Source organism: Heptranchias perlo, chromosome 8, assembly GCF_035084215.1.
Source record: "Heptranchias perlo isolate sHepPer1 chromosome 8, sHepPer1.hap1, whole genome shotgun sequence".
NCBI classification, from domain to species: Eukaryota; Metazoa; Chordata; class Chondrichthyes; order Hexanchiformes; family Hexanchidae; genus Heptranchias; species Heptranchias perlo.
The window spans coordinates 72854575-72926663 of NC_090332.1; the positions used below are offsets into that span (position 1 = coordinate 72854575).

Genomic DNA, 72089 nt, shown 5'->3' on the forward strand with positions numbered 1-72089 from the left:
GCTTCTTGAGTGTTGTTGGAGCTGCGCTCATCCAGGCAAGCGGACAGTATTCCATCACACTCCTGACTTGTGCCTTGTAGATGGTGGAAAGGCTTTAGGGAGTCAGGAGGTGAGTCACTCATCGCAGAATACCCAGCCTCTGACCTGCTCTTGTAGCCACAGTATTTATATGGCTGGTCCAGTTAAGTTTCTGGTCAATGGTGACACCCAGAATGTTGATGGTGGGGGATTCAGCAATGGTACTGCTGTTGAATGTCAAGGGGAGGTGGTTAGACGCTCTCTTCTTGGAGATGGTCATTGCCTGGCACTTGTCCGGCGCGAATGTTACTTGCCAGTTATCAGCCCAAGCCTGGATGTTGTCCAGGTCTTGCTGCAACGGGCACGGACTGTTTCATTATTTCAGGGGCTGCGAATGGAACTGAATACTGCAATCATCAGCGAACATTCCCATTTCTGACCTTATGATGGAGGGAAGGTCATTGATGAAGTAGCTGAAGATGGTTGGGCCTAGGACACTGCCCTGAGGAACTCCTGCAGCAATGTCCTGGGGCTGAGATGATTGGCCTCCAACAACCACTACCATCTTCCTTTGTGCTAGGTATGACTCCAGCCACTGGAGAGTTTTCCCGCTCATTCCCATTGACTTCAATTTTACTAGGGTTCCTTGGTGCCACACTCAGTCAAATGCTGCCTTGATGTCAAGGGCAGTCACTCTCACCTCACCTCTGGAATTCAGCTCTTTTGCCCATGTTTGGACCAAGGTTGTAATGAGGTCTGGAGCCGAGTGGTCCTGGCAGAACCCAAACTGAGCATCGGTGAGCACGTTATTGGTGAGTAAGTGCCTCTTGATAGCACTGTCAACGACACCTTCCATCACTTTGCTGATGATTGAGAGTGAACTGATGGGGCAGTAATTGGCCGGATTGGATTTGTCCTGCTTTTTGTGGACAGGACATACCTGGGCAATTTTCCACATTGTCGGGTAGATGCCAGTGTTGTAGCTGTACTGGAACAGTTTGGCTAGAGGCGCGACTAGTTCTGGAGCACAAGTCTTCAGCACTACAGCCGGGATGTTGTCGGGGTCCATAACCTTTGCTGTATCCAGTATACTCAGTTGTTTCTTGATATCACGTGGAGTGAATTGAATTGGCTGAAGACTGGCTTCCGTGATGGTGCGGATATCGGGAGGAGGCCAAGGTGGATCATCTACTCGACACGTCTGGCTGAAGATGGTTGCAAACGCTTCAGCCTTGTCTTTTGCACTCACGTGCTGGACTCTGCCATCATGGAGGATGGGGATGTTTGCAGAGCCTCCTCATCCCGTTAGTTGTTTAAATGTCCACCACCATTCACGACTGGATGTGGCAGAACTGCAGAGCTTGGATCTGATCCGTTGGTTGTGGAATCGCTTAGCTCTGTCCATAGCATGTTGCTTCCGATGTTTAGCATGCATGTAGTCCTGAGTTGTAGCTTCACCAGGTTGGCACCTCATTTCTAGGTACGCCTGGTGCTGCTCTTGGCATGCTCTTCTACACTCCTCATTGGACCAGGGTTGATCCCCTGGCTTGTTGGTAATGGTAGAGTGAGGAATGTACCAGGCCATGAGGTTACAGATTGTACTGGAATACAATTCTGCTACTGCTGATGGCCCACAGCGCCTCATGGCTGTCCAGTTTTGAGCTGCTAGATCTGTTCTAACCCATTTCGCACGGTAGTAGTGCCACACAACATGTTGGATGGTGTCCTCAGTGCAAAGACGGGACTTCGTCTCCACGAGGACTGTGTGGTGGTCACTCCTACCAATGCTGTCATGGACAGGTGCATCTGCGACAGATAGGTTGGTGAGGACGAGGTCAAGTAGGTTTTTCCCTCGTGTTGGTTCGCTCACCACCTGCCGCAGGCCCAGTCTAGCAGCTATGTCCTTCAGGACTCGGCCAGCTCGGTCAGTAGCAGTGCTACCGAGTCACTCTTGGTGATGGACATTGAAGTCCCCCACCCAGAGTATATTCTGTGCCCTTGCTACTCTCTGTGCTTCCTCCAAGTGGTGCTCAACATGGAGGAGGACTGATTCATCAGCTAAAGGAGGGCGGTAGGCGGCAATCAGCAGGAGGTTTCCTTGCCCATATTTGACCTGATGCCATGAGATTTCATGGGGTCCAGAGTCAATGTTTAGGACTCCCAGGGCCACTCCCTCCTGACTGTATATCACTGTACCGCCACCTCTGGTCGGTCTGTCCTGTCCAGGGATGGTGATGGAAGAGTCTGGAACGTTGGCTGAAAGGTATGATTCTGTGAGTATGGCTATGTCAGGCTGTTGCTTGACTAGTCTGTGGGACAGCTCTCCCAATTTTGGCACAAGTCCCCAGATGTTAGTGAGGAGGACTTTGCAGGGTCGACTTTGCTTGGTTTGCCTTTGTCGTGTCCGGTGCCTAGTGGTCCGACCGGTTTTATTCTTATTATGACTTTTTTTAATCGAGATTTTACAACTGAGTGGCTTGCTACAGTTGTTTGATGCCTTCACTCGAAGCACAGCAGAGCAAAAAGATTGTGAAATAGGTCAGCATCAAGGAGCCCAAACAATATAATGCACAATGAAGAATGCACAAACTTGTAAATGCTGCAAAATGATTTCAAAATGCAGGAAAAAATAACAAATGAGCTCTACGGCATACTAAGCAGGCCTCACACTCAGTTTTTATAGACAAGGTCAATGCTGTGGGGGAGCCTTGCTCAAACTTGTGAAATTCTGACACTGGACCTGAAGCCTTATTAGCAAATTAAGATGAAGGCCACACATGCCAGTTGCGTGGTTCCCTGGAACTTCCCCAAATTGTGCCTAGTAAAATGCACAGCGAATCAGGCATGCTACGTTGTGTGCTCGGTTTTACGACCTCCCAACAACTGCGTGAAGCCTCACAAAATTTATCCGATACTGTCCATATGCTGCTGTGAATAACTGTGTTAGTGAGAAATTTAGCAATAGAGCCAAGAAGAGCTTCCTGGTCTGTTTCAGGTAGAGGCTGATCCAGGAGAACTGAGGCTGCATAGCCTACTGTGTGATGACAATACAAATGCCTGACCTGTACAGTATATGTGCAGAGTCTATTATTGGAGGGGCACTGTCTTTGGCACTGGGGAAGGAGAACAGCTGAGTGTCACATTCAGTACAATGGTGTCACAGCCATGCAATACAATTATATTTTTGGGACAGAGTGATGTGAATTACACTACACTGTTTGGCAAACAAAGAACAAAAGTGTGTCAATACACTTTTCAATAGAAAAATCCAACCCAACCAAGAGGTAGATTTTTCTTATGGATTTTCAGTAAATTAGGTCCATTGTTCCATCCACAGGGATCACACAACAAATGTGTAATGTGAAACTTGTATTTAGTTTTTAAAAATGCATGCGAGGGTGCTGCGAATGTCAGGCTAGAGAAATAAATGTGTGTGAGAGAATGTTGGGTGAGGACATGACTGGTTTCAGCATTATGCCCCCACCATGGCCAAACACCCCATCAACACTTACTGCCTGCTCTCATTCATGAGTCTTGCCTACTGAGAGAGCATATTAGAAATTTGAACGCACTTTGTGCATGATTTTCTGACCTGTTAAAATAATGGTCAGAATGCTGTGTGCATCTGAATTTCTGATTTATACTCTCAGCAAGTGAGGCTCCCCACAGTTACTGCAAAGTTGGAAAATTACCCTACTGTCCTAGGAGAGAAGGGGAGAAGCAATGTTCAGTACATTCTTGTTGCTTTTAAGTGCTTTGGCATCATTACATCCTATTTAGCTGCTCAGGTGCCCACATGCAGCAAGACCTGAACAACATCCAGGCTTGGGCTGATAAGCGGCAAGTAACATTCGCGCCAGACAAGTGCCAGGCAATGACCAACTCCAACAAGAGAGAGTCCAACCACCTCCCCTTGACATTCAACGGCATTACCATCGCCAAATCCCCTACCATCAACATTCTGGGGGTCACCGTTGACCAGAAACTTAATTGGACCAGCCACATACATACTGTGGCTACAAGAGCAGGTCAGAGGCTGGGTATTCTGTGGCGAGTGACTCACCTCCTGATTCCCCAAAGCCTTTCCACCATCTACAAGGTACAAGTCAGGAGTGTGATGGAATACTCTCCACTTGCCTGAATGGGTGCAGCTCCAACAACATTCAAGAAGCTCGACACCATCCAGGACAAAGCATCCCGCTTGATTGGTGCCCCATCCACCACCCTAAACATTTAATCCCTTCACCACCGGTGCACTGTGGCTACAGTATGTACCATCCATAGGATGCACTGCAGCAACTCGTCAAGGCTTCTACGGCAGCACCTCCCAAACCCACGACCTCTACCACCTAGAAGGACAAGGGCAGCAGACACATGGGAACAACACCACCTGCACATTCCCCTCCAAGTCACACACCATACGGACTTGGAAATATATCGCCGTCACTGGGTCAAAATCCTGGAACTCACTTCCTAACAGCTCTGTGGGAGAACATTCACCACACGGAATGCAGCGGCTCAAGAAGGCGGCTCACCACCCCACATACCATGAACGAATTTTAAAAAAATCCCATGGCAGTGCCAACCCGAAGGTGCATGTTAGCTGCACAGCTCTGTAGGTGGCTGTTTATTTTATTCATTCATGGGATGTGGGCGTCGCTGGCGAGGCCCGCATTTATTGCCCATCCCTAATTGCCCTTGAGAAGGTGGTGGTGAGCCGCCTTCTTGAACCGCTGCAGTCCGTGTGGGGAACGTGCAGGTGGTGTTGTTCCCATGTGCCTGCTGCCCTTGTCCTTCTAGGTGGTAGAGGTCGTGGGTTTGGGAGGTGCTGTCGAAGAAGCCTTGGCGAGTTGCTGCAGTGCATCCTCTGGATGGTACACACTGCAGCCACTGTGCGCCAGTGGTGAAGGGAGTGAATGTTTAGGGTGATGGATGGGGTGCCAATCAAGCGGGATGCTTTGTCCTGGATGATGTCAAGCTTCTTGAGTGTTGCTGGAGCTGCGCTCATCCAGGCAAGTGGAGAGTATTCCATCACACTCCTGACTTGTACCTTGTAGATGGTGGAAAGGCTTTGGGGAGTCAGGAGGTGAGTCACTTGCTGCAGAATACCCAGCCTCTGACCTGCTCTTGTAGCCACGGTATTTATGTGGCTGGTCCAGTTAAGTTTCTGGTCAATAGTGACCCCCAGGATGTTGATGGTGGGGGATTCGGCGATGGTAATGCCGTTGAATGTCAAGGGGAGGTGGTTGGACTCTCTCTTCTTGGAGATGGTCGTTGCCTGGCACTTGTCTAGCATGAATGTTACTTCCCACTTATCAGCCCAAGCCTGGATGTTGTCCAGGTCTTGCTGCATGCGGGCATGGACTGCTTCATTATTTGAGGGGTTGCGAATGGAACGGAACACTGTGCAATCATCTGCGAACATCCCCATTTCTGACCTTATGATGGAGGGAAGGTCATTGATGAAGCAGCTGTAGATGGTTGGGCCTAGGACACTGCCCTGCAGCAATGTCCTGGGGCTGAGATGATTGGCCTCCAACAACCACTACCATCTTCCTTTGTGCTAGGTATGACTCCAGCCACTGGAGAGTTTGCCTCCTGATTCCCATTGACTTCAATTTTACTAGGGCTCCTTGGTGCCACACTCGGTCAAATGCTGCCTTGATGTCAAGGGCAGTCACTCTCACCTCACCTCTGAAATTCAGCTCTTTTGTCCATGTTTGGACCAAGGCTGTAATGAGATCTGGAGCCGAGTGGTCCCGGCGGAACCCAAACTGAGCATCGGTGAGCTGGTTATTGGTGAGTAAGTGCCGCTTGATAGCACTATCAACGACACCTTCCTGATGATCGAGAGTAGACTGATGGGGCGGTAATTGGCCGGATTGGATTTGTCCTGCTTTTTGTGGACAGGACATACCTGGGCAATTTTCCACATTGTTGGGTAGATGCCACTGTCGTAGCTGTACTGGAACAGTTTGGCTAGAGGCGTGGCTAGTTCTGGAGCACAAGTCTTCAGCACTACAGCTGGGATATTGTCGGGGCCCATAGCCTTTGCTGTATCCAGTGCACTCAGCCGTTTCTTGATATCACGTGGAGTGAATCGAATTGGCTGAAGACTGGCTTCTGTGATGGTGGGGATATCGGGAGGAGGCCGAGATGGATCATCCACTCGGCATGTCTGGCTGAAGATGGTTGCAAACGCTTCAGCCTTGTCTTTTGCACTCACGTGCTGGACTCCGCCATCATTGAGGATGGGGATGTTTACAGAGCCTCCTCCTCCCGTTAGTTGTTTAATTGCCTACCACCATTCACGACTGGATGTGGCAGGACTGCATAGCTTTGATCTGATCCGTTGGTTGTGGAATCGCTTAGTTCTGTCTATAGCATGTTGCTTCCGCTATTTAGCACGCATGTCGTCCTGAGTTGTAGCTTCACCAGGTTGGCACCTCATTTTTAGGTACGCCTGGTGCTACTCTTGGCATGCTCTTCTACACTCCTCATTGAACCAGGGCTGATCCCCCGGCTTGTTGGTTACAGTAGAGTGAGGAATATGCCGGGTCATGAGGTTACAGATTGTGCTGGAATACAATTCTGCTGCTGCTGATGGCCCACAGCGCCTCATGGATGCCAAAAGTCTATGTAGTCAGTTTTGCATGGTCATGGCACTATTTCGAAGATGAGCAGGGAGTTCTCCCTGGTGTCCTGGCCAATATTTATCCCTCAAAAAAAAAAATCGCAAACAGATTATCTGGTCAATATCACATTGCTGTTCGTGGGAGCTTGCTGTGTGCAAATTGGCTGCCATGTTTCCTACATTACAACAGTGACCACTTCAGAAGTACTTCATTGACTGTAAAGTGCTTTGGGACGTCCTGAGGTCGTGAAAGGCACGCTATAAATGCAAGTCTTTTTGTTCATAAGTATTCAACATGCTTCATTTAAATACACAGACAGAGAAACAGATTAAAACCAGATGCAGTGAGTGCAGGAAGGCAGATAGAAAAAAAGAACTAACCTCCAGAACTTTCAGCCTGTGTAATTTCTTCATTAATAGTTCTGTATAAAGGATACACATAAAAGAAATAGATTTTGCTACAGTTACTTATCTTGTTCAGTATTGCTGGATTACTTTAAAAATACTTGTTTTACAAGAATGCCTGTCAAATAAGCGATAGCTATCACCATGTTCTGCTACCAGCCCTCATGTACCACAGTAAAGACTGTGCACAGCAACCACAGTTCATCTAAGCCAGCCACTCGACATATTACATGGAAAACTGCTGTTCTGAAATGCTTGTTACAAAGTGCTTTTGCAGCACAATTGATGAGAATTTTTTTTTAAAAAGTGGAGCAGAAAGTAGGGCACAAAAGTAATTAAAAAAATATAAAAAAAGGACAGCAGACTTTCATTCTTTGATAATGTATACAGGATACAATTTACTGCAATTTCCTACCTAATCAACCGTGTCCTATATGAAGTGAAAATGTTAGTGTTTGGAATGTACATCAAAGGTGCAGTGTTCAGGTGTTGGAGATGTGCTTCTAAAATAACTCGAGATTTTTATGCTTATAAAGGTTAGGAATATTAGCACTAAAGAATGGAACAGTTTCTCATTTCAGGCACCCATTTTCAACCAGCCAACAAGCTGCAGAGTAAGGCTCCCTCTGTTCTGTACCAACAACTAGCCTTAGCCCTTACCTGAGAGCAACCCCCTATTGTACCTACAATTCCCTGTCCCATACTAGCTGTCCTTGTGTCCTCTCCAAGTGAGATGGCCAGTTAGTGCCAGACTTTGAGCAGTTCAACAGAAGCTGGGTTGAGATAACCCAAGTTCATGCCATGTAGGACCTTAGCACCCAGCAAAGCTTTTCATCCCAGAAGTTTGACGTACGTTTCAACTCAGATCTCAGGAGGTTGACGAATGATGTACTGACCACTACATCTACCACCTTCACCTCCAGGGTTGTGTTGGGAAGAGTGAAACACGTGGAGGAGAAAATTAAATCTAGTAAAATGTGTAGTAAAACCAGTTGGGAATAAGCGTAATTAACCACAGGTGACAACTTTCACAGTAATGTACTCCATGACATCATTGCGCCAAACATAAAAAGGCCCTAAAATGGAGTGGGCGGGAAGTGATCGGGAAAGCATTTTAATCTATTGGTATAAATTGATGGCTGTTTTTGACAAACATTGAGCATCAGAGGTAAGACAATACTAAATGCAGGAAAGTATGGTGGTCTAGTGGTTATGGTACTTGACTAGCAACCCAAAGGTTGAGAGCTTATAATTCCACCATCAAAGTTGTGAAGTTGAATTCAATAAAGCTGATATTTTATGGGCTAACAAGAAAATTGTCACTAAAAACTCAACTGGTTCACTAATGTCCTTCAGAGAAAGAACCTGCCACCCCTCCCTGGTCTGGCCTACTTGTGGTTGACTCTTAATGCTCTCAGGGCAACTTGGAATGGGTAATAAATACTGCCTTGCCACTGTTGCCCGCATCTCAAGAACAAATATATAAATAAAATTATGAGGGTGAAGGTTTAATTCTTCTGGGAATTCCAAGACTATTTAGGTCCTAGAAGTTTGGTAGTCACAAACCATTCATTTATTCTGTGATACAAAACATAACAGTAAACTAAGTAATCACTGTATGTATATTAAAAAGTGAGGGCGGTTGTTTGGAAGTTGAATGTATTATCCTCAAAGTAAGGGTAAGTTAAGCTCTGCTATTGTCAGCCCTTCCAAGCCAAGAGAAAATGCAGACATTTAAGAACCACATAGAATGGGGACACACATTACACTCAGAAGTTTGAGTTCTGTTCTGCCATCCCACTGGTGTTTTGGGGCACTTACATTGCATCAGAGCAGTTTCAGGGTACCCATGCTGCTTCCAATAACAATGCATTTGAGACATAAACAGGACCCTGGCCAGAATTAAATTTTTACTGGGGCAAACATGACCACCCTTCTCAGTTGTGAGGTTTTACTATTATATCTCAAAATCATGTGCATTTTAATAAGTTGCTTTTATCATTATCTTAATTGTACATGTAATAAAAATTTGTATTTAACCGTACCAATTTAGGATTGACTAGCTTGAGGTTTCCTTATCTATCTAGATACCAGATTTACTTTTCAATTGAATGTCTTTGTACTTGCCATCATACAGAAACTCATTAGCATAGCACTGCTGGCACATAACCAGCTAAATCCGCACAATTTACTAGTATACAGCACTGGTAAGCTTCCTGTGGCTAGTCCAGCTAGGACTACCCTATTCATTAGGGCATTGGGTGCAGGGTTTTCTGCAGCCAAATGGGTAAAAGCCCAGCTCCCTGTGATGAGACCTGCATGAGTGTTAATGAGCCTGGCTGGACAACCATTCATGCAATAGAGTACTGTGGACTGCTAAACTCGGGTATTATATTACCATGTCTGCCATAAAAGTTTGTTGGTTCTAATCTTACATCCCCAGGCATGTTATCTTGGGCCTTAGGGACTCAAATTGTATAATATGATTATTCTATATACGCTCGTAACACCTCACTCTCTCAGACTTTGTCCCAGATATGGATTGCCTGGGCACAAGAAATACAGGAAAATCATGTGGAGAGAAGAGCACGCTGATAAGGAAATTGTCCAATTTTCTGACTATTAATTTAAATGGATGGAAAATCAGGTGGGAAGTGAAAGGGATCAAAAGAGGTGATGGAGAGGTAGAGCTGGGTGTTTTCAGCGTTCACATGGAAGCTAATCTCTTATCTGCGGATGATATTGCCAAAGGGCAGCATACAGATGAGGAATAGAAGGGGTCCAAGTATAGGCTCTTAGGCAACATTGAGAAAACAACATTGTTATAGGAATTTCTAACAGAAAATACTTTGTACATGCAAGTTTAATTATTTTCTCAAATTTATTATGTCTAAAACCTTATTTCCAGTCATCAGTCTTCAGCTTAGTGGAGAATCCAAGTTGGCTACCAAAAATATTCGGAGTATTCTCATTGGTTGTATTCATTTGTATTCATATTTGTAGCCGACTACCCATCTTCGATTCATCGCCTTTTGAACGTCATCATTGGTGCTTTTTATTCCTGCTTGATCCTTACTGATTTGATTGTTCCCCATCTGTTCAGTTATGATTTGTAGCTCTGAGCCAGTTAAGAAGTGTAACACAGAAGTTTACATGTAGTCGGTGTGATGCCCAGATGTGACACCCAAAGTTTGATGTACAAATCGCACACTTTTTTTTTAAAATATAGATAGGTTTCTGAACAGAGCATTCACTTACTGTCTCACAGATACAGCATTAGTGGGCAATCAGCGAATTTGAATTTCGAGGGAGGAAAACTTCCATTTTAATTGTATCTATTTTAAAAACTGTTAAGAAATAAAGTTAGAACTTTTCCTGTCGTCAGTCATTTATATTTATGGTTGCAGTTGTTGATGGAAGAACTGCACATTTCATCAGTTGTACTCTTGTAATGTAAAATCGCTGTTATTTCTTGGGTTTTTTCCTCTTTATTAATTTTCAAGGCTAGTCAACAGTTTCCAAGATCAGAGTCCTTATGAACTGAAATCTGGATCTTGATTCTCTGCTGTGAATGGGTTCAGGTAGCCCTAGTTTAACAAGTAAACGTCAATTGCAGTAAATCACTTACTGTTGGATGTCCAACACATTCTCCTGTTACCATAGAAGGTGGAAAATAACATGGCACCAGAATATATACTGGTTAAATTGACTTGCTTAGATTTATGTACAGATAAAAATATATGGAAGCAAAAAGGCACTGCAGAAGGTACTAAAACAGCAGGATACTTAAAAACAATAGAACTGGAATTAGACCACAAGGAGTTAATATACCTTTTCCAGAAATTTAGAGTCCACAAAAAGCAATAGATCCTTTGGATGAAATAGTTAGGTGTTCTCTTTTGTAAACCTTCAGAACAAAAGACTACAAGAGAATCGTTCTGTCTTGCACCAAATACTCATGATAAAAGGCACAATAATGATAATGGTTTTATGGAATGCTAATGAGTAATTAATCATACGACTGGGTCTCAAAATACCTACCTAGGTCCCTGCAACATGCAATTCACTTTGTACCTGGAGAGAGAAAAAAAAGTTTTAGCTCAACGACTTCTCTGAAAACAATCTTGCCACAGACAATGCATTTCTGAACATGGGGAAGAGAAAGCTGCTTCCATTTTGACCTTAGCTATTAAAAAAAAACCCTATAATAAAGGCAGAAGGGTAAAAATTCTGTGGCGCCATTATGCAGTCAGGCACAATTTTCACCTGGCAGCAACCTCATCCTAAATCCCGGGGGCATCATCATTTAAATAATAGAGGCATGCGACCATATCTGTGGAAACTTGGAAATGAAATCGCATTTATAAATCACAGAACAATGCTTGGTGATTACAGACATTTTTTTCAACTGCCCGTTGCCATGGCAATCAGTGTGCAGACAGACAGGTGTTACCTGCAAGGTCTCCGAATACACAAATCACCAAAAAAAAAAACAGAGATAGAGAGGTAGAAACATAGAAAAGACAGCAACTGACCCGTTATATTAAAAACAGATAACATTTGTTCGCTGGTGGGGTAACATGTAGCGTGACATGAACCCAAGATCCCGGTTGAGGCCGTCCTCATGGGTGCGGAACTTGGCTATCAATTTCTGCTCGACGATTTTGCGTTGTCATGTGTCTCGAAGGCCGCCTTGGAGTACGCTTACCCGAAGGTCGGTGGATGAATGTCCTTGACTGCTGAAGTGTTCCCCGACTGGGAGGGAACCCTCCTGTTTGGCGATTGTTGTGTGGTGTCCGTTCATCCGTTGTCGCAGCGTTTGCATGGTCTCGCCAATGTACCATGCTCTGGGGCATCCTTTCCTGCAACGTATGAGGTAGACAACGTTGGCCGAGTCACAGGAGTATGAACCATGCACCTGGTGGGTGGTGTCCTCTCGTGTGACGGTGGTATCTGTGTCGATGATCTGGCATGTCTTGCAGAGGTTACCGTGGCAGGGTTGTGTGGTGTCGTGGACGCTGTTCTCCTGAAAGCTGGGTAATTTGCTGCGAACGATGGTCTGTTTGAGGTTGGGTGGCTGTTTAAAGGCGAGTAGTGGAGGTGTGGGGATGGCCTTAGCGAGGTGTTCGTCGTCATCGATGACATGTTGAAGGCTGCGGAGAACATGGCGTAGTTTCTCCGCTCCGGGGAAGTACTGGACGACAAAGGGTACTCTGTTGGTTGCGTCCCGTGTTAGTCTCCTGAGGAGGTCTATGCGATTTTTCGCTGTGGCCCGTCGGAACTGTCGATCGATGAGTCGAGCGTCATATCCCGTTCTTACTAGGGCGTCTTTCAGTGTCTGTAGGTGTCCATCGCGTTCCTCCTCGTCTGAGATGGACACCTACAGACGCTGAAAGACGCCCTAGTAAGAACGGGATATGACGCTCGACTCATCGATCGACAGTTCCGACGGGCCACAGCGAAAAATCGCATAGACCTCCTCAGGAGACTAACAAGGGACGCAACCAACAGAGTACCCTTTGTCGTCCAGTACTTCCCCGGAGCGGAGAAACTACGCCATGTTCTCCGCAGCCTTCAACATGTCATCGATGACGACGAACACCTCGCTATGGCCATCCCCACACCTCCACTACTCGCCTTTAAACAGCCACCCAACCTCAAACAGACCATCGTTCGCAGCAAATTACCTAGCTTTCAAGAGAACAGCGTCCACGACACCACACAACCCTGCCACGGTAACCTTTGCAAGACATGCCAGATCATCGACACAGATACCACCATCACACGAGAGGACACCACCCACCAGGTGCATGGTTCATACTCCTGTGACTCGGCCAACGTTGTCCACCTCATACGTTGCAGGAAAGGATGCCCCAGAGCATGGTACATTGGCGAGACCATGCAGACGCTGCGACAATGGATGAACGGACACCGCGCAACAATCACCAAACAGGAGGGTTCCCTCCCAGTCGGGGAACACTTCAGCAGTCAAGGACATTCATCCACCGACCTTCGGGTAAGCGTACTCCAAGGCGGCCTTCGAGACACACGACAACGCAAAATCGTCGAGCAGAAATTGATAGCCAAGTTCCGCACCCATGAGGACGGCCTCAACCGGGATCTTGGGTTCATGTCACGCTACACGTTACCCCACCAGCGAACAAATGTTATCTGTTTTTAATATAACGGGTCAGTTGCTGTCTTTTCTATGTTTCTACCTCTCTATCTCTGTTTTTTTTTGGTGATTTGTATATTCGGAGACCTTGCAGGTAACACCTGTCTGTCTGCACACTGATTGCCTTGGCAACGGGCAGTTGAAAAAACTGTCTGTAATCACCAAGCATTGTTCTGTGATTTATAAATGCGATTTCATTTCGAGGATTTCATTTCCAACAACGTTCACCTGAGGAAGGAGGAAGCCTCCGAAAGCTTGTGAATTTAAAATAAAATTGCTGGACTATAACTTGGTGTTGTAAAATTGTTTACAATTGTCAACCCCAGTCCATCACCGGCATCTCCACATCGTGGAAACTTGGAGCAGTAGCCTGCCATTCCGAGAGTGGGAACAAGAGTCCTCTTGGGCGTAAAGGGAATTGGGGCCATAATTAAAATTAGATGCGGTCCGATGCTGTCAGGTACTTGTTCCAACTGCAATTGATCCTTATAGCATTAATTACCATTTGCCTTTTCAACTTTGGGGCCTTCAGCAGATGTACTTGGCCTATCAGGGGCGCAGCTGGCAGGATTAAGGGGGTAGCCTGGCAAACCCCTCGGACTCTCCCCCAAAGTGCTGGCTGAACATAACTAGAGCAGGCAATTTTGTTCAACTAGGGTTCCAACCTGTCTTCCAATCCTCTGCCTGAATTACCTCAAGCTCAATTTCTCTGCGAGAAATGTCTCTATTTGTCACAATGCCTGTAGTTTGCCTGTCTTTACTGACCGTTTTTCATCAATCCTCAACTGCAACCCCAGCTGGATTGCAGCACGGTAGTGAGACAGTTCATCCAAATCAGAGGCAAAGGTACAAAATGAGCAGACCCTGATCTTGCATCACTTGTTGGCCCATCAGTGAGGACATATATTGTCAAATTTAAATTCCGATGAAACTCACAACATAAAATAAACAACCTATGGCATTTCTGCTAAGCTATGGCTTTTATAGTTAATTGCTGCTTTTCTACTGCTGCTCACGTACCTCTGATTCTGGGAAACTGGCATCAGAGAGGAGACTCCCTTCGTTTAATCCAGCCATTTATCTTGGTGACAAAATCACAGACTCATGAAAAACTGTATCTGTATATTATGTATTACAATTAGCAGGTTGTGAGGGGTTCCAGTTTCCATTGCGAGCGTCTTGTGCAGCTGGTGGCAACACCAGAGGAAAGTTGCCAGATTCACTAAGGCTGAAGTAGTTGAGGCAGAGACCACTACATCTTGTAAGGAAAGAGTAAACAAATATTTGAAGCAGAAGGTGACATGATTTTGGAGAGAGCAGGGCAGTGGAATTGATTTTGGATTGCTCCAGCAAAGAGCCAGCACAGACACGATGGGCTATAAACTTCTAAAGCTCTATGGCCACCAGGAAGGCTCAGTAAAAAAATACGTAAGTCCGCCTTTTTCCTATCACCCCATTAATCACATCAAAGCAGCTTATGAGAACCAGCCAGAGAAGGGAGCCGGATTTATCAGGGTAAATGCAGGGTGCTGATTTAGACACAAGTCTTCCGACATCAGAAATAAACAAGCACCAGGGCAAAAGAGGCAAATGTTAAACCGTTTTGTTCTACTGTGTGAACTTATTTGATCAGTATGCAAGTGAAATGAATTTAACCTGATCTATTATTTTACTAAACAGGATGAGAAATTCAGCAACTGTTTTTGCTGATGAGTCAAAATATTCTCGCTCAAATGTCTCCCAGCAAAGTTAATTTTGTGTGAAGCTGCTGGCAGCATTAGGAATTTTACTTGAACATGTTAACTCATGTACTACTAGAAGAAATTAAACTCCAAAATGTTGGGAAAACCTGCAATTGACTTTTCATTGGGATACTGTTGTTATGATTGGAGCTGTCACCAGATAATTTTCTTGTGCTTTGCACAAAAGTCAGCTCTGATATGCAAGCACTCTCTATGAGTGTGACCTAATGTACAAAGGAATTTGGGATGGCATGAAGTGGGCGAACAAGAAACCCATTAATCGCCTCTGGATTTCATAGGACTTCCACTATGCACCAATTTGACTTCAGCACCAATTTGACTTCAGAGGACGATTGATTTCAGTCTTGCCAGATGCTTTCTTAGCAGACTGAGTTCCAAAATGGGTTTATTCATGGATACAGCCTTTTACAGTTTTATAGTTGGCAAAGTCAGCCAAAACAACAGTTGTTTTGAACCAGTTCATGGAACAGTTAAATAGGCAAATCAGGTGGTGGAGTTCCTTTAAATGGCATTCCTAGTAATAGACATTGTACTTTTCTTGATAATTTAGTAGCACCCTAATTCCAACTGATTATAGTCATATTCTGAATTACATAGCATTTCCTACCTACAGAGTTTGCCTCTTGCTGCTTGGTGAAAAATTGTAACTCCTAGAATGTCAGAAATGTCCAAACCCTGTATATCTTGTACTCTCACTTCCCTGTTTCTTGTCCCATCCTGATTGTATGATTAAACAGAATGACAATCAGTTCTGACCAGTCAAAAATTGAGAAATAACAGCAGGAAATGTAACACAACATATAACAACAGCAAAGAGGAGAAGTTGACAGCAATGAAAATTGATTCTATGATTGAAGTGCTATCTGAACAACACTTCATGGACATATAGTGGGATTCTCATTTATCTGACTGGCTTCTAAACTGTACATTCTAACAATGCTCTGGCACAGGACTGCACAATTACGGCTGGGATGTCTCCTTCACGGTATTACCATTGGACCGATTATTACTGGTTCTATTCAGACGCACAGAAGCTACCCAACAATGAATAAAATAGTTACGTTTTATTGTTCTTGGAACAAGTTTTAGCTATCTACTAGCTGATCTCCTGAGGTGTTGCTCATGAATAATATGGGTACTGCAGCACAATTGTGGGGTCTAATTACTAAGATGGAGCTAGTTTTACCAGGACTGTTCCTTTAAGGACACCGTTCATGTACTCCTTGTGAGGATTGCTGGATTGGTGCCCTGTCACTGCGTTCAACATCCAACCCCCTCTATCACCTGTACACTGTGGCTGTAGTATATACAATCTATGGCATGCACTGCAGCAACTCACCAAGATTACTTTGACAGCACGTCCTCCTCTGCGACCTCTGACAAGAACAAAAGCAGCAACGCTGTGAGAACATAATCACCTTTACGTTCCCTTCCAAGTCACACACCATCCCAACTTGGACATATTATCGCATTTCCTTCATCGTCACTGGTTCAGAATCCTGGAATTCCAACAGCAACGTAGCAGCACAATCACCACAAGGACTGAAGCGGTTCAAGGAGAAGGCCCACCACTACTTTCTCAGTGCAACTGGAATTGGGCAATATATGTGGTCTTTCCAGCAGCGCCCACATCCCAAGAAAAATTATTTAAAAAAAAGATAACTAGAAAGACAGCTAGGGTGAGAGAAGGAATTAACAGTGAGAAGACAGGTGAAGGAAGAGACTTTGTATCTCGGGAGCAGTACCACAGGATCAATTCTTCACCATTTTAATTTGGAAATGCTATTATGAAGACTTTATATTCTTCAAGAATTAAAGATGCCAATATTTAGCATGTTATTAGTTAATATTTTATTAGTTTTTGCACGCACTGGGTCTTTCTGAATAATTTGAAGTGCACCATCTTGGGACTCTCCAGCACATGGCCTGGGAGTGCTAGAGATTGCAAATCTTTGGAACAAAGGTGCTTAAATATTGTTTCCTAATTTAGGTTTGTAATTCTAATATTAACAAGCTAGAGAGATATGTGTATAGTCTAGTTACTAGTTTCCAGGTATATTATACATGTACATACATATGTCTTTAATCCTGCTGCTTGTTCTTCTGCTACATTAATAATGCATAGTATCCTACTGCTCGAATGGACTTCTTATCTGTGTCTGCAATCCAAATCATTGATTACAAAATTTAAATAATTTGAAACAGTTTTAGATAAGATTGAAGGGTTATTGTAAGATGTTCAGGAAAGCGCAAGAAAGGCATTTACTAGTGTCACTAATAGTGGCATGAATTTTAGCTTCTCTCCCCCCTCCACTTTCCAGGGTGAACAATTCCACAACAGATTCTCTGATCTGCAGTGGCCCAGAACTGATGGCATAGCATACCTGTGTTTCAAAGCCAGATTTTAATTCATATTTTATTCTTAATGTCATGGAGTCTCTTCCTGACCTCCATTATCTTTCCCTTTCTGGTTAATTTTCCCAGCCTGGCTCTGTGTTGGTGTACACCTCAAACACTCCGGTGTGTTGACTCTGGCCTCTATGCATCATCCAACTTCCTTTCTAACCATTAACAGCAGCTGTGCCTTCAGGGAGTCAATTACTGCCAGGGTCAAGGTAAACAATTTTACAACACCAAGTTATAGTCCAACAAATTTATTTTAAATTTCACAAGCTTTCGGAGGCTTCCTCCTTCCTCAGGTGAATGGTGTGGAAATTCGAAAACTTGGTGTTGTAAAATTGTTTACAATTGTCAACCCCAGTCCATCACCGGCATCTCCACATCAGGGTCAATGTAGTCTCTCACACCTGCTGTGTATTGGGAAGATATGAGAACAGTGAAGATTTAAGAACAAATTTGCATTTATTTAGTGTCTTTCATGCCCTCAGGACATCCCAAAGCGTTTCACAGCCAATGAAGTACTTTTGGCATGTAATTACTGTTGCAATGTAGGGAAACTAACAGCCAATTTGTTTTTTTTGTTGAATGTATATTCGGGGGTTCTGTAGGTGACACCTCTCTGTCTGAACACGGTGATTGCCTTGGCAACGGGCAGTTGCAGGGGCAGTCTGTAATCACCATGTATTGTTCTCTGATTTATAAATGCGTAGGCTTCGAGGAATTCCTGACATTTACCTGAGGAAGGAGGAAGCCTCCGAAAACTTGTAGATTTCAAATAAAATCGTTGGACTGTAACTTGGTGTTGTAAAATTGTTTACAATAGCCAATTTGTGCACAGCAAAGTCCCACAAACAGAAATTAGATCAATGACCAGATGACTGCTTAAGTTATCTCTGGAGTCCCCCAAAGATCTATCCTTGGCTCCCTCCTAATTCTTATCTACATGCTGCCCCTCGGCGACATCATCCGAAAACACAACGTCAGATTCCACACGTACACTGACGACACCCAGCTCTACCTCACAACCATCTCCCTCAGCCCCTCCACTGTCTCTCATGTGTCACACTGCTTGTCCCACATCCAGTACTGGATGAGCAAAAATTTCCTTCAACTAAATATTGGGAAGACCGAAGCCATTGTCTTTGGTCCCCACCACAAACTCCACTCCCTAGCCACCAACTCCATCTCTCTCCCTGGCCACTGTCTGAGGCTGAACCAGACTGATTGCGACCGTGGCGTCCTATTTGACCTTGAGATGAGCTTCCAACCACATAACCGCCCCATCACCAAGACCACCTACTTCCATCTCCTTAACATCGCCTGTCTCTGCCCCGGCCTCAGCTCATCTGCTGCTGAAACCCTCATCCATGCCTTTGTTACCTCCAGACTCGACTATTCCAATGCTCTGCTGGCCGGCCTCCCACCCTCCATAAACTTGAGCTCATCCAAATCTCTGCTGCCCATATCTTAACTCGCACCAAGTCCCGTTCTCCCATCACCCCTGTGCTCACCGATCTACATTGGCTCCCGGTCTGGGAACGCCTCGATTTTAAAATTCTCATCCTGGTTTTCAAATCCCTCCATGGCCTCACCCCTCCCTATCTCTGTAACCTCCTCCAGCCTTAAAATCCCTCGAAATCTCTGTGCTCCTCCAATTCTTGCCTCTTGCGCATCCCCGATTTTAATCACTCCACCATTGGCGGCTATGCTTTCAGCTGCCTAGGCCCTAAGCTTTGGAATTCCCTAAACCTCTCCCCTCCTCTAAGACGCTCCTTAAAACCTACCTATTTGACCAAGCTGTCCAAATACAACCTTATGTGGCTCGGTGTCAAATTTTGTTTGGTAACACTCCTGTGACGCGCCTTGGGGCGTTTTACTACATTAAAGGCGCTATATAAATGTAAGTAGTTGTTGTTGTTGGTTGAGGGGTAACTGTTGGCCAGGACACCAGGAGAATTCCTTGCTTTCTTTGAATAGTGGTTTGGATCTTATGTCCGTTTGAGAGAGCAGATGGGTTCTTGTTTTAACATCTTATCTGAAAGAAGGCACCTTCAACAGTGGAACACTTCTTTAGTACTGTATTGAACGGTCAGCATAGATTATGTGCTTGAACCCACGATCTTCTGACACAGAGGAGAGAGTACTAACACTGAGCCAAGGCTCTCACTAAGGGAAAAAAAACTGCCAAAATAATGTGGGTATAAGTCACTTACTTTACCTAGTAACATATTAGGTCGGAAGCACAATTACCTTACAATATATGATGTGCAATCTTCCAAAGTTATTATACAGGTATTACAGATATGTGCATTACATTAATGTCAAAGACAATCCAGATAACCATGGTTAAATATTAGTTTTAGTAAACAGTATGGTTAACCATACTTTATCCATTAACAGTGAAATGCCCAACCTTTGGTAGCAGTGAGCTGGATCCCTGTGATATAACCAGCAAGTGGGTCATACATTTTGAGTCAGGCAGAATCATGACTAAATGGAACATCCAACTCCCAATTTATTTTTCATTTGTTGGAATCCTTGGACCATGACATTTACATTTCCTTCACTTGTGCTTCCTCTCTCTCCTCCCTTCTACCCACCAAGTCAGCCTTTTCTGTTAGCAAGAGGGATCAAAAGGTGGGAGCTCTGTGGACTGGATTTGGCCCCTCAGCTTTGACACCCGCGCAACAATATGATAGAAGTGCAGAACGACAGGTAATGAGGACAGCGCACAGCAGAAATACAGGCAATAAAATGAGCCAAGTCAAAGTGGAGACCACATGTTGTCTAATTATCTGAAAGGAATCTCTTCGATTCAATATCTACAGCTAGCAAAAGATTTCATTTTCTAAGTCACTATACTTAGATTATATTTTTGCAGTTGGTGTAGCCATCACATTGTTCTGTAAGGTTCTATCTTCTGCCACGCATACTTTTTTCTTTGCAGAAACAAACAGTATTCAACTGGAATTAACATAAACCAACTGGTGAAAAATCAGGAAAGATAAAACCCCTTGATGATGCCATCAGGTAAAATGCAACAGATGGCTGGGGGATGCAAAAGCTTGCATTGACCCCAACATTCAAGGTTTGTGCTATTTAATTAGGCTCACAATGCTACCGGAGGACTGGAAAATTGCAAATGTTACAACCTTGTTCAAAAACAGGTGTAAGGATAAACCCAGCAATTATAGGCCAGTCAGTTTAACTTTTTTTAAATTCGTTCATGGGATGTGGGCGTCGCTGGCAAGGCCAGCATTTATTGCCCATCCCTAATTGCCCTTGAGAAGGCGATGGTGAGCCGGCTTCTTGAACCGCTGCAGGCCGTGTGGTGAAGGTTCTCCCACAGCGCTGTGAGGAAGTGAGCTCCAGTGACGATGAAGGAACGGGGATATATATTTCCAAGTCGGGACGGTGTGTGACATGGAGGGGAATGTGCAGGTGTTGTTGTTCCCATGTGCCTGCTGCCCTTGTGCTTCTAGGTAGTAGAGGTTGCAGGTTTGGGCAGTGCTGTCGAAGCCGCCTTGGCGAGTTGCTGCAGTACATCCTCTGGATGGTACACACTGCAGCCACTGTGCGCCGGTGGTGAAGGGAGTGAATGTTTAGGGTGGTGGATGCTTTGTCCTGGATGGTTTCGAGCTTCTTGAGTGTTGTTGGAGCTGCATCATCCAGGCAAGTGGAAAGTATTCCATCACACTTCTGACTTGTGCCTTGTAGACGGTAGAAAGGCTTTGGGGAGTCAGGTGGTGAGTCAATCGCTGCAGAATACCAAGCCTCTGACCTGCTCTTGTAGCCACAGTATTTATGTGGCTGGTCCAGTTAAGTTTCTGGTCAATAGTGAACCCCAGGATGTTGATTGTGGGGGATTCAGCGATGGTAATGCCGTTGAATGTCAAGGGGAGGTGGTTAGACTCTCTCTTGTTGGAGATGGTTATTGCCTGGCACTTGTCTGGTGCAAATGTTACTTGCTACTTATCAGCCCAAGCCTGGATGTTGTCCAGGTCTTGCTGCATGCGGGCACGGGCTGCTTCATTATCTGAGGGGTTGCGAATGGAACTGAACACTGTGCAATCATCAGCGAACATCCCCATTTCTGACCTTATGACGGAGGGAAGGTCATTGATTAAGCAGCTGAAGATGGTTGGGCCTGGAACATTGCCCTCAGGAACTCCTGCAGCAATGCCCTTCGTGGTGGGGAAGCTTTTAGAAACCATAATCTGGGACAAAATTAATAGTCACTTGGACAAGTGTGGATTAATAAAGGAAAGCCAGCACGGATTTGTTAAAGGCAAATAGTGTTTAAATAACTTGATTTGAGTTTTTTTTGATGAGGTAACAGAGAGGGTTGATGAGAGCAATGCAGTTGACCTGTATGGACTTTCAAAAGGCAATTAATAAAGTGCCATAATAGGCTTGTCAGCAAAACTGAAGCCCATGGAATAAAAGGGGCAGTGGCAGCATGGATACAAAATTGGCTAAATGACAGGAAACAGAGAGTAATGGTGAATGGCTGTTTTTAGGGCTGGAGGAAGGTGTACAGTGGTGTTCCCCAGGGGTCGGTACTAGGACCTCTGCTTTTTTTGATATATATTAATGACTTGGGACTTGGGTGTACAGGGCACAATTTCAAAATTTGCAGATGACACAAAACTTGAAAGTGTAATAAACAGTGAGGAGGATAGCAGTACACAGGAGGGCATAGACAGGCTGGTACAATGGGCGGACACATGGCAGATGAAATTTAATGCAGAGAAGTGTGAAGTGATACATTTTGGCAGGAAGAATGAGAGGCAATATAAACTAAATGGTACAATTCTAAAGGGAGGGCAGGAACAGTATGTGCACAAATCTTTGAAGGTGGCAGGACAGGTTGAGAAAGCGGTTAAAAAAGCATACGGGATCACAGGCTTTATAAAACAGAGGCATAGAGGATGTTATGTTGAACCTTTATAAATCTCTGGTTCGGCCACAGCTGGCGTATTATGTCCAATTCTGGGCACCACACTTTAGGAAGGATGTGAAGACCTTAGAGAAGGTGCAGGAAAGATTTATTCGAATGGTTCTAGGGATGATGGACTTCACGTACATGGATAGACTGGAAAACCTGGGGTTGTTCGCCTTAGAGCAGAGAAGGTTAAGAGATTTGAAAGAAGTGTTCAAAAACATTAAGGGTTTAGATAAAGTAAATAAAGAGAAACTGTTTCCATTGACTGAAGGGTCGAGAACCAGAGGACACAGATTTAAGGTGATTGGTAAAAGAACCAACGGCGACATGAGGAAAAACTTTTTTTTAAAAACGCAGCGAGTAGTTATGATCTGGAGTGCGCTGCCTGAAAGGGTGGTGGAAGCAGATTCAATCGTGGCTTTCAAAAAGGAATTGGATAAATACTTGAAGGGAAAAAATTTGCAGGGCTACGGGGAAAGAGGACTAACAGGATTACTCTTGCATGGAGCTGGCCTGGGCTCGATAGGCCGAATGGCCTCCTTCTGTGCTGTAATTATTCTATGATTCTACTACAGCTCTTACTATAGGGATCTTTAAATGCACTTCCATAAACAGCACACCCAGTAGCCCCAGATACCTATTAAATATGGTATGGTAGATGACTGAGCATTATACCCGTGCAAGTGCAAGGAAATTGTGTGAAAGCCAGAAATTTTATATAATTAACTGCCAGTACAAAACCCAAACAGAAAATTAGATAGAGGTACTAAATGGATGGAATTCTGAAGTAACAGATCGCTGCCTATTTTCCAGTTATGTGAACTTTATGCTCGTTTACTAAGCACATCTGATCAAAAAATTTGCCCTAGCATGTACGGTTATTGCAAAGAAATGCTTTAAAATACCTCATCATGTTTTTTTTCTCTGACAAGAAAGCAAGGCCATGATATAATCTCAGTCCCTTAGGATTGCAATCTGCATTACAGCACACTGGAGCAACCATTAAAGCACATCCCACACATTTTGGATGAGGATAGTGAGTTTCCAGAAGGTGAACAGGAGGTGGTGGTGGTGGTGGGCAGGGAATCTTGATTATGAGAGGAAAGGGCATAGGTGGTGGTTGCCGAAAGGCAGCTTCCAACTGAACAGAATTTAAACATGGCTAAAGGCCTTTCTAAGAGACTTGCTATTCTGTCCCTAAGCAACCTGTCAAGAAAAATAGGTTATATGAGCAATAGCAACTTAACACATCTCTTGTTTCACTAGACCAAAATGTGCATACTGGGATGGAAAGGACAATGGCTTTGGTGCAACAGGAATTGAGGAACCCCCTCCATCAATGGCAACTAACTTTCAAGTCACCACCACAAAGTCCTTGCCAGCAAATGCATCTGGCAACCTAACAGGGGAGGCTGCAGCAAGCATACAGAGCCCTTAACAACAGGTCAGACGGCCTGGTCTCTTAGGGAGCACCAAGTCTGCATCACAGTGAAGTAGGTTGGCAGCTAGGACCTCTCCGGAATTCATCACTCCACTAGAGGATCACGTAGAAAAAACACTACATTACTATGATATTCACACAGCATTCATACAGTCTCACTGAAATAAAAAGTTACGAACACAGTAAACATTGTATGTTATTTATTACAAATATTAAGATACACCTGTCAGCAAGTAAAAGAGCATGTTAGGAAACACAGTACGCAGTTATAAATAAACAACTAATTGCCTCTACACTGCGAAAGCTAGGGAGGCCTTAATGAAAAAATTCCTTGATGAGATCCCGCCTCATCTGTGAAGCTTCCGGCAATGGATGGTCATCTGCAGGAGGATCGATTTCATCCTCATCCTCTTCCTGGGGCCTGTCTGGCTGCTGCCACTCATCTTCACCAAGCAGCCGTACACCTCTTTCAACGGCAATATTATGCAGCATGCAGCATACAACTATTATTCTGCCAACTCTTTCTGGCTCATATTGCAAGGCACCACTAGAGCGGTCTAGACATCGGAAGCGCTGTTTTAATAATCCAAAAGTGTGCCATATTATATTTCTTCCCCTGGAATGTGCCTCATTATAGGCTCTTTCCTGAGGGGTATGGGAATTTCGTAATGGTGTCAGCAACCAAGTTTTAAGTGGGTAGCTTACATCCCCTAGGAGCCTACCATGCAATCCGTTTTCTGTCTCGAACAGTTGTGGAACCCTCGATTCCATCAAGATGTGTGCATCGGGAACACTGCCCGGAAAATGAGCAGTTACTTGCATAATTTTCTGCCTGTGGTCACATACCATCTGTACATTAAGTGAGCAATAACCCTTTCTATTGACAAAAGAGAGGGCATTGTGGTATGGTGCACGAATAGCAATGTGTGTACAATCAATGCAGCCTTGCACTCGAGGAATTCCACACCTCTGAAAAAATTGTGTTTGTCTCTCCAACTGTTGCTCCATGGTACTGTCGAACCGTACATATGCAGGGGCATGCCGAAAGAGGGCATCCGTTACCTCAGTGATGCAGCGATGAACTGCATACTGACTGATCCTAGTTATGTGTCCAGCTGGTGCCTGGAAGGACCCAGTTGCGTAGAAGTTTAATGCAGTGGTCACTTTAACTTCCACTGAGAGTGCCGTTTGGATATTGCTCCTTGGCTGTAAGTCCGGTTGCAGGAGCTGACATAGATCAGAAATAGCATCTTTGCTGAGACGCAGCCTCCTCACACACTGGTCCTCGCTGAGGTCACGGTAGCTGACCCGTGCATGGTATTCTCGGTGCCTTGGGTAATACCGAGTCCTGAAGGTCCGCCTCCTATGCCTTCGGACTTCCCTTGCTGTGGTCTCCTGTTGCTCCTGTTCCTCCTCCTCCTCCAGCATGTCCAACAATAAACTTGATGCCGCACCCATGCTGCTCAAAGTCTCTTGTTGCCAATGATCATAGACTCTCTGCTAACCACTTAAAGTCAGCCTGTTCTCTCTCCTGCTTTCACTCCTGGTTAAAATGGGAGTAATTAGGATAAGAAACCAGCTAGTGGAAATTTTCACATCATAACTGCTGCTTGACATGTGAAAGCATTAGTAGACTCATGACAGCATTTTGCCTACAGAGGCAATTTTGGATGCATATAATTCGGAATACTTTAATGCAAACTCATAAATTTATCTCCTCAATGCACATTACGCTTTTTTTTTGATAAACCTGTAGGGGTGACACTAAGTTGCCCCAGTGTCACCAAACGGAAACATAAAATCAATATGGCAAGTGCCCTAGGCATCATTAATAGGTCAAAATAAATAAAGATGCCCAACAGAAAAAAATGTAATATTGTTGTTGTACAGTACCATTAACGGAGTTTCTTTAATGCAATTCTTTCCGATTATGTACATTGATGTAAGAAAAGCTTTGGAAGGCGCTAGGGATTTTTTCACGCTTAAAACTGCAACGAATAGAAAGAAAAGCACTACGTGCAAAGACTAGAAGACTCACAGGCCTAATCGTGCCCTTATACCAACAGTAAATTACAAGGAATTAGGATCTCTCGATAGATGCTTGCTAAACGTGCATCAAAACATGGAATACAAAGGGCCGCCTTACTTTGTCTCCGTGCGGGATACAGCCACCACTACCACCGAACGGCGAAACTCGAACACTTTCTCTCGCGGACCGGATCATTTTCTTTTTTTCCCCCCACCTGAAGTACCGACCGGGTTTCAAATCTTTTAACCAGCCCTTTGGAGAACTGCGGCGGGATTTCTTGCACACAAACAGGGGGAAGACCGAACCCGAGCCACGTGTACATAGGGAGAGAGGGGGTGGGAGCAAGCTGTACTGGGCCGATAAACTGCTCCGGAACAAGGCCACCGCCGAGGCCTGGCGGTGAAGTTGGCAGGGAGAGCGGCACTCAGACGGACGCCCTCTGCGCGCCGCTCTCCCTCAATTTACCTCACTTGGTTACCGCCAGTCCGCACGCGTGGCCGTTGGCGAAAAGTTGTTTTCGAACACGGGCGCGCGCGCGCGAAACTGCACATGCGCACGCAGGAGGCGACGGAACTGCAGTCAACCGCACGATGCGCGTCGTCCATGATTTTGCTCGGCCATTTTGTCTCGGCCTGTGTTAAGACCCAGCACTATTTCCATCTAAGTGCTGAAAATAAGACCGATAAGCCGCAGAATGGACAGAAATACAACATGGTAAATTGTTGTGAGTGAACTCGTGGATTAAGCTAGGCAGACATCGATTTTTTAAAAAGTGTTTTCCCAATCGGATTGACCATTGACAATGCCCCCTTTACCAATATCACCATCAGCCAGTAACAAATCAATTGATCTTGGCAGAGAGAGGAAAACCCAGGTTAGACTAAAAGATTTGTAAGAAAATGTTGGAAATACACTGCAGGTCAGTCAACATCTCTGAAGAGAGAAGACGGTGGGTCCATTTTGCTTCTCTTCCGCGACCCCAACTGATAACTGAAAGGTAAGCCAGCATTTTATTAGGGTTGGAATCAAAAAGGGAGGAAAGAATCAACAGATACGCCAAACACAGAGCAAAAGTTAATTAGTTAACTGATCCGCAAAGTGCTTAATAGAAGATTGTTAGATAACATAAAGGTTATCTCAGAAAGACGATGGAAAGACTTTAAAAGAACATGCAAATAGTTGACGGCAAAAAAAGAGGGAGAGCCCACAGAGGAAAAAGAAAAGACAATGTGGGAAACTAGATAAAGAAAGAGAAAGGGAAGAACCTGCAGGTGCAGTTGGTGGGAAATGAAAATCCAGTGTTAGAAACAGTAGATTTGCCAGTCCTGGAAAAATTACCATTACTCCAGTTGCAGATCCTTCTGATTGAACTGTGCTCTGACAAAAGGTCTACACCCAAAATATCAACCCATTTCTCTTCTCGCTGGATGCCAAAAGACCCATCTCATATCAACAATATTTACTCCTGTAAAGAAAATAGGGTATTTAGGTAAGCTCTGGAACTACTGAAGTTAATGTTCAGATCAGAAAGCTGCCAAGTGCTCAGCAAAATGATGAGACACTTGCTAAAGTTTCTGTTGAGTCTGGTTGCAACAGTGTAGGAGGCGAAGGACAGAGTAAGAATGGGAGTTAAAGTGGTGCACCACAGGGAGGTTGGGTCACACTTGTGAATCGAATGGAGCTAGTCAGCAAAGTGGTCATCCAATCAGCATTTGGACTCTCAAATGTAGAGGACACCGCAATGTGAGCAATGAATATTGTATACTAGATTGGGGGAAGTACATGTAAATTGGTGCCTCATATGGAGGGAGTGTTTCTGACCCTCGACAGTGATATTGGAGGAGGTGGATGAGCATGTGTTGCATCTGCTGCAGTTGTAAGGGAAAGTGCGAATAGAAAGACGGTGGTGGTTGGGTGGCGAAAAATGGAGCAGGGGGAAGTGCCCCATAGAAAGTGAGGAGGGTAAAATGTGCTTGATGGTGGGATCATTCTCTAAGTGGCAGAAATGACAGTATATAATCTGGCAAATGCAGAGGCTGCTGAGGGGGAAGGGGAGGACATGAGGGTATCCTACTGTTGCGGTGAGTGGAAGGGTGGAGGTATGAGCAGATGAATGGGTAATGGGGTGGAAGCAATCAGGGGTTCTGTTGACCTCAACTGTGGAGGGTAAACCTCAGCTGAGGAAAAGGGGAGCATTTCAGAAGCCCTGGTGTGGAAGTTGGAGTCAGCAGAACACATATAATGGACAAATGTAAGGAATCTTACAACACCAGGTTATAGTCCAACAAATTTATTTTAAAATCACAAGCTTTCGGAGATTATCCCCTTCATCTGACGAAGGGGATAATCTCCGAAAGCTTGTGATTTTAAAATAAATTTGTTGGAGTATAACCTGGTGTTGTAAGATTCCTTACATTTGTCCACCCCAGTCCATCACCAGCATCTCCACATCATCACATATAATGGAGACAGAGAAACTGAAAAAGGAATGGAATCTTTATAGAAAGCAGGATGAGAAGAAACATAATCCTTGAGAAGAAACATAATCATTGGGCATGTAATATATGGCTATGGAAAGCCAGTTGCTGGAGGTGGAGTGAGAGAAGTGTAGAAAGGAAAGGGAAGAGTCAGAGATGGACCACATGAAGTTGAGGGAAGGATGAAAATTGGAAACATAGTTGATGAAATTCTCAAGATCAAAATGTACGTAGGAGGCAGCACCAATGTGGTGGTCGGTGTAATGGAGGGAGAGGTCAGAAAGAGGCCGGAATAAGATTGGACCAAAGAAAGTTCAAAAATATCCTACCACCAACATGGATCCAATAGCAATATCTTTTATCTGAGGGAGTGAGTGGAATTAAAAGTTGTTCAAAGTGAACTCAACAAGGTGGCATTGGATAGGGACTGGTTGGGACATTGTTCAAGAAAGAAGTGATCCTGGAGACTATCCTGATGATGAATGGAGGTGTAGAGGGTCTGCATGTCCATTGTGGAAAGGAGATATTGGGGTTGGGGAACCTGAAATCATAGTAGTAGTAGAGGGTATCAGAATTGTCTCAAATATGGGTGGGTAGAGACTGAACAAGAGGAGAAAGAATAAAGTCAAGACAAAAGTAAACAAATTTGGTGGGACAGGAACCAGCTGAAATAATTCCTATACTGGGTTGTTGTATTTCTGTATCTTGCGAGGGAGGTAGAAATGGGCTGTATAGTGGGAAACAGTTTTTAATAATGTGATGTCTAACCATTAATTTTTACCAACCCAGGCCGTCATTTCTTGCCATCACATTGTTTTCAACAAGGTTGGGGGGAAGGGGAATACAGACATGAGGGTAGATCTTGACTTTGTGCGATAGTGTAAAATGGGTGATAGCGAGTCGGAAGCCCGTTTTACATCTCTCCCACTTTTTATTTCCATTGAAATCAATAGCTCAATGCACAGGCCAGGGACCATCCTCGTTGTCTTCTCCATACTTTCTTGAGGGCCACAATGGCCTTCTTGAGCTGAAGAGATAAAAATTGTACACATTACTCCAGATGAAGTCTCATCAAAGCCTTATACTACCCTATTATTATGGCTGTAGTTTTGTAGTGAATAATCTGGGCAATACAGCCTCAAATCCTGTATGCTTTGGCTGCAGCCTCCTGACACTGCACTTGAACCTTTAGGGAGCCGTCAATGATCACTCCCAAATCTCTCTCCCTTTCTGTTACGTTAACCTACACCCACACATGTTATATCTAAATTCTATTCATTTATGTGCACAACTGCATACTTTTCTATACTGAAAGACATTTGCCAATCTTGAATTAATTTCCACATTCAATCTAAGTCCAGTTGCAATTTCCTTCTTCTAAGGTCCTAATTTTACCACACAATTTCATTTCATCCTCAAATTTAATAACTACTATTTATGCCCTGCTCCAGATCACTAATAAAAATAATAAACAGAAGGGTTCTTCACACCGAACCCTGGGGCATCCCTCTAGTCACCAGACCCCATTGGAAAGCTAACCCATATAAGACTAACCTTTTTTTTCAGTGCTTTAGCCAATCTGTCTTGCCATTTTATCCTTCTCACCATGGGATTTAATCTTAGCACACAGTTCCTAATGATGCATCTTATCAAAAAGCTTTTTGGAAACCCAAGTAGATAAAGTTTACCAAATCTCTCTGATCCACCACTCAGCAACATCTTTAAAAAAGATCATCAGGTTTGTCAAATATGATCTCTGTTTCTGAAGCTTTGTTGGGGATCCCCTGTCAAGTCTGAGCATTCCAAATGATCATTAATTTTCCCACTATAGAGGTTAAACTCACAGGTCTATATTTTCCAGATTGTGATTTGAATCCTTTTTTAAATAAGGGCACCATATGTGCTTTCTTCCAATCATCTGGCACCTCCCTTGTTCCTATTAAACTATTTGAAAATGTTTACTAGGGCATCACCAACAATCTGCCATTTCCTTCAGTACCCCGGGATAAATTAATCTTGCCCTGGTGCTTTTTCCACCTTGAGTCCTTTTAATTTGACTTACAACATTTCCCTTGAGAAATGCAAACAATCTATTTGAGTTCCATTTTATCTGCGATTCAAGGGGCATAACCCTCTGGTCCACCCAGCCTGTACCACACAATTGTGATGTCTTGTGCATCACAATATATATATTCCCAACCCCACTTGAAAGCATGTAATCTCTTGGAATTTTGTGATGATAATAAATAAAATACCAAATTATGACGACACCACTAGTTTCAATATAACTCGATGATATGACAGAAAACATGTCTGGATTTTGAAAGCTCTGGCAGCATTTCTACTTCTTATAAACTGTAGAAGTTGCATGGACTGAGTTAAGTTACAAAGATAGTGAGAGAAAGGGAAATAAGCAAATTTTTAACAAAAATTAGAATTTTTTGACGATATGACAGTGCACCTACACACAATACTAAAATGCTAATTTATCCTTCTAGCTTGCAAAATGCTTAGGTAAAAACCCCTTGTCATATTAGTGACTCATAACAAAAAAAGAGTGGTAGAATAAAAGATGAAGACTTGTTAAAAGCCAAACTAATATTCATTTTAAAAAGTACATTTGACAAGCTATTGTGCCTACACAGTGAAATCTTTCAATAACAACTAAAAATCGTTCTTGGGAAAATTATCTAAGTCCACAGCCAGTCTTTATTGATAGTTCTTTCAAGAGCTGGAGCAGTAATTTTTCTTTCATTGACCTGCATTCCTTAAGTGCTTGGCAGCAGGTGTTTTCTGAAAATGTCATTGCCATATGTTATTTTGTATGCATTAGTAACTCAAAATAGTCCTTTTTCTTGGTTTTATCCCCTCCTCTGCTGAAGGAATTGACTCTTTTTGGCTGCGTTGTACTTTAACCAAGTGGCCATTCTTCATGACAGAGTGCTGGCAAACTATTTTATCATGGAGCCAAGCCTGATTCTACCCTCATCTGATGTCCACACACGTGCACTTTCCAGCAGGGGTCACTTGATAGCAGTCAGGAGCAGAAACATTGGTTGACCTTTTTCGGGGTACAAAAGCCAATTATAGCATCTACACGGCTTGCACATGAAGAGTGGCCACTTAGGCAAGGTACCAGAAGGCTGTTGGTGCCTGGGATAACATTGTCAGCACCTTTAGCAGAGGGTCGAAGAGAAATGGAAAAACATAACAATTTGAAAGCTGAAAGTATCACTTTTTCCCCCAAGAATTATGTTTGTTAGTTGTTATTGAAAGATTTCACTGTTACAAAGCTGTGTCAAATGTACTTTTAAAATTCAATATTATACTGGCTTTTAACAGGTCTTCATCTTTTATATCATTGGTCTTTGTTATGAGTCACTAATGTAACCAGAAATTTTCTCACATAAGAACGTAGGAAATAGGCGCAGGAGAAGGCCACACGGCCCCTCGAACTTGCTCTGCCATTCAATCAGATCATGGCTGATCTTCTACCTCACTTCCACTTTCCCGCCCTATCCCCATATCCATTGATTCCCTTAGTGTCCAAAAATCTATCGATCTCAGTTTTGAATATACTCAACGATTGAGCATCCATAGCCCTCTAGGGTAGAAAATGCCAAAGATTCACAGACCTCTAAGTGAAGAAATTTTTCCTCACCTCAGTCTTAAATGGCTGACCCCTTATCTTGAGACTGTGACCCCTAGTTCTAGACTCTCCAGCCCGGGGTCATAGTCTGCTGGAAGGGTACAGTGGTATGCTTCTGGCAGGCAGCATGCCAGGGTCCATGAGGAAAGGCATCATCACCCTCATCTACAAGTGGAAGGGGGAGAGAGAAGAAATCAGAAATTGGCGACCCTTTTCCTTGCTAAATGTCGACTACAAGATTCTGTCTAAGGTCATTGCCAACAGGTTCAAGTCTGCTCTGGAGCTAGTGATCCACCCCCATCAGACCTGTACTATACCCGGCAGGAAGATCTCTGATAGCCTTGCGCTACTCAGGAATATGGTCGCCAATGTGCAGGACAGGGGGTGAGCACCTGACTCATCAGCTTGGACCAGGAGAAGGCCTTCGACAGAATATCCCACATGTGCTCTCCAAAATGGGGTTTGGGGAGGGAATCCGCGATTGGATCTGACTGCTCTACGCGGACATCCGTAGCGCAGTCCTAATCAACAGGTGGGAATCGGAGAGCTTTCCGATCAGATCTGGAGTCAGGCCAGGCTGTCCTCTCTCTGTGGTCTTGTTCATGTGTTGTATCGAGCTATTTGCCGTGTCCATCAGGAAGGACACAGGTATCAGGAGGGTGACGATCTCAGGTTAAGGCCTCCCTGTACATGGGCGACGTCACTGTCTTCTGCTCTGACCAGCGGTCGGTCCACAGACTAATGGGCATCTGCGACCAGTTCAAGCTGGCCTCGGGCCAAAGTGAGCTATAGTAAGATCGAGGCCATGTTCTTTGGCAGGTGGGAAACCTGATCCTTTGACCCCTTCACCTGAAGGTGCTGGGGTTCTGGTTCGGGGAGGCCTCTGGCCTGCACCAAGAACTGGGAGGAGCGGGTTGCCAAGGCCAAACAGAAGCTTTGGTATGTGGGGGGGGGGGCACTCCCTCTCCATGGCCGGCAGGAACCTGGTGATAAGGTGTGAGGTACTCGCGGTGTTGCTCTACATGGCCAAGATCTGGCCCATTCCCTACCGCTCCGTCGTCACAGTCACCCAGGTTATTTTCCACTTTGGAGGTCTACGGTAGAACGCGTCCGCAGGGACACCATGTACAAGCCCCCAGACAAAGTGGGGGAGGGTGCCCTGATGGTCACCTTTGTGTGTGGCTGCCTCAAGATGTGTGTAGAGTCCCAGTATGTAAATACTAAGGGCTCAATTTTATGGGGAAATTGCGGGGGCGGGGGGGCTCTGAAAATCAGGGAAATCCCGTTCGGGTTCAGAAGCCGGCTCCAACTCGCCGACTTCCGAGTTCCCCACTGACACACCTGTGTGCGCGCGGGCGTCCTGAATCTGGAAGTCCCGCTGGCAATTAAAGCCGGCGGGATGATAGTTAAAGAGCCAAATGTACCTCATTGAGGTACTTAAGGCACTTTACTTGTGACAGATTACGTACTTAGAATGATTTTTAACTTACCTGGGTGGCTTGCCCACTGCTTCTGATTCACGCCTGGTGAAACCAAGTGTGAAGGGCCGGATCAGGGAAAAAGAAACAAAATAAAGTACATCAAAAACCATTGCACAATGTTAAAACACAGGGAGGAGACTGGGTCCAGCCACGCTGGCTGAGCAGACACAGGACGTCCCGTCCAGCTGGATCGTACCCCACTACATGTCCCAGTTGGAGAAGTTCCTGAGGAGGAACCCCTTCGACCATAAGGCTGTCAGAACGTCGCTGGAACTGACCAACAGGTACCAGGGTGTAGCTTGGATGGTGGTGAGAAGGGCCCTCCCAGAACTGTCTTTCCTGCATGCTCGGAATCTCAGCGCCACCGCGAGCTGCCTTCGAGGCTGCAGTGGGGATGAGAGCGTCATCCAACTCCTGATGGACTGCCCCTTTGCGGAGAAGGCGTGGAGAGAGATGCGTTGGCATCTGTCCTGGCTCATCCCCAACAACCCGGTAACACGGGACGCTATGCACTCCCTGGGACGCACACCGAGACAGATATCAACTGCTGCTGGAAGACCATCAACTTGATGAAGGAGGCCCTTTGGTCTGCCTGAAACCTGCTGGTCTTCCAGCTGAAGGAGCTGTCCACGACTGAACGCAGCCGTCTGGCACACTCCAAGGTCCAGGAGTATGTGCTGCGGGATGCACTGAAGCAAAGTGCGGCCTCGCACAGGCTCTGTGGGGAAAGGCCACCGTGTAAGGCCATTTCACCTTGTACAGCATGTATTAGTAGATATGCACTGTATTTTAAATTGTCGTAATGGAATCATATTATGTATGATCTGTATTGTATTGTTTTTGAATTGTAATTGTGTCATCTACATTGAACTGTGTGTATCCTTAAATTTTATAAAATAAAGTATATTTTGAAATTTTAAGGAAGTATTACTTTTTGAAGTGCAATAACTTGATATGTAGGTAATTTACACAGAGCAAGATTCCAAAAACAGCAAACGACTGAACGAATGACCAGATAATCTGTTTTTGCTGGTGCTGGGTAAGGGAGATTGTTGGATAGGACAACATGCTGTCCTTCAAATAATGCCTTGAGATCTTTTACATTCACCGGAATAGACAGATTGTGGCTTAACATCTCATCCAAGTGATGGAACCTCCAATAACAGTAGCACTCCCTCAGTACTGCACTGTTGTGTCAGTTTGATTATATACTCAACTCTGTCATGGCTAAACCCACAACCTTTCTGACTCAGAAGCAAAAATGCCACCAACTGAGCCAAGCTGACAATAGTATGTAGTGATCACTCAACTCAGCACAAACTAGGGATCAAACTTGGAACCTTCCTGATCTATATGACTACGTATCACACCAGGTGGTGCATTTACCCACCAAACTGTCACTGAGAGTCATGGGGTATCACTTTTTGAATATGATTTTATTTCTGTCCGTCTTTTCTAGACGTCCCCATCCCGTGCTCCCGGCCTCTCTTTGTCTTTCTGTAGCTGTCTGCTAGCAGGTGAAAAACAGTGCCACAAGAAGATTTACCTTCATATTTTTTCTTCTTACAGCAAAGAGCATGGCCTTGACTTGGCATTCAGCTTGTGATATGGGAAATCACAGGCATAAACCTGATCTTATCACTCTGTGGCACTCAGAATTAGAATACCAATATGCTGTACCTCCACACCACCGTGTGGTACCGTATTTTAGTCCCTTTCTGGGTTTGTGAGGTAAACTGACAGCTAGAAGTAGCACAGTAAGTTGCTCACAAACATTTTATTACATGTTTCCTGTAGCTTTATTTCAAGAAATAATTCACAGTGAGATACTGAAAATTTCCAGTGGCCAACAATTATTTTTCAACTTTGGCAAACTAAACAGCAAATTAACTCTTCTGGCCACCCAGACTGTGTTTCTTCCTGTATCTCCAATCTTGCTTCTTTCTCTCAGTTTCATGCCAATGCTGATCCCTTGTGCCTTGTTAGAAGATAAAAATATGGGAATACAGAATAGCTTATCCAGGTCAGTGAGTCATCGGAATGCAGACTTTTACCCCCTCATTATCTGGGTGCACACCTGAAGCATAGCCACTTGAGTGAAGCATTGGAGTGCTGCTGGCACCTGTGGAATTGCAACTCAGAATAAGTCAGGAGAAGAGGAAAGAAAAAAAAAGACTCTTAATTTTTAAAAAAATCTGAAAAATGTTCTCGGGTTAAAGTTCAGGTAGTAGCTTATGAGCAGAAAAACAGCAGCAGCATTTACAGATTATTTCCAATACTGCCTAACGTCATCATGGAATTCCAATAACATTCTTAATTATCTGTAATTGTGAAATTAGTTACATTTTTAGTCCATTGTGACAAAATGTATAAAGCAATGTCCCATCTTTCTCTGCAATTACAGGTCAGTAGCTTGGATACGCTGAATGGGAAAACACAATACTGAGAGATTCATACTGCATAAAAACATAACCACAAAAAATACACGGGTTAGAAAACAGAAAACAAAATTATAATCTTTGTATAATGTTGAGTAGTTGAACAGATACAGATATTTTTTTCATCTTGCTTGACTTAACAGCAATAATCTAACTTTACAGGCATATTCATGGTTCACAATACCAATACAAGTATCCTATGAAGGATTCCTCATTAACATATGTGACTGAATCAGCAGCTGAACTCTTGTGAAATACAGTAAATTTACTGCCCAATATGGAACTGAGCCATATATACCAGGCAGCTTCCAGGTTCTATCTCTAGTTTGTGTCGAATTAGTTGATCTCAGTAGGGTAATGTTTAGGACACTAGAATTGGCCTCAGTGCCCCGGACCAGCAGGGGGTCCCACTCCTGAATGCTACCTACTGAGTTCTACTACTAAGTGCCCTGTGCATCAACATCAGAGGAGAACAGGTTCGGGCTTAGCTATGATGCTGTCTGTGATTGAATAGCTTGCTGACACTACTACTACTACGACTTGCATTTATATAGCGCTTTTAACGTGGTAAAAAAGTCCCAAGGTGCACACTCACAATTTATGCCCACATGTGAACAGCACCTACTTAGGTGAGGGCTGCTGGTTCTAACAAGTCTTCAGGAGAAAAGGAGAGATTTTTTTTAAAGTTGTGCACATAAACATCATCTGCAAGCATATATGCATTTAAGTAGGGAATAATAGATACCCGGGAGTGATCACAAGGCAGTAATATAATCTCAGAGTTTAGGTGACTTCATAATAATGAAACTTGAGCACTTAATCATTGTCCTGTGATCCTCAAGACTAGATAAATGCCTTGAACTCACTCAGAGAGGGTTATTATATTCATATTTTCTTCATGAGGTGGTTTTAACAGCAGTGGCTTCCAGTACATTTTGTATAAAAACTGCATGATGCCATTTACAAAGGACAATTAAGAATTAGGGTATTGGTTGTGCAGATTTATTGAGAAATAATTTGCAGTTGATTACTGAGAAATTTAAGGTGGGCTGGCACAGTTGATAGGAAACTGGGCTTGTAGCTGAAAGGTTATGGTTTCAAATCCCACTAGGTCCACTTAGTCTCCCATCTAGAAAGCAGGGATTTGCATAAGTAACACTAGCTATGCTACCATGGAAACAACACTTTTGGCTCAAAGCATCCATAGAAACTGAAATACATAGTGCTTCCAAGCAGACACCTGTGAATCCACTTCCTACCCTGGAAATTCTATAGCCCATTTACAATAGCTTCAAGCAAACAAATGGTTGATTCTAATTGGTTGGGAGTGATGTATAAGTTTAAAAGAACAAACAGAATATGTCATATTTCATATGTCTGTGGGCAGCATAGATCTATTAAAAGGAAAACATACTTGCACAAGTAAAATGTATACTGTATCAAGTGTAATGGATTGGAGGTGTATGTGGTGAGGTTAATAGAGATGTGCTGTAACATTTGCGGTTGAGAGAAAAGGTGTAGCCAGAAGGGATTGGGGGCTGCGGAAGGAAGGAGACAAGGTGGTGTGGTTGGAGCATGGGAGGAGGTGAGGAAAAGGAACTTATTGTGGAGGATGGGAGTACTGGGATTTTTTGAGACTTTGATCTGGTAGGATTCGGGGATTCTATGCTTTGGCAGCATTCATGGAGGGAGGAATCCGGTGAGAATATTCATAGGATGGGCTGGGAAAATATAGAAGAAGAGAGCTGGTGTCGGTGAAACTTGCAGTGGAGCACTCAAAGAGAAAGTCTGCAGACTGGGTGGGTTAAAGAGATTGTGTACAGTCGGAGTGTGTTCAGGGCCCTGCAGGTACAGGGCATAAAGGTGACTGTGCTGTTGGATCAAGTAGGATGGCTAAGCTGTGAAAGAAGTGGGATTGGCTGGAGTGTGGAAGTACTGGGGGTAGGTGCATTGGAGGAGAGACTGAATTGTAGGAGCATTGAGCGTTTGGATAGAGTCTGGGTGCACTTGACAGATGGTGCTGGGATGTGGATCTGGAAGCAGTCCAGGCCAACCCCATGTATGAGCTCTGGCAAGCTCCCAATATCAGCCAGGAATTTACCACACTGCAAATGAAGCTGAACCTACAAAATAATGCACAACCCAACGAATGTCTGATTGGAGGCCTGATTGTAAAATCAACACTGCCTTCCTATTAACTTAAACATTTTATACATGTTTGTATCAACTAAAGAAACCAAGAAAGAAAAGATAAAAATAAACAGAAACACCCCCTCCTAAGAAAACAGGAACAAAACTCCCAAAAAACATATGTTCCTTCTAGTTTGTTTTTAACCCCAGTTTAAATGGGTGGAATTAACCCTAGGCAGGACTTCCATCCGAAAATTGGGAAACTGCTCAAAGCTACAGTGTTTATATGCAAGACATTAAGCCTGCTTGCAAAGTCACATTTGGGGATGGTTCTAGTGGGGATAAGCCAGATTACTGCATGTCTGATTTCCTGGTCCCCACACATCTGATTTTGCCAATCAGAAAACCGGCTTCATCAAACTTAAAGTTTGATGATTTGTCCAAGTACACATCTGCATACTGAAATATTGTAAGATATATTAATCTCAATGTTTGAAGATTTGCCTAGTGCAGTTTTTTCAAAAAAACATATGCTAGAATTAGTTTTATTAATATTCAGCTTTACGCAACAATCATTTGTTGATTAACTATAATTGTTAGCTTTGTGTGTTATTACTGTTATAAACAGAGAATGATTCATATAATAAAGAGGGACTGTCAGCACATATCATATTTGGCCTTTTAGATAATCCCTTTTAATCCCCATCTTTTCCTCTTTCATCTTATACTAATTAGAATTTCTAAGCGTGTTATCTTTCAGCTATGACATCACATTCCATTCTAGTTCTTGGGATGCACAAAGATTTGCACCTTCGGTCAGATAGACACGAACCCGCATCTCTAACATGGTGACCAAAACATCTCCTCATTTCAATGTAAGGTTGGTGTACTAGGGCCAATTCCCTGATTGTGGGGAACATAGCTTAAGATTGTGGCATGCGCCTGCATTCCCATGCTGGAAAAGGTGAGATCTGACCTCACTGGATTTGGTGAGGTCAGCTCGTTAACATAATTGTTACATGCACCATGTACATTTTCCATGAGCATAAGGAGCACCATGGCAGTACATGGGCAGTGAATCTGAAATGCAGCAGCTCTTAAAGGGCTGCTATTTATTTTTTTTCATCCTGACTGTTGTGGCTCACTGAGGAGAAGAGAATGGCTAAGTGCCCAGAACCAAGAGCCAGAACTGCCCCCTTCAAGGCGGAGACTCCAGATGCACTGCTGCAGGATGTGCAATTTTGGGAGATGAGGGGAACCCTCCAATCCAAAGCAGCGTGCAGCAAACATAACCAGAGATAAGTAGCAGAGCCAGTGTAGTCTCCCACATCTATGTCGTGGGAGCAAATGAGGAAGAAGTGGCAAGGTACAGCTGACTAAACCATGTCAACTAAAATGGAAAGGAATGCCTGTACTGCGAATGCACCAAGTACTGAGTGCATAACTTGGTGCCACATTTGCAATGCTGCCTGGACAGCACTGACCCAACCTTCTCATCTTCTACCCTCTAACTGCCATGTCTGTAAAGCTGTAACTGCAACTTGGTGGCTGCCAAAGGGAAAGGCTTCCATTGCCTTACATAACTGTTGCATGTTTTCCCATCAAGTCCATATGGCACCTCAAACTACGTGCATGCTGTTCAGTCATCCCTTCACACAAGGTGGACTGTAAGCTGGGCACTGCATGTTACATCCAAATGCTGAAAGCATCTGTTTTCTCTTTTTAAAGGCAGCCCATAAACATTGAGAGACAACCCCCACTGGTGATGGCATGGCCTTGAAAGGCTAGAGAATCATCTTGAGAAGACCTTAGTAGTGGCCGAGTCTGTCCCCGCACATGTCCCTGGTCATCTTCAAAGGACACCGAACAGCTGGGGCATGGTAACGACGCCCACAATCCGAGAACTGATTTTAAAATCCCCCTCCCCTCTCCAACCCCCTTGCCCCAGTTTCCTTCTCTGCTCTGAAAATGAAGATTCTTGTTGAAGGTTCCGGCTTCTTCCAGTATCTTGTGGCCTAGACAATGAGTGTTGGCAGTCTATTTGACTGCATCACACCTGAGCTAAATCCTATCCCTACGCAACATCCTCATGTGCACTTTGCAGCATTATTCACTGGACAATGATCAGAACCCAGGCTGATTTCTCCATTCGTAGTTCAGTGGTGCTTAGACCAATTATAGTATCCCCACTACCAGCCCATGTGAGATCAGTTAACTTTGCCAGGGACAGAAGCTTGGTTTCTTTCCTCCATTCCACATTGACATTGCATTTACCAACAGAGCTATCAGGGGAGCTCACAATCCTAACAGATACTGATTCAGCTCTGTTTTTGAAGGAAGTAATTAGCACATCGTTAACTTTTCGATGGAAATCTGTTCCACAAATATATTATTCTGTAAGGAAAAAAATCTCTACTCTCACTTGAGGCTTGTTGATTTGATACACATGTCCTCCAGTTCTGCACTCAGTCCAATAAACATGCCAGAAGCACATATCCAGCCTACGATTTGCCCTCTAGTAATTTTAACAGATGGAGAGTCATGGATTGGGGTTGCACGATTTCATGATATGCTGGCATGCACCAGGAGCACACAAGCAGACTTTTTACCCCTACAAAAACAACTTGCGTTTATATAGCGCTTTTAGTGTTATCGGACAAAATTTGACACCGAGCCATATAAGGAGATATTAGGACAGATGACCAAAAGCTTGGTCAAAGAGGACCGTCTTGAAAGAGGAGAGAGAGGTAGAGAAGTGGAGGTTTAGTGAGGGAATCCACAGCTTCGGGTCTAGATAGCTGAAGGCAAGGCCGTCAATGGTGGGGCGAAGGAAATCGGGGATGCGCAAGAGGCCAGAATTGGAGGAACGCTGGGTTCTCAGAGGGTTGTAGAGGTGGAGGAGGTTACAGAGATAGGAAGGGGCAAGCCCCCACCATCAACGTCCTAGGGGTCACCATTGACCAGAAACTTAATTGGACCAGCTGCATAAATCCTGTGGCTACAAGAGCAGGTCAGAGGCTGGGTATTCTGCAGTGAGTGACTCACCTCCTGACTCCCCAGAGCCATTCCACCATCTACAAGGCACAAGTCAGGAGTGTGATGGAACACCCTTCACTTGCCTGGATGAGTGCAGCTCCAACAACACTCAAGAAGCTCGACACCATCCAGGACAAAACAGCCCGCTAGATTGGCACCCCAACCACCACCTTAAATATTCACTCCCTCTACCACCAACGCAACGTGGCTGCAGTGTGTACCATCTACAAGGTGCACTGCAGCAACTCGCCAAAGCCTCCCAAACCCGCGACCTCTACCACCTAAAACGATAAGGATCAGCAGGTGCATGGGAACACCACCACCTACACGTTCCCCTCCAAGTCACACACCATCCTGACTTGGAAATATATCGCCGTTCCTTTATCGTCGCTGGGTCAAAACGATGGAACTCTACCTAACAGCACTGTAGGAGTACCTTCACCACACAGACTGCAGCGGTTCAAGAAGGATGGGCAATAAATGCTGGCCTTGCCAGCGACGCCCACATCCATGAATGAATTTTTAAAAAATCTACATCGTCTGTGTCATCATTTTGAAGACCAGGGTCAAACTCCCCAAATAGCCTAGTCAATAAAGGCACTGCTAAGTGTAGTTCTGAGCAATTCAGACCAGAAGGGCCAGAGTTAGATGCCAAGTCTGTGCTGAATTAGCTGATCTTAGCAGTTGTAGAGCTACAATTGGCTTCAGCGCTTCAGGCCAGGGAGGGGGGGAAATCACCAAGGGTTCCTGCTCCTGATTGCTATTTAGTGACCCCTGCTGGAAGGTGCTTGCATGAGGACACCCAAGTGAGATCAGAATCAAATCAGGTTTGGAGGTTTCTGCAATGTGAAAAGCCTGTTGATGCTCACAGTCTAAACTCACACCTAAAGAATGGCTTTTTGGGCAAAGTACCAGCCAGCTGCCAGTGCCTGTCAAACCTTCCCTAAGAAGCGCCTGTGCCTTCAGGAGACGAGAGGGAAGAAAGGGATCAACATTGAAATAAAAAGTCCTGAAGCAAGTCCCCTTAATCTTTTCTTCTAAATTAAAACAAATTTTGTTCAGTGAGTCTCTCTTCATTGAGCCCTAAGTCCCCGAATCTTGCTTGCTGCTCCATAGCTGAACCCTCTCCAGTGTTTCAATGCCCTTTTGATGGTAGGTTGTCAAAAATGCACATAATAGAGGAAATTTCACATTCCGACTGAAGTGGCAGAACTGGACTACTGTGAACTTAGTGCTCACTGCCACTGGACCAAGCTTACCTGGCGGGATTTTCCAGGAGGTCAACTTGGTGCAATGTCGACAAGTGCTAGCCCAATTAGCATTACATGGGAAGCTCTGGAAGGGGGAAAATTGCACATCATCAGCCCTTAAAGAGATGAGGCAACATTTAAAGGAATTCATACACTTAAAGGGGTCAAGAATTGTTTCAGCCTTTCTAAAGGCTCCATAGGGGGAAAAACATAGCTGGCAAAAATCAAGGGAAAACAAACAAATGTTGAAATTGAAAATAGAGTCTGTGGGAAAATGATGAAGTGGCAAAGCACCCAAATCCCATATTTGATGGTTAGCAAAGAGTAGATGCTATTGGATGAGGTGGATGTGAGGATGTTTGCCCTGTTTGGCACTCTAAAGCAAAGCAGAATGCCTGGTAGGAGTTAGTAGGTGTTTAAATACTTTTACTGTAGTAAAAAAAAATTCAGAGAGAAGCCAACATTAATAGTGACCTGGAACAAATATAACTTTTGTGTACTTCAGTTTTTCCCTGCAACACAATTGATAAGATGTTGGGTATATTTGCAGCTTAACAAGCTTGTGTCCCATTGCACTCTTAGCTGATAACTACATTTATCACATGGCATAGGCAACGCCTTTGAGTTTCGGTTTCACAGAAAAATGGACTGAATTACAAATTTAACTTATTTGGTCACTGTAAACCCTCTTAAAGGCCTACTTTAGAAACTTTAGGTGTTGTTGATTGTTTATTGCTGCTGCACAGTAATTCGACATAGAATCACAGAATATTACAGCACACTCCGTCCCCATAAATATCGAGGCCATCAAGTCCGTGCTGGTGTTTTTCTCCACATAAGCCACCTAGAGTAATCTCACTCTTTATTTACTCCATAAACCCGTTAATATTTCTTTGATTTTATCCCATCAGGTGGGATAGTGGTCGAAAAGGCAGGAAAATTGGGAAATTGGGTGGTGAGGCCTACCACCGTCTGCTTGCCCTAACTTCAAATTCCCCTCACGCATCTCCTGCCAGGATGGCTGCCAGCTGTCCATTCCCCACTTGCCTTGCGCTGCTGATTCTGCGGACCTCCAGGAAAGAGGCGGTGTTACTCCCTGGGGCAGTGGCAGAAGGCTTGCTTGCTACACCTTTTGGAGTAATGGTTTCTTTGGGGCTGCAGCAGTGATCCAACTGCAGAGTTTTCCTTGACAGCAGTGGTGGGCTTCTTCCTGCTGGCGGGTATCTCACTGGGAGCCTGCCCTGCACTGACAATTGAGACTTGCTTGTCTCAGGGGCCACGGCAGGCTTAAGGCAGCAGGCGTAAGTCCTGCCCCTGCTCTCTTCCAGTGAGAAGAGGAACTTCCAGGCCCTAATTCCCTTTAAAAAGAATTTGTGAACTTTGCTTCAATGGCTTGTATCAAAGAATTCCACATTCTAATTACCCTTTGTGCAAATAATATTTTTATATGTTGGACAGGACACCAGGATATCTCCATTCCTCCTTGAACAGAGCCAAGAGACCTCAGCCATCCACCCGAATAGGCAAACAGGACCTTGATCAAACATCTCATCTCATCCAATGGGTGGCACCTTCGACATTGCAGTACATTCCTACTACTCCCCGCCCCCCCCCACCCTGACTCAGAGGCGAGAGTGCTACCAACTGAGCCAAGGCTGACAAAGACTTTTTGGAAATCTGAGTACACCATATGGTTTTCCACTTCCTCATTTCATCACAAAAGTCAAAGAGGATTGTCTGGCAAGATCATCTCCTTCTAAAGCCCATTGGCTGATATTTACAAGATTATTCTCATGCAATGAATCCTGAAGTTTGTGTCTGGTAATCAATTGCCTTATTTTATCCAATATTGATGTTAGATTGATATTTATGAGTTTAGTGCTTTTCCTAGATTTCTAGGTTAGCAGTAGGTATGGTTCCACAGGCACAGGTCACACTTCAATACTTTGTCCATTTGCTCAGGGTTCCTGCTCCTAAAAATAGATTGCCTGCTCTTGGTTAAAGGTAAGTTCGCCATTCTTGCATTCCCAGAGGGGAGCTACAGTGTTATAGCCATATTTCTAACAAGTGCTTCATTCAAGCAAGCTGGGAGTGCTGGATTGTTGAATTTACAGTTGAACCTAATTATAGCTTTATCCTGGCATCCACTCAGGAGCAGGAACCTTGGCTGATTTTCCTCTTGTTTTAAAGAATAATTGTGCTCTTGGTACATTTACTGCTGATTTTGCAATGGTTGTATCTGGTGTGGGCCAGGTAAAACCAGATTGCTGATGGCACAAAAACAGGTCTAGGTACATTGAGCTAATCAGGGGAGTGGTAGCAGTGAAATTCCAATGCCTGAGGGTCAGAAGGATATTGCAGCAGAATTTTACTTTTATGAAAAGCTTCCCTTTTCCACATCTATAGCTGGAGTCTTAATTCAATCAGAGAAAAGCTGTAGCCATTTGTTTAGATATTATGCTTGGGGGGGGGGGGGTGAGGGTCAAAAAATATTTTTTTCCATCCTGCTGTCACACCGTTTTCCTCGAGATTATTGTTACCGTTGCTATCTGTGGCGTTAATTTTTCTTGGGTAAAATATATGAATGTGGTCAGATGTTGTTTTTCCTCCTAGCCTTTTTCCTTTTCTGCCCTCTTCTTCTTTAAGCACTGACTCTTGTCGGGATATAGTTCCTAGGTTTTGGAAGCCCTGCAGTACTTTGAGTGGCCATTCTTCATAGGTAAGCCTGAGCAATAATTTTAGCAATCTATTCGACTACGGAGGGCATCACTGCTGAACCCAGAAAAATCTATAGACGTGCATCTTCCATCAGGGGTCACTGGATAGCAATCAATAGCAGGAACACTGACTCATTTCGCCACCCCCTCCATCCTTAGTCTAGCACTACTGAGGCCAATTGTAGCACCTTACTACCTTTCTGACCTCTTTCTCCTCCAGATGAGATCAGCAAACTCATAGACCTTGAATGAAATCTGATTTGTAAAGCCACATATTAGGGGTGAATTTCCTCACCATTTCCGGTGCAAAATCGGGGCAAGTAAATTTATGTGGGAGGAAAATCGGGCAGAAGCCATTTTTGTCAAATTAAATTGGTTCCCTGAGTCCCATTGGCATAAGAACTAGAGCAGGTGAGAGGTTGGGTATTCTGCGGCGAGTGGTTCATCTCCTGACTCCCCAAAGCCTCTCCACCACCCACAAGGCAAAAGTCAGGAGTGTGATGGAATACTCTCCACATGCCTGGATGGGTGTAGCTACAACAACACTCAAGAAGCTTGACACCATCCAGGACAAAGGAGTCTGCTTGATCGGCACCCCATCCACCACCCTAAACATCCACGCCCTCCACCACTGACATAACTTGGCTGCAGTGTGTACTATCTATAGGATAGTACACACTGCAGCCAAGCTACATCAGTGGTGGAGGGAGTAACTCGCCAAGGCTTCTTCAACAGCAGCTCCCAAACCCGCGCGCGACCTCCACCACCTAGAAGGACAAAGGCAGCAGGTGTACCATCACTTCCAAGTTCCCCTCCAAGTCACAAAACATCCCAACTTGCACATATATCACTGTTCCTTCATTGTCACTGGGTTAAAATCCTAGAATTCCCTACCTAACAGCGCTGTGGGAGCACCTTCACCACACGGACTGCAGAGGTTGAAGAAGAAGGCCCACCACCCACCTTCTCAAGGGCAATTAGGGATGGCCACTCAATGCCGGCCTTGCAAGTGACGCCCTTATCTTGAGAATTAACTGTGTGGAAATTTACCCTCATTATTAAATCAGCTTATCCATAACGGTGAATAAGACTGCCTGCCCACATCAAAATACAACCCTGAAAAATTAATCCTGGTCAATGATTACAGGGCACATATCAAGGTATTATTAAATGACCCAGAAGAAATAAAACAGGACACGCATTTACAGCAACATAGATTCAGTACAAGTGGTGCATGTGCGGAATCTACATTCAACTTCATGTACTGCATGACCAGCCTTCACAATAAGGATGGATAATAAGAATTATCTGGGTTGCTCCCAGATGATACTTATTAATTGAAATTTGTCTGTAATTAGAAACTAGGTTAGCAATCCTGTTGACTATAGAAAATTAGATTTCAGTTTTAATAAATCCCGATGTGATGATGTGTAGTGGTGTTGAAGGTTATCAGATAACATTGGACCCAATTTTTCCTTTTAGTTGCACAATTTGGTGGATGTCACGCAACTCTTTTTCTTCTTTGAGCGCTTAGCAAAATAAACCACAGGGACTGAGTAGAACAGTGAACCAGCACACTGTTCTTTAACATCTGGGATCCTGAGTTTGGATTTACTCCAGATCAATGGGATGAAAGTTTCCTCTCTCTGCTATCTGTAAGGGGATAATGTGAAATGATTTTGGGTAGGCTCAACCTTAGTGGGTATGATCCCACAGCCCACAATTTGACATTAATTGCCATCAAATAGGCATCATTCTTAGAAAGGGCATTGAGACCAATTCTGGGGGAGGTGGGACCTGCACGGGCCAGATGGGTTGCACCTTAACGGAACTGGGACCAATGTAGCATTGGAAAGGAGAAATAAGATGCACAAGGATTGGGAGAGAAAGATAGCACGAGAGCAAGAAATAGTATGGTAGTAAATGGGACCAGACTAACAGACAGTACAAGAAAATCTAAAATAGGTTTGCAGTGCATGTGTGTAAATGCATGAATAGTGGTAAGCAAGGTTGGAGAGCTGCAGGTGCAATTAACCACATGGGAATATGATGTAGTGGCGATAATGGAGACCTGGCTCAAAAAAGGGCAGGATTAGGTGCTAAATATTCCTGGATACAAGGTGTTCAGGAAAGATAGGGAAGGGAAGAAAGGAGGGGGGTGTGGCAGTATTGACTAAGGAAAATATTGCAGAGCTGGAGAGAGAGGATGTCCTGGAGGGGTCAAGGACAGAATCTATTTGGCTAGGGTTAAGAAACAATAGAGGTGCCATTACACTACTGGATGTATTCTATAGGCCACCAACTAGTAGGAAGGAGAAATTACAGAGCGGTGCAAAGGCCATAGAGTTGTGATAACAGGGGATTTCAACTACCCTAATATAGACTGGGATAGTTATAACATGAGGGGCTAAGAGGGGGAGGAATTTTTGAAGTGTGTTCAGGAGAACTTTCTTGACCAGTATGTTTCCGGCCCAACGAGGAAGGAGGCATTGTTGGACTTGGTTCTGGGGAATGAGGCAGGCCAAGTGGAGCAAGTGTCAGTGGGGGAACATTTAGGGAACAGCGATCATAGTATCATAAGGTTGAGAGTAGCTATGGAAAAGGACATGGACCACTTTAAAGAAAAAATACTCAATTGGAGGAGGGCCAATTTCAGAGATAAGAAAAGATCTGGCCTGGGTAAATTGGAATCAAAGATTGGCAGACAAAACTGTAATTGAACAATGGGCAGCCTTTAAGGAGGAGATGGTTCAGGTACAGTCTAGGTACATTCCCATGTGGGAGAAAGGTAGGGCAACTAAAGCCCGAGCTCCCTGGATGACAAAAAACTTAGAGAGCAAGGTGCAGTAGAGAAAAGGGGCATATGACAGATGTCAGCTTGATAACACAAGTGAGAACCAGGCTGAATATAGAAAGTTCATAGGGGAAGTGAGAAAGGAAATAAGAGGGGCAAAGAGAGAGTATGAGAATAGACTGGCAGCAAACATAAAAGGGAATCCAAAAGTCTTCTATGGGCATGTAAACTGTAAATGGGTAGTAAGAGGAGGGGTGCGGCCGATCAGGGACCAAAAAGGAGATCTACTCATGGAGGCAGAGGGCATGGCCGAGGTACTAATTGAGTACTTTGCATTTGTCTTTACCAAGGAAGAAGATGCTGCCAGAGTCTCAGTAAAGGAAGATGTAGTTGAGATACTGGATGGGCTGAAAATTGATAAAGAGGAGGTACTAGAAAGGCTAGCTGTACTTAAAGTAGATAAGTCACCTGGTCCGGATGGGATACGTCCTAGGTTGCTGAGGGAAGTACGGGTGGAAATTGCGGAGGTACTGGCCATAATTTGCAGACATCCTTAGACACGGGGGGTGGTGCCAGAGGACTGGAGAATTGCAAATGTTACACCCTTGTTCAAAAAAGGGTGTAAGGATAAACCCAGCAACTACAGGTCAGTCAGTTCAACCTCGGTGGTGGGGAAACTTTTAGAAGCGATAATCCGGGACAGAATTAGCAGTCACTTGGACAAGTGTGGATTGATTAGGGAAAGCCAGCAAGGATTTGTTAAAAGCAAATCGTGTTTAACTAACTTGATAGAGTTTTTTGATGAAATAACAGAGAGGGTAGATGAGGGCAATGCAGTTGATGTGGTGTATATGGACTTTCAAAAGGCGTTTGATAAATTGCCGCATAATAGGCTTGTTATCAAGATTGAAGCCCATGGAATAAAGGGGGCAGTAACAGCATGGATACAAAATTGGTTAAGTAACAGGAAGCAGAAAGTAGTGGTGAACGGTTGTTTTCGGACTGGAGGGAGGTGTACAGTGGTGTTCCCCAGCGGTCGGTACTGGGATCACAGCTTTTCTTGAGACACATTAATGACTTGGAGTTGGGTGTACAGGACACAATTTCCAAATTTGCAGATGACACAAAACTTGGAAGTGTAGAGAACATTGAGGAGGATAGTGATAGACTTCAAGAGCATACAGGCTGGTGAAATGGGCGGACACGTGGCAGATGAAATTTAACGCAGAAAAATGCGAGGTGATACATTTCGGTAGGAAGAACAAGGAGAGGCAATATAAACTAGAGGGCACAATTCTAAAAGGGGTACAGGAACAGAGAGATCTGGGGGTATATGTGCACAAATCGATGCCCACGGACAACCTCACGATGCTCCACTTTTCCAGCTTCAACCCTAACCACGTCAAAGAGGCCCTGCGAATACACAGGGTCTGCTCAGACGAGGAGGAACGCGATGGACACCTACAGACGCTGAAAGACGCCCTAGTAAGAACGGGATATGACGCTCGACTCGTCGATCGACAGTTCCGACGGGCCACAGCGAAAAATCGCATAGACCTCCTCAGAAGACCAACACGGGACGCAACCAACAGAGTACCCTTCATCGTCCAGTACTTCCCCGGAGCGGAGAAACTACGCCATGTTCTCCGCAGCCTTCAACATGTCATCAATGACGATGAACACCTCGCTATGGCCATCCCCACACCTCCACTACTCGCCTTTAAACAGCCACCCAACCTCAAACAGACTATCGTTCGCAGCAAATTACCCAGCTTTCAGGAGAACAGCGTCCACGACACCACACAACCCTGCCACGGTAACCTCTGCAAGACATGCCAGATCATCGACACAGATACCACCATCACACGAGAGGACACCACCCACCAGGTGCATGGATCATACTCCTGTGACTCGGCCAACGTTGTCTACCTCATACGTTGCAGGAAAGGATGCCCCAGAGCATGGTACATTGGCGAGACCATGCAGACACTGCGACAACGGATGAACGGACACCGCGCAACAATCGCCAGACAGGAGGGTTCCCTCCCAGTCGGGGAACACTTCAGCAGTCAGGGACATTCAGCCACCGACCTTCGGGTAAGCGTTCTCCAAGGCAGCCTTCGAGACACACGACAACGCAAAATCGTCGAGCAGAAATTGATAGCCAAGTTCCGCACCCATGAGGACGGCCTCAACCGGGATCTTGGGTTCATGTCACGCTACACGTAACCCCACCAGCGAACAAAAGCTATCTGTTTTTAATATAACGGGTCATTTGCTGGCTTTCTCTGCCTTCCGGATGTTTCTGCCTCTCTCTTTTTTTTTCTGTTTCTTTTTTTTTGTTGACTGTATATTCGGGGGCTCTGTAGGTAACACCTCTTTGTCTGAACACTGTGATTGCCTTGGCAACGGGCAGTTGCAAAGACTATCTGTAATCACCAATTATTGTTCTGTGATTTGTAAATGCATAGGCTTCAAGGAGTTCCTGACATTTACCTGAGGAAGGAGGAAGCCTCCGAAAGCTTGTAAATTTTAAATAAAATCGTTGGACTATAACTTGGTGTTGTAAAATTGTTTACAATTCATAAATAGAGGCATAGAGTACAAAAGCAAGGAAGGCATGATGAACCTTTATAAAACACTGATTCGACCACAACTGGAGTATTGTGTCCAATTCTGGGCACCGCACTTTAGGAAAGATGTGAGGGCCTTAGAGAGGGTGCAGAAAAGATTTACTAGAATGATTCCAGGGATGAGGGACTTTAGTTACTTGGATAGACTGGAGAAGCTAGTGTGGGACGTGGCCTCTTTGAATGAGGTGGCCACCCAAATTTGAAGTATTTCTTGCTGTAATCCTAGGCCTACTGGTAACTGGGTTGAGACTTCCTAAATGCATCCCCCATTTGTTTTGTTGCTGACAACAGACCCCAAAGTCATTGGCAAAACAACAAATTAAATCAGGTAGCACTGGTGCTAGTGGAGTTAGTGTGCACCATTAAAAGAGGTGGCATTGGACTGCACCTTTGGGGTTTTGTTCCCACTGGCCTGTACAGACCTTTCCCAACCTCTCTCCCCCACCAGAGGGAAGCTGGCTTGTGGCCTGACTGCCCCACCGCTGGTAAATTATGGCGGAGAAGTGGGGCCCAGGTACCTGCCCAATTTCCCTGCTTCCCGCTGGCACTACCACTGAGCCGGATACTGGGCATTTCTCCTTCTCTTCAGGCCCCCAACTCCAACCTTGTTTGGCCGAGGCCTAAAGTAATATCAAGTTTCAGATTTTTGGGGCGTTTCTGCCCCCTTTAGATGTGGCTTGCTCCCTTGCAATAGCAGGTTCTCTGTAGATGGTGACGATCCTGTCTGGAGCCCACTCTGCATAGTTCCAACAACTCCGGCCCAGAAAAATATTGATCTCACCGCAAAGTCTAGGCCAGAGAACCAGAGACAAAACAAAGTAAAGGAGGGACAGTGGGAAACTGAGATGAGAGGTGGGGAAATTAATGAATGAGCCAAAGAGAGAGAGAAGCAGAAATAAAATAAAGCAGATATGACTATGAAGAGGAAGTGTGTCAAAGGCATACAGAGAGACAAAGAATGGGGACACAGTAAGAATGGGAGATATATAGAAGAACAAAGAGATAGAAATTTACATAGATTACTTACTTAGGTTGGGAGAGATACAGAGACATGGGGCCCGATATTAGGATGGAAGCGGGTTGCCAGCGGTGGGTCGACTCGTCGCGTGAGTAATCCGCCCAGTAAAATCGGTGGGTTCCCCACGCGATCGTAAGTAAATTGAAGCCACTTACCTTGGTTTCCGGGTTTCACGCTGGAAAGCTGCACAGCAGGCGGACTGCGCACCCGCATCATAGGCTGTCAACTGGAGGAGCCCTATTTAAAGGGGCAGTCCTCCACTGACTGATGCTGCAGAAAGGAGCCAAAATTACAGCATGGAGCAGCCCATGGGGAAGGCTGCTCCCAGGTTTAATGATGCCTCACTCTAGATCCTACTGGATGGGGTGAGGAGGAGGGGGAGGACAGAGATCTTCTCTCCGGCGGACGGGAGGAAGTGGCCTGCCTCTGCCACCACGAAGGCCTGGCTCGAGATGGCAGAGGAGGTCACCAGCACCACAAACTATTGCGCACCTGCATACAGTGCAGGAGGCGCTTCAATGACCTAAGTAGGTCAGCCGAAGTGAGTACACTCACTCATTCCCCTACACTCCGTCTGCCACATCACTGCTCCCACCCCACATCTCCTTCTGCACTGCCAACACTACTCTATCACATCACTCCCCACACCCACTCAAAGCTCATCCTCATCTTACCTGCACTGTCTCACCTCGCCAGTACTCATCCCACCACTACCACTCAACCCAATCCTCATACAATCTCATGGCTCTATCTCATACTCACCCTCTGATGCATTTCTTTCACGGTCAGCCTCACCCAACCTGCCACTACCTGTGCAGAAGCCACAGGGCATGCATCACATATGTGTAGTAGGAAGCGTAAGGCAAATGTGTCGTGAGCATAAAGGGGTGCACAAGGGTGTTTGAGGGTTTGTCATGGTTTTTACTTATATTTGATTTCTGATCAACTCACATAACATATTATATTGTCACCACTACTTCCACGTCTTGGCCATTCTTGACTGGCTTGTGCAATAAGGCCCTTTCATGAGGTTCTCCATAAACACCCTTGATGCCACCCATTGGGTCACCCTACAGTGTGTGTATGTATAGTTGCACGACTGCTTTGTGCAGGTGCCTGTTGCGCAGCACTGTGTTGTGTAGTTCCACGTGGCGGAGGTGGATGCCATGCCTGGCGAGGCTGGTGATGTTGGTTGTCCTCCAATGGAGTGATGAATGCAGCAATGGAATCCCCCCCCCAAATCCTGACGGTGTGAGTGTGAGGGGGGTCCACAAAGTAGGTAAATGTGTTTGGACAGCAGCGTTTAGGGTATGATGTAATAATTTAGAGTGCGGAGACAATGGTGTGGCAGACAAAACTTTGTCTGAGGTGACAGAGTGCCCTGCTGCAATGAATGAGGGTTTACCCCGCACCTATTAAATGGACCTTTGCAGCTGCCACTGGCTGCTGGCTGCAACACTTCTGTTTAAACAGGGAGTGTTTCCCCCAGCATGGGAAACACGCTCTGGGTAGTCCAAAATCCGAATCCTCCTAAAATCTCCAACTAATGAGGTCTGTAAACGACCTCAAGTACCCAGATAATGATCTTAAGTGGGATCACGCCTGCTTTGATTGCCGGTGGGAGACCCGCATGCGGGGGCTGCGCGTGCACCGATTCACGTCATTGGGGAACCCGGAAGTGGGCAGGTTGGAGCCGGGCTTCGGACCCGCTCCGGGAATCCCCAATTTTAGGAGCCCCCCCGCCACGAACGCACCCGCTCAGCCTTCCGATAATTTACCCCATGGTTACAGAAAAAAAGTTACTTTTTTTACAATTTTATGAGCAAGAGATCAGCAAGACAACGAATACTTTTTTTTATAACTATAACCATCTGTTGCTGTCCCTCCCCAAGCTTCAGCTGGGCGGCACTAGATCTATTAATCATCCACCTTGACCCCTCTTAAACAACAAATATCCAGTTGTACCATGCCATCTTATCCTACCCTTTTGCACCCTTTATTACATTGTATTGATAATAACTACCCACTGCATTTAAATCTGTCTTGTTCCTGATAGTCAATCTATCCATTTATATAATTAGGTGTTGCATTTAGAGTGTGTCTGTAGGGCATTTTTTTTATTCGTTCATGGGATGTGGGCGTCGCTGGCGAGGCCAGCATTTATTGCCCATCTCTAATTGCCCTTGAGAAGGTGGTGGTGAGCCGCCTTCTTGAACCGCTGCAGTCCGTGTGGTGAAGGTTCTCCCACAGTGCCGTTAGGAAGGAAGTTCCAGGATTTTGACCTAGCGACGATGAAGGAACGGCGATATATTTCCAAGTCGGGATGGTGTGTGACTTGGAGGGGAACGTGCAGGTGGTGTTGTTCCGATGTACCTGCTGCTCTTGTCCTTCTAGGTGGTAGAGGTCACGGGTTTGGGAGGTGCTGTCGAAGAAGCCTTGGCGAGTTGCTGCAGTGCATCCTGTGGATGGTACACACTGCGGCCACAGTGCGCCAGTGGTGAAGGGAGTGAATGTTTAGGGTGGTGGATGGGGTGACAATCAAGCGGGCTGCTTTGTCCTGGATGGTGTCGAGCTTCTTGAGTGTTGTTGGAGCTCACTGATCCAGGCAAGTGGAGAGTATTCCATCACACTCCTGACTTGTGCCTTGTAGATGGTGGAAAGGCTTTGGGGAGTCAGGAGGTGAGTCACTCGCCGCAGAATACCCAGCCTCTGACCTGCTTTTGTAGCCACAGTATTTATATGGCTAGTCCAGTTAAGTTTCTGGTCAATGGTGACCCCCAGAATGTTGATGGTGGGGGATTCGGCGATGGTAATGCCGTTGAATGTCATGGGGAGGTAGTTAGACTTTCTCTTGTTGGAGATGGTCATTGCCTGGCACTTGTGTGGCGCGAATGTTACTTGCCACTTATGAGCCCAAGCCTGGATGTTGTCCAGGTCTTGCTGCATGTGGGCTCGGACTGCTTCGTTATGTGAGGGGTTGCGAATGGAACTGAACACTGTGCAATCATCAGCGAACATCCCCATTTCTGACCTTATGATGGAGGGAAGGTCATTGATGAAGCAGCTGAAGATGGTTGGGCCTAGGACGCTGCCCTGAGGAACTCCTGCAGCAATGCCCTGGGGCTGAGATGATTGGCCTCCAACAACCACTACCATTTGTCAAAAGCCATCACACTTTAAAGGCATGCATAGGGCGTCACAATCTCAAGGATAATTGAATCATGACTGGTTTCAATGCTAATATCTGTCAAGTTAACCATGTTTCACTCAAATATCCTACTGACCAAATGCAAAGCAATCAGAAGCCACTGCCATTCACCCTACACAGGCAGGAAAAGCTATATCAGAAACCAACAACCACAAGGATCAACCAATCAAAGTGTTCAAAAAAAATTTCCATGTTGTTTCAGTGCCCATGTTGCTTTCAAACCTTTCAGACTATTCACCCCTAACAATTAAATCTGTAACAGAATAAATTACCTAATTCTTAAGAAAATTAACGTACTCACTGATAAAATTAACCATTAGTGTTTTAGAATTCCCTGCATCTGCTTGCCCCTGCACAGGCCTGCCCCCTCTTTGTACCCAGGGCCTGAGTTCAGTTCAATCCCTGGGGTTGCCGGTCTCCATTGGTGTTATTTTCCAGGCTCCATGCATGCGCGAGCTCTGTGCCACTCATGCCTCTTTTGGAGCCTTGGAGCACATATGGCTATTATTGCCTCTCACTGCCACTTTACACATCTACAACTCAGGTCCCAGGCTTTCCCGCTTCTAAGCTGACACTCCAGTGCAATGCTGAGGGAGTGCTGCACTGTCAGAGATACCATCTTTCGGATTGGACGTTAAACCTAGACTCCGTCTGCCCTCTCAGGTGGACGTAAAAGATCCCATGGCACTATGCGAAGAAGAGCAGGGGTGTTCTCTCCGGTGTCCTGGCCAATATTTATCCCTCAATCAACACCTAAAACAGATTATCTGGTTATCATCACACTGCTGTTTGTGGGACCTTGCTCTGGGCGAATTGGCTGCCATGTTTCCTGCATTACAACAGTGACTTCACTTCAAAAGTACTTAATTGGCTGTAAAGCCCTTTGGGACATCCTGATGTCGTGAAAGGCGCTGTATAAATGCAGGTTCTTTCTTTCCTTCGTCATGGCCTAACTTTTTTTTCTTTTATATTTTTCTAAAATTTAAAACAAAATATGTATACCAAACATAAATCATGTGTTACAGTTCAGGCTCTTTCTCAACACTTTTATCTTCAGTTCACGGCAAAAGGACAGTTTACATAAGCAGATCTCTTATTAACTGAAACCTGCACCTTCTTATGTACTGTGTATGGGATAGTGTGCCCAGGGTTAACAATTAACTTCTAATCCTGGTATATCGATCACTGGAGATTCCCACCAGGTTCTCCTGATCTTTCCAATGGACAGAAAATAACATGCTGTCAGACCAATGTCAACTGCTTTGTCAGGCAGAATAATACACAGAAACAGTAAAACACAACAAAATACTCAAAAGCAACATACCTAAAAACAATAGTAATAAATAGAATCAGACCAGAAAGGGTTTAAATACCCTTTTAAAATGTGTTTCTTACAAATTTTGTTAAGCAACAGGACTTTGAATGAGGCTTGTCTCATTGAGGTGGACCTTCAAGATACATTGGGGTAGATTTTTAACTTGCTGCCCAGGTGTAAAACTGGCATTGTAGATCAGCGTTATAGAAACCATCCGATTTTCATTTCCGTTGAAATCAATGGAGTTCAATGTGGGCAAGTGTGAGGTCATCCACTTTGGACCCAAGAAAGATAAATCGGAATATTTTCTAAATGGTGAGAAACTAGGAACTGTAGCGGAGCAAAGAAATTTGGGAGTCCAAGTTCACAAATCATTGAAAGCTAATAGTCAGGTCCAAAAATCAATCAAAAGGGCTAATGGAATTTGGCCTTTATCTCAAGGGCACTAGAATACAAAGGGAAGTAAGTTATGCTGCAGTTGTATACAGCCTTGGTCAGACCCCATATGGAGCACTGCATTCAGTTTTGGGCCTCACACCTCAGGAACGATATACAGTTAACATCTGAAAGAGAAAGATATGTTAATGTTTCAAGTGGAATTCTTCATCCGGACTGAAAATCAAGTAGGAGAAACTCTTCAACAGCTTCGATGGCTCAGGTGATTAAGATGGTGAGTTGCTGAGCCATACAGACCAGGAAAGTCGCAGGTTCAATCCCTACTCTGTGCTGAGTTAGCTGATCTCAGCCAAGCAATGGTAGGGGTGCTACAACTGGTCTCAATGTCCTTGCATTATGGAAGAGAAAGTTGGCCAGGATTCCCACTCCCAACTGCTATTCAGTGATCCTTTACTGGAAAAATGGAGAAATTGGATGAGAATATGATTGGGCTCTGTTGCGATGCTTCTTGCAGCTAACATATGCTGCCTAAGCTCCCACATGAGGTGCTGAAGGGTGTCTGATCCTCACGGAACTGTACTCCATCAAGGAGTCAACCACTTCAGGAGAAAGGGAGAGAAGAAAGTTCACAGAAAAAAAAAACCATTCTAAAGAGGAAGATGAAAGAGTAACAGGTGAAAGTCAAGAGTTCAAATATGTTAACTACAAAATTAAGTAGGCTGACTCTTTCATGTTCTGATGAAGGTTATATGTTAATTTGTTTTTTCTTTACAAGTGTGACTGACTTGCTGTGTATTTCTTGCATTTTCTGATTTATTTTTAATTCTTTTTTTGGTTTACTGGTCTGTAACTCCTGATCCTTATTGCCAGGTATTTCAAAACCATATTTTGGACTTTGATTGCACTGCACATTTAGGCCAATTGCATTAATCAAACATTAATACCCATATACACAGGTTGCCTTAGGAAAGGGAATTGTCAAAAAATGACTCACGTTGATAAAATAAATACAATCTTGATGAAATTGAAATAATATGATTTAATTGGGTTTAAACTGAACATTGGAGAAACATATCAACATGGTTAATCTGAGTATATGGAGAATGAATTAGTCGACTGCACCCTCATCAACAACTTCACTGATTTATTTTTGCCAAGTTAGCATCTTAGCTAACATTGAAAATGTAGCATGAAGTTTCCATCTTACAGTCTTGTTCAAAGGAAATACAATTAAGTTGAAACATTTTGAACTCTGATACTACCAATGTCATAAAGTGTACCATAGCAGTGCAGTTTTAAAAGGCTGAGCTTGGTCTGATACCAGCTAAGTCATCACAAAGCAAGGGTCAGGCTTCCTGTCCTGTATGACTCAGTAGCACACCACATGGTGTAGCTATCTACTGAACCATTGAGGTAGCTGTGTGATTTTACATGTTTAAATGTAGCTTTCAAACATTTTAAAAGGATTTTTTCACCTCCATTTTCTCTTCAAGGAGAATTGGCACTGAGGCCAATCATAGTATCCCCAATTGCCATCTTTGTTGAAATCAGCTAACTCAGTACAGACTGGAAATTGAACCTGGAACCTATTGGTCTACTTGGTTCAGTCACACACTAAGTTTATGACCAACTAAGTCATAAAAGGAGATTTTATTTTAACAATACCTCTAGACATTGCTAATACCTACATTGTGAGCAAAGCAATCAATAACACAGCAATAGCAGGTACAGAAGCTAGTACAAGCCTTATAGGATCTGAAACTAAAATTACACAGCAATTTTGAGGCATAAGATTTTCTTTAGAATCTTTTTGATTAAGCTGAACTGCAGTTATCTAGTCAGCAGGTCATCACTATTTTGATATAAAGAGAGAGATTCTGGCCTGCAGCTGCTTGCATACAGTTCACAAGATGTGGAAGAAAGTGGTGGACATGCTAAGGAAAATCCCATAGGATTTATATCTCATCAACAGAACATTCTTATGTATCATATTATGTACAGAAGATGTTTCCACTTGTGAGGGAGTCCAAAACTAGAGGTCATAAATATAAGATAGTCACTAATAAATCCAATAAGGAATTGAGGAGAAACTTCTTTACCCAGAGAGTAGTCAGAATGTGAAACTTGCTACCACATGGAGTGGTTGAGGCGAATAGCACAGATGCATTTAACGGGAAGCTAGATAAGTACATGAGGGAGAAAGGAATAGAAGGATATAATTCTATGTAATTCTATGTAATCATGGTAAAAGACTCAAGCTTGAAGCATGGGCACGATCAGACTGATTCTCTAGGATCTTGCCCTGGGAAAACACATCTTGTGCAGTTGGGAAAGAGAACAAAAAGTGCACCAGGTTTCTTAAGTGGAAAAACTAGCCCAAATTGCAGAAATTTCACAAATTAACCTAGAGGGTAGCACATGCCCTAGTGAGAAAAACAATTGGGTTCCTTCCTTTCTTGTGACAGGATAGATGAGACAGATTGGTTTGGGGAGAGATACTGGTGCTCACTATGCTACAGTTGTGCAGCGCCTTGGTCAGACCAGATCTGGAGAACTGCGTTCAGTTTTGGGCACCGCACGTCAGGAAAGATAAATTGGCCTTGGAGGCGATACAGCGCGGATTCACCAGAATGATACCGGGGCTAAAAGGGTCAGATTATGAGGGCAGATTGCATAAACTTGGTTTGTATTCCCTTGAGTTTAGAAGGCTGAAGAATAATCTAATTGAAGTGTTTAAAATGATAACATTATTTGATAGAATAGATATAAAGATGCTATTTCCTCTGGTGGGGGGATCCAGGACAAGGGGGCACAATCTCAAAATGAGAGTGAGACCATTTAGGAGTGAAATCAGGAAGCACTTTCTCACACAAAGGGTAATGGAACTGTGGAATTCTCTGCCCCAAAGGTTGTGGATGCTGGGTCAATTGAAATTTGCAAGACTGAGATCGACAGATTTTTATTCGGTAAGCATATCAAGGGATATGGGTCAAAGGCGGGTAAATGGAGTTGAGGTACAGATCAGAGATGACCTAATTGAATGGTGGAACAGGCTTGAGAGGCTGAATGATCTACTCCTATTCCTATGTAAATCTCCAGATGGGACAAATTCCTCTTATCAAGCAGAAAACATGTTAAGGATGTGTTCTTTTGTATTGCCAGTATTGCAGCAAACTTGCAGGAATGCACTATTCTGAAAAGTTCATTCGAAGGCACACACAACAGAAGAGTGATAAAAAATCACCTGCAATATTGGTGCTGAGAAACTTGTTAAATTGCTGACAAGGCATTTAATGATCTAAAACCTGCAAAACATTGCTATTGCTGCTGTGTAGCGCACATGTTTCTCGTGTTTTTCATTTAGATTGATTTAGCTGAAAGTGTGGGACACCCAATGTATCCGCAAAGGCCTGCAAGCACTCAGCCCAATGTTGCTGTGTGCAAATAAAATTGAAGCTAGTAGGTAAAGTTATTCTTTGCAGCAGCACTCATCACCGCTCATTTGATACACTATGTCACTTGCTCCCATGTATTTATCCTTCGACTGTTGGAAACTTTGGGCCATAATTTACTGTCAAAATAACGGTGAGGCGAATGGTGCTTGCCGTTATTTACGCGCAAGTGCTACAGTAACTTCAGGCGAGGGCAGAAGCGGGGTTAAACGCAGAAATCCAAATGCTGCTGCCTGAGATGCGTCGCTCTGCCGTTAGCTTCGCAAAAATGGCATCTCGTTGTCTGCCTCACCATTGAAGTGCATTTAACAATGTATTTTCACGGTAGATAGGAACTAAACTCGCCACTGAAAGTTAAGTCTTGCTCATTTCAGTCTAAGAACCCTTTTAACAACGTGATAAGTGTTAATTACTGCCAGTCAACTTCTCTGGCACTGAAAATTAATTATTACAAGTGTGGAGGTTCATTCCTCCAGTGTTTAATTTTTGATGGAAATTTTAAAAATGTAAAATCTTACTTTTCCTTTCTGTCTCATTTTTTTCTCTCTTAATCCAATCTTTCTTTCCCTCTTTATTTTTCTTTCGGTACCTGATTTGACATTGAACTCATCCACTCTAATTTACACTTCCTTCTCAGCCCTTGCACTGTTGGTTTCACAATCCTTCAATCTGATTGGTTAAGGAGATACACAGTTGCTTACCCTGCTCACTCGGGTCCCAGATGTCCAGTTTCTTTCACTGTGACATTATCAGCTCACACTTTCAGCAACTTGCCACTCAAAAAATTAAAAAAGCTAAACGTGCAAGGGTAAGTCTAAATAACGGCAGACGCGTTAGATGTCCTGCCACAGCAAATTATGGCCCAATGAGGTATCAAAGCAAGGAGATAATGAGATCAGCTGACTCAAGAGGAGGCTTGTGGTAGGAATTTAAGGTTTTACACTGGCAGACAGAGAACATGCAATTAAGTTGCATTTTCTCTGTTAACATGCTTCTGAGATTTGGATATCTTAAAAATTTGCTAGATATTCATCATATTGTTAATTTTTAAAAATAATTTGCAATGTAAATAATAAAGTGGCAAGGCATGAAAGAGTAATGGTGCTTGAATCAAACACATTGTTCAAAGTGAAAATCACAGTTTGGCTTTCCTATTTTTCTACAGTTTTGTGCAGTGATGTGTAATCACTATATAATAATGCATGCAAGTTACAACCTGACATTGTAAATTTCAGGTCATTATTCTGCAGGGTTTGTCACAGGTCTATGCCTTAGGAAGAGCGCCTAGTTGGGTACATGAAGAACAACATGAAGTAAATAATATTCCTATTTAAGACCTTCAACTTTAGATTTTAGTACAACAACTATTTGCATTTAATTAGCGCCTTTAACATAGAAAAGAAGTCCCAAGGCGCTTCACAGTGGCGTAATCAGACAAAAATTGATGCCGAGCCAAAGAAGGAGATATTAGAAGGGGTGACTAAAAGCTTGGTCAAAGAGATGGGTTTTAAGGGATCTATCAAAGCAGGAGAAGGAGATGGAGAGGCAGAGTTTTAGGGAGGGAATTTCAGGGCGTAGTGCGTAGATTGCAGAAGGCACATCCGCCAATGGTGTGGCAAAGGGAGTGGGGATGCACGAGGCCCGAGTCTGAGGAACACAGAGTTATGGGATGGTTGCAGGGCTGGAGAAAGTTACAGAGGTAGGGAGGGGGCATGGCCATGAAAGCATTTAAACACAGGGATGAGAATTTTAAATTTGAGCCATTGTAGGCCCAGGAACTAATGTAGGTCAAGTGAGCACAAGGGTGAGCAGGACTTGGTGTGAGATAGGTTATGTGCAACAGGGTTTCAGATGAGCTGAAGCTTATGGAGGGTGAAGGATGGGATACCGGCAAGGAAAGCATTGGAATTGTCAAGTCTGGAGGCATGGATGAGGGTTTCAGCATCAGATGGCCTGAAGAAGTGGGCAGTCTTTGTGATGGAGAGGATTATGGGGTCGGAAACTCTGTTCAGGTTCAAATACGATGCTGAGGTTAAGAACAGTCTGGTTCAACCTGAGACAGTGGGCACAGAGAGGGATGGAATTGGTGGAGAGGATACGAAGTTTGTGGTGGGGGCCAAAGACAACGGCTTTGGTCTTCCTAAGGTTTAACTGGAGGAAATTGCAACTCATCCAAGACAGGACATTGGACAAGCAATCTTACAACACAGAGGTGATAGAGGGGTCGAAAGAGATGGTGGAGAGGTGAAGCTGGATGTCATCAGCGTACATGTGGAGCCTGACTCAATGTCTTCAGATGATGTCGTCAGGGGATGACATGTAGATGAGGAAGAGGATAGATCTGTGGAGACTCCAGAGGTAATGGTGTGGAGGTGGGAAGAGAAGCCATTGCTGGAAATCTCTGGCTATGATCGGATAGGCAAGAGTGGAACCAAGTGAGGGAAGTCCCACTGAGCTGGACAATGGAGGAGAGGCATTAGAGAAGCATGATATGTTAGACCGTGTCAAAGGCTGCAGAGAGGTCAAGAAGAATGTCATTTGTGACTTTGATTAGGGCAGTCTCAGTGCTGTGGCAGGGGCAGAAACCTGACTGGAGAGATTCAAACATGGAATTGCAGGAAAGATGGGCATGGATTTGGGATGCAACAACACATTCTAGGGAGGTTGGATATGCAAGGACAGAGGAATCGAGGATGCTTTTTGAGGAGGGTGATGTTGGTGGTTTTGAAAGGGCAGTACCTGAGGAGAGAGAACCATTTGTAATGTCAGATAGCATGGGGGCTAGGAAGGGAAGTTGGGTGGTCAGCAGTTTAGTGGGAATGGGGTCAAGTGAGCCAGAGGTGGATCTTATAGACAAGATGAGCTTGTAGAGGGCATGAGGCGAGATAGAGAGAAATTAGAGAAAGATGCAGGTTGTTCAGGGTTATGGCAGGAGGAGCCTTGGGAGAGGTTGGCTTGGTGGGCAGGGGAAGGGGAGATGCAGAGGAGGCAACTGGACGGATGATTTCAATCTTAGTGAAAAAGAAGTCCATGAGCTCCTTACACTCATTGTTGGAGGTGAGGATGAAAGGGCAGGGGAAAGTGGTTCAAGTAGATGATTGGTAGTGGAGAACTGGGAGTTGTGAGCTTATCCAAGAGGGATTCAAGCCTGAGGTGGCAGCAGGATAGTAGGAAGATTGATGAGGAGCGATGGGTTGGGGGTGGGGATTAGAGAGGATTAAGTAACCGAAGGGAGAGATGAAAGCTGGCATGACTGGGTGACAAGAAGGGAAGGAAGCAGGAGAGAAGAGCACAAGTGGGGTCAAGGGAAGAAAAATAGGGAATTAGAAGTAATGGGCTCAGGTCTGGAATTACAGCCAAAATGGGAATGCAGAGGAAATTCAGGTTACATAGGCATGGCAAAGATTAGGAGAGGCGTGTCCTGGTCGCAAACAGTTCAGAAAATACAACAATATCATTAAAGATGAATATAAGGTTTCATAGGGACCCAGAAACATTGTCAGTACAACTCAGTACATGCTCAGCACCTGTAATACAGAATAGCTGTTTACTGTTAAAATTACAAATGCAACACTGGTTAGCAGCAACCAATTCCTGTATTCACTTCAGAAACAGTCATTTTGTTAAATCACAACTTGTTAATACATCCGAAGCCCTGGGTACTTTTTAGGCCCCGAATTTCAATGCCTCCATTCTGTATCAATGTAAAATACAATCGTGCCATGATAAGAGCAGCTTGAATGTCAACAGGCTTAGTAAATTTAGGCTGTCATAATGTATTGTTAACATGTCTGTTGAATTGCATTGGACTATTCAGAATTGCCTTCTCATGTCAAGATGTCATAGTGTAAGTAATCTGTGTGAGGATCGGAGTCTTGCACAGAGGCTCAAGGATCTATTGTTCCAAAGTATGAAGGTTTATTAAGAAGTTACAATATAAGTAGTAAAGATGTTGAAATGCAAGAGTACAATTATAACATACTAAGTAAGACATTGGGATACAACCTGGCAAAGCTTAACATTGACAAGATTCAGAGGTGATCACCCTCGAAGGTCCTCGTGGTAACACTTGAGCGGTCCAGCCTCGCTCCAAGAATATTCCAACTAGTACGCTTTAAGACTCGACTTATATACGTTATAACCACCCATTAGTTCTTACAGGACATTGAACCCCCTCCTCCCTTTTTGGGCCTGCTCAGCAATTATTCTTTCTATCACACACCACAAAAAGATAATTGTAAACAATTTTACAACACCAAGTTATAGTCCAACAATTTTATTTTTAATCCCACAAGCTTTCGGGGGCTTTCCCCTTCCTCAGGCGGTGTGGAATCCAATGGACATTGAGATAATAATCGACATGGGAGAGTAATTTTGGCCCCAAAGAATAGGTGGGTTGGGGGTGGGTGGGAAATTAAAATAATAGGTTTTGGAAGCGCGGCTGCAACCCGGCTCAAATGTGCCCACTTCCGGGTTTAACGTGGATGCGTTTGGATGAGGGCGTCGGGTCCCCAATTAATGCCAGTGGGCGGATCGTTAAGGGGGCAATTTACCTAGTTGAAATACTTGAGGTAGGTAATTTTTTTGTTGATTCAGAAGCTGAAACAAATTTTATTTCATCTGCACGGGTTTCTCGTGGCTTCTGACTCTTGCCGTTGAAACGGAGGCGAGATGTAGCCGAAGTTGATTTGGCTCTTTAAACCTGTGATTAACACATCTCAATAAAAGCTCAGGCATTGCATCTGTTCTCTCAGTTACCTCAGGCAAACGTTTGGCTGAGAGTTCTTGTGTTGAGATTGAGAGTTCATTGTTGAGACTGAGAGTTCTTTGTTGAGACAGCTTTAGGAAAGCTTTGGAGCCTCTCAACCTGACAAGATCAGGGTGGGGGGGGGGCACAATGGATGTATTCCAGAGGACATCTGTGGAGGAGGAAAATGACCATCCACAGCATCCACATCGTGCTGTGTTGAGATCTGCAGGTGCACAAGACAGAGGTGTGCATCAAGGACCTGGAGAACAGCAAAGAGGGGACCACAGAGGGGCTGTGTCGTAGGAGGCACTACCCACATGAGAGGGTATATGGGCAGAGGCTGAGCTTCCTGGACCTCTCCAAGGAGCAGTGCCTACGCAGGCAGAGATTGAGTCAGCAGGTGGTCACAGACATCAGCAGCCTCCTTCAGGAAGAGCTGCTCCTTGCTGTACCTGGCGGTCGCGAATTGCCTGTGGCAGTAAAAGTAACCACTGCCCTCAATTTCTTTGCCTCTGGGTCCTTCCAGGGTGTCCCAGTTGTCGGCAGGTGATGGATGAGTTTGCCAGGGGCTCCAATTACGTGAACTTACCTGGAACGACATCAGCCAGAAAGAGCAGGCAGTGGATTTTGACTCACTGGCTGGCTTTCCACAGGTGCAGGGCGCAATCGATTGCACACACATGTCAATCTGAGGACCACTACATGAACCAAAAGTTTTCATAAACCAAAAGGGCTATCACTCCATCAAAGCATAGCTGGTGTGCGACCACAGGAAGAGATTTCTGCAGGTGTGCATCAGATTCCCTGGCAGCTGTCATGATGCATTCATTCTGCACCAGTCCAACATTCCAGACCTCTTCCAGACAGGAGACAAACTTAAGGGCTGGATCTTGGAGATAAGGGTTACCTCCTGCAAACATGGCTCATGACATCTGTGAGGACCCCCCAATGTGGCACAAGAGCGATACAACCAGAGCCACATGACCACCAGGTGTGTCATTGAACAAGCCATAGGCATGTTGAAGATGCGCTTCAGATGTCCTCACCATCACAGAAGCCAGTCTTCAGCCAATTCGATTCACTCCACGTGATATCAAGAAACGGCTGAGTGCACTGGATACAACAAAGGCTATGGGCCCCCACAACATCCCGGCTGTTGTGCTGAAGACTTGTGTCCAGAACTAGCTGCGCCTCTAGCCCAACTGTTCCAGTACAGCTACAACACTGGCATCTACCCGACAATGTGGAAAATTGTCCAGGGATGTCCTGTCCACAAAAAGCAGGACAAATCCAATCCAGCCAATTACCGCCCCATCAGTCTACTCTCCATCATCAGCAAAGTGATGGAAGGTGTCGTCGACAGTGCTATCAAGTGGCACTTATTCACCAATAACGTGCTCACCGATGCTCAGTTTGAGTTCCGCCAGGACCACTTGGCTCCAGACCTCATTATAGCCTTGGTCCAAACATGGACAAAAGAGCTGAATTCCAGAGGTGAGGTGAGAGTGACTGCCCTTGACATCAAGGCAGCATTTGACCGAGTGTGGCACTAAGGAGCCCCAGTAAAATTGAAGTCAATGGGAATCGGGGGAAAACTCTCCAGTGGCTGGAGTCATACCTAGCACAAAGGAAGATGGTAGTGGTTGTTGGAGGCCAATCATCTCAGCCCCAGGACATTGCTGCAGGAGTTCCTCAGGGCAGTGTTCTAGGCCCAACCATCTTCAGCTGCTTCATCAATGACCTTCCCTCCGTCATAAGGTCAGAAATGGGGACCTTCGCTGATGATTGCACAGTGTTCAGTTCCATTCGCAACCCCTCAGATAATGAAGCAGTCAGTGCCTGAATAGAGCAAGACCTGTAACATTCACGCCAGACAAGTACCAGGCAATGACTATCTCTAACAAGAGAGTGTCTAACCAGCTCCCCTTGACATTCAACGGCATTACCATCGCCGAATCCCCCACCATCAACATCCTGGGGGTCACCATTGACCAGAAACTTAATTGGACCAGCCATATAAATACTCTGGCTACAAGAACAGGTCAGAGACTGGGTATTCTGCAGCGAGTGACTCACCTCCTGACTCCCCAAAGCCTTTCCACCATCTACAAGGCACAAGTCAGGAATGTGATGGAATACTCTCCACTTGCCTGGATGAGTGCAACTCCAACAACATTCAAGAAGCTCGACACCATCCAGGACAAAGCAACCCACTTGATTGGCATCCCATCCACCACCTTCTCAAGGGCAATTAGGGATGGGCAATAAATGCTTGCCTTGCCAGCGACGCCCACATCCCATGAACGAATAATAAAAAAAAAAGATGCTTGGATAGGTCTGGAGGCGCCCTTCAGTTCTCGCCAGCGAGGGTCTCCAGAATAATTGTTGTGTGCTGCGTCCTGCACAACATAGCACTGCAGAGAGGTTACAGACGGAGGAGGACAAAGGCGCTTGTCAATCATCCGCTGTTGACAACGACATTGACAAAGTAGAGGAGGTGAAGGAGGAGGAAGATGAAGATGAAGCACTCATCGCCAGACCAGCCACACAAATTGCTGCCAGGGATGCCCTCATCTCTCACAGGTTCTCATAATAAAAGTGTGACAATAAAGACATTGAGAAACTCAGACTGCCTGGCAAAACAGTCCTTCAACCATGCATACACCCATTGCACATCCGCCCAATGGGTACCATGATGTAATTGGCATTCATCTTGAAGCAAATGAAAGGGCGACTTAACACACAGGACGTAATAATGACCAAGACGTGGAAGTGGTGACAATCAGTAAATTCCATTGTGCCAATAAAAAAAAGGAAACTTCACAACATAATATTTCCTCAAACATCCTTGTGCATACCCTTGCTGAACTACATTTGCTTAAACTTATGCTTCCTACCGCTTCCACATGGTGCACCTCTGTGGCTTCACCAGAGGTAGTGGTAGGCTTCTCAGATCCCTGCCCTGGCTGCTGAGATGTTTTTGGTCTACTACTTCTGGATTTCGGAGCCCGTGAGGGCCCCTCCAAAGAATGCTCCATCTGCACCTGTGCAGGGGCAGACTCTGCCATCGGGAGAGAAGGCAGTATTTCAGGTACTGGTTGAGGTGGTGGGGGGAGGCAACGGATGAGAAGTGTGAGCGCTTTGAATGGAGTTCTCACTTCCATGTCTCTTTTCGCTGTCATCCTTCTCTCGCGCCAACGCCACTTCACTCCCACCACTGCATGACAGCAGCTTGGTAAACATATGTGCCGCATTGTAAGGCCACGGTTAAGGTATCTGTCATCCTGTTTATGGCAGCAGACGTGCTGGCTTCCAATGTCTGCACGGCTGTGGTCATGGCCTGACCATGACTCATTCGAGAGCCTTACCTGAAGCCCCATGGAGGTAGCCACTCTCTCCATGGCAGACATTCTCGCAATTACCAGCGACATCAATCTACCAATGTTCGAGTTGGACTCCTACATCCTCTCTGCTATTGTGGAGAGTGCGTGTGGCACGTTTTCCAATACCTCGCAAAGGTGCGGCTGTATCTCAATCATTCTCATTCTCAATGATGGGCCCCGGGGTCAGCATCTATGTCCAGCTGAGCAGAGATTGGAGAGGAGTGCGCCCTCTGACATGGACTCTCCATAGCTGCCCTGGCCACCAGTGTCCATTCGTGCTCACTTTTGAGTTGTGGATCACCAGGTGACAACCCAACTATCTGGCTAACAGGAACCACCGAAGTGTGAGTACCTGCGCTGGTGCATGGCTGTATGTCCTGTGACGGTGCACCCTCAGAAGGAATGAGGTCCTCTGAGGAATTGATGTCTTCCATCTTGCCACATTCTTCTTGTGCACGTGAAGGTCCTGCAAGACAACAGAAATTAATTATTAAATTAGTCATTGGCAAAGTAACAATCTTGCCAATCACCATACTGAGGTCTGTCAGAGTTCAATCATTGATGAAATAAAGTTACCACGCCTGTGAACGATGTTTACATTCTGTCACTAGGCATCTGCGGGATCTCCTTCTCTCTACCTTCGATAGATAGGGATGAAGCTGTTCCTTCTCCTCCTCATCTGTGAGCTGGACTATTTGTGGTGGCCCACCTCCAGACCTCGTCCTCTCCCTTGCATTTTGCGCTCTCTTCTTCAAGGGGTGAAAAAACAGACCTGTGAGTGACTGAATGTGCCGTATTCACCCAATGGATGCAGTGCAATGGGTGAGGCTGACTATCATACAGATGCATCAGAGGATAACTATCAGACAGATGCATCACATTGCATCAGGATTGGGGTGAGTGGCAGTGGTGGGTGCATAAATGGGGAGGTGAGCAAGTGCATAGAAAGTGAAGGACGGTTGCTGTTGAAACTTAAGTGGGTGTGAGGAGTGATGTGATGGAGTAAGCTTGCCAACACAGTGAGAGGGGGGTGTTGTACAACACAGGATGTGGGTGAATCAGCAAATGTACTCACTTTTCCTGATTTGGTTAGGTCATTAAACCACTCCTGTACTGCAGCCAAAACCTGGGCACCATGTTCCTGCTGCTCACCTCTTCTGCCAACTCCAGCCACACCTTATTGGTGGCAGAACCAGGTTTCTTTCTCCCATCATTTGGGTAGATGATCTCCCTCCTGGTTCTCACAGCACCCAGCAGTACTTCAACGATGCATCTGAGAACCTGGGTGCAGCCATTGCTCTTATGTGAAGCCATTCCTTCATTTCCTTTTCTCCTCTAAAATCCATTTTTGCATTGGCCCTTTAAATAGTGGACTTCAGATTGCGTCATCCGGGTGCACAGGACGCCCACTCTGCAGCTTGGAAACGCAAAACCTGGAAGTAAAATTAAGTGCCTTCAATTGAGTTGCGATCGCAGATTCCGACCGCTGACTTTACTTCCGTGTTTCCCAAGCGAAAATCTACCCACCCACTCAGTTCCCGGCTCCAGGTACAAATCATGCCCCTGGTGTCTCATGACGTGGTGTTCATCAAGGGCGCAACAAGATACAAGGTTTAAACAATCTATACAGAAGATTTCTTGATGCTCTTAACAATCTTTAACAGAAAGCCTGTAAATGCAGTTTCTCAACAAGGTTAACAATATTCAACAGAAAGCCTGTAAACATGCTTTTCATACACAAAGGAAAATAACTGCCAGGCTTGACATTGATAATAACACTTGCCCTAGGTACCCACATGATGTTTGTGGCATGTGGAGCACGTTCCCATCAGAACAGCCTCGCATTTTCTTCATTTTTCAGGCTACTCCATGCACTTTTCTGTCCTCCACTGTTCTACAATCATTGTTTGTCTTTTTAGTTCACCTTGCACACCTTCTTATTCCTTTCATTCTCGCAGGTATCTTTAAGGCATTCTTAGAAAATGGGACTGTGTCTGAGGATTGGAGAAAAAGGAATGTGACGCCAATTTACAAAAAGGAGCAAAGAGATAACTCAGGGAACTACAGGCTAGTCAGCTTGACATCCATTGTAGTGAAAGTACTGAAGGAACAAATGAGGAACCACCTGGAAAATTGCTAAGGATGAAGTGCAAAGTAACAATTAAGAATCTTAGGAGACTCTATGCTACGCATGTCCAACCTACGCAAAGCAGCAATCAACAAGACCAATAGAATGTTGAACTATATGGCCAAAACAGTTGAATATAAGGAAAGCAAGATCAAACTGTACAGTGCTCTGGTCAGACTGCATCGTCAAGCGTGTCAGTCAACTGGTAGCACACTTGCATCTGAGTCAGATAATTGTGGTTTCAAGTCTCACCCCAGAGACTTGAGCACAAAATTTAGGCTGATATTCCAGTGCAGTACTGAGGGAGTGCTGCACTGTCGGAGGCGCAGTCTTTCAGATGAGACGGTAAACCTCTCAGATGGATGTAAAAGATCCCATGGCACTATTCGAAGAAGAGCAGGGGAGTTCTCCCAGTGTCCTGGTCAATATTTAACACTAAACCAACACCTAAACACAGATTATCTGGTCATTGTCACATTGCTGTGGTGGGACCTTGGTGTGTGCAAATTGGCTGCCACATTTTCTATATTGCAACAGTGACTACACTTCAAAAGTACTTCATTGGCTGTAAAGCACTTTGGGATGTCTTGAGGTCGTGAAAGGCGCTATATAAATACAAATTCTTTCTTTTTTCTTTCTCAGTTCTGGTCGCTAAGACACAAGGGAGACACTGAAGCAGTGCAGAGAACAGCTATGAGGCTGAACCCTGGTGTCAAGGGTCTAAGATATGAGGAACGATGAGAAGCTCAGGCTTTTACACCTGGTAAGGAGGCACCTGAGAGGTGATCTTATTAAGGCACATAAAATAATAAATAATATGGAAAAAGAAAAATCCAAAAACTTAAATTGTGGGAGTAGAAGAAGAGCAGGGGAGTTCTCCCCGGTGTCCTGGTCAATAATTATCACTAAACCAACATCTGGGGTTGTTCTCCTTGGAACAGAGAAGGTTGAGAGGAGATTTGATAGAGGTATTCAAAATCATGAAGGGTCTAGACAGAATAGATAGAGAGAAACTGTTCCTGTTGGCGGAAGGATCAAGAACCAGAGGACATAGATTTAAGGTGATTGGCAAAAGAACCAAAGGTGATATGAGGAAAAACTTTTTTATACAGCGAGTGGTTAGGATCTGGAATGCACTGCCTGAGGGGGTGGTGGAAGCAGATTCAATCATGGCTTTCAAAAGGGAACTGGATAAGTTCTTGAAAGGAAAAAATTTTCAGGGCTACAGGGATAGGGCGGGGTAGTGGGACTAGCTGGATTGCTTTTGCATAGAGCTGGCACGGACTCGATGGGCTGAATGGCCTCCATCCGTGCTGTAACCTTTCCATGATTCTAGAACAAGGGGACACAAGTTTAAACTAGTAAAAGGTAACTTTAGGACTGATAGTCGGAAGTTCATCTTCATGCAGAAAGTGATCACACTTGGAATGGACTTCCGGACAGAGGGGTGAAACAAAAAACCTGGTTGTACTTAACAAACAACTAGATGTGGTAATGGGTGCTTCTGGACGATGAACTGAAGGGAGACAATGTAAGAGGAGCGAATGCAAGCAGAGGGCAATGGGGAGAGAATACAATGGGAGGGCGAGAATGCTTGAACTAATATTGGCCGAATGGTCTTCCACATCTGTAATTATCTTGTGATCTTATGAAATCCAGAACTATAACCTAAATGCCAACCATCATCATTTCACAATGACAGTCAGCATTTGTGGTCTGCTCAACATGTGTGCATTTGCTGACACAAATCAATGCAACACTCTATACCCATGTTCTGCTTCTCCAAACTCTGATGGCTAAAGCACTAGACAGGTTCTGCTACTCCCCCTCATGTGCTTCCAATAGTAGTAGCCCTGAATACCGCCTCTTTTTACTGGAGACGGGGAACTCTTGTGAGAATAGGTGTTCTCACTCACCTTTTCAGAGTACAGAGGCAGCTGTCAAGACCAATAGTGCTTGAAGTTTGAAAGGAGGAGGTGGGAGGACCAGGCTTGGGTAGGGGAGGGGCAGGGGTCATGGGTACT

General features: G+C 44.7%; 1 protein-coding gene, 1 long non-coding RNA gene and 1 pseudogene across 4 annotated transcripts; 1 reads left to right on the top strand and 2 right to left on the bottom strand.

Annotated features, from left to right (window-relative positions):
- Positions 1 to 9919: 9919 nt before the first annotated feature.
- Positions 9920 to 16371, bottom strand: LOC137324698 (uncharacterized). Its single transcript, XR_010963707.1, has 3 exons — positions 16335 to 16371; positions 11099 to 11131; positions 9920 to 10644 (listed from the first exon to the last, which is right to left on the bottom strand). It is a non-coding gene; the product is annotated as an uncharacterized lncRNA (long non-coding RNA).
- A 7595-nt stretch (positions 16372 to 23966) lies between these two features.
- Positions 23967 to 26343, bottom strand: LOC137324696 (putative nuclease HARBI1 pseudogene; annotated as a pseudogene).
- Positions 26199 to 50327, top strand: LOC137324697 (uncharacterized). Of its 3 annotated transcripts, XR_010963706.1 has the most exons (4): positions 26207 to 26807; positions 43730 to 44092; positions 44918 to 44990; positions 49168 to 50327. XR_010963706.1 is itself a non-coding variant. In XM_067989296.1 (3 exons), the coding sequence occupies exons 2-3, from the start codon at positions 44070 to 44072 to the stop codon at positions 50009 to 50011; spliced, it is 867 nt and encodes a 288-aa protein (XP_067845397.1). In that variant the 5' UTR covers positions 26203 to 26807; positions 43730 to 44069; the 3' UTR covers positions 50012 to 50327. The 3 variants fall into 3 exon arrangements, 1 of the variants encoding a protein (XP_067845397.1); XM_067989296.1 differs by lacking the exon at positions 44918 to 44990 and having other exon boundaries at positions 26203 to 26807; XR_010963705.1 differs by lacking the exons at positions 43730 to 44092; positions 44918 to 44990; positions 49168 to 50327 and adding an exon at positions 33548 to 34313 and having other exon boundaries at positions 26199 to 26807.
- Positions 50328 to 72089: the final 21762 nt, after the last annotated feature.

Coding starts and splice junctions, on each gene's coding strand:
- LOC137324697 (XM_067989296.1), top strand. CDS start 44,070: ATGAATCCTGAAGTTTGTGTCTG. Junction 44,093..49,167: donor AATCCTGAAGTTTGTGTCTG/GTAATCAATTGC, acceptor CCACTTTTCCAG/CTTCAACCCTAACCACGTCA.